At 41.9% G+C, this 72089-nt stretch overlaps 1 protein-coding gene across 1 annotated transcript; it reads right to left on the reverse strand.

The window, feature by feature from the left end:
• Positions 1-13065: 13065 nt before the first annotated feature.
• LOC126455793 (trypsin-7-like) lies at positions 13066-31025 on the reverse strand. Its single transcript, XM_050091554.1, has 4 exons — positions 31000-31025; positions 24534-24646; positions 17404-17600; positions 13066-13209 (listed from the first exon to the last, which is right to left on the reverse strand). The coding sequence occupies exons 1-4, from the start codon at positions 31023-31025 to the stop codon at positions 13066-13068; spliced, it is 480 nt and encodes a 159-aa protein (XP_049947511.1).
• Between the last annotated feature and the right edge of the window lie 41064 nt (positions 31026-72089).

A 72089-nucleotide genomic window follows, 5' to 3' on the forward strand; every position in this document is an offset into this window, starting at 1 on the left:
GTGAGACTGTTAAAGAAGACAGACAATAGTTCTGAATGAAAGAAGGGGAAGAACTAACAGCATGAAAAGAACATGAAGTATGCTGTCAGTTCACTCGGGCACCTGGTAATCGTCAATTACCTAGCAATACGGAGTACGTTATTGCCCCCTTCGATTAGTATTCGTAACATTTTTTTATGTCCATGATGTTGTAGACGCCTTTACTTGTTACTGTTTTAACAGCAAACTGCGGAATCGGCACGACAATTTGTAGATGAGACAAACTAACTTATCACATCGTTCAGTAAGGAATTTGGTTTCAACTCTGACCAATCCGGTTTTGAAGAGGAAATTCACTTGAATGGAACCCTGAAAATTAGAGGAACCAGGAGAGTTGTATCAAGGTCAACTAACCTCAACGCTTTGACGCATTCGTATACAATTATGCCGATTGTTAATCTGGATGGTAAATTGGTTGAAAAGTTTATTATTGTGCTGTGAGAAGTTGGAGGTGCTCTGCTCCCTACGATTGTATCTAATGTACGTGGTCTTGCAAGGGCACTAGGAAATGTTTAAGTCACAGCAAGCAAGAGTGGGAAAATAGGCGCACGAAAACTGCATCTTTGATACGAGCACTGCTTGTGGCCAATAGTTGGTGAAAATAACTTTCTTTTCCGTGATTCTTGGTCTGCATATAAAAATCATACTCCTTTCGAGGAAACTATCAGTCTTGAATTGTGTGTGACATTGCAATTCATTCCAACTGGAACAAATGGACAAATTCAGTCTCTGGATGTTTGTTTTTTCTGTGCCTATAAAACATATTATAGCACTATCTGTGGCTACGTCTTAAAGGATAGTCAGTTTCACCGTAAGCTCCATGACAGACTGTTTCGCATTGGGTTTTACGCCATCACATTCCATCAGTTCCCATCATCCCATTACACCACATTACTCTATATGCATTGTTTAAGAGTGCATATCTAGCGGAAACCACTTCATGTTTGTAATCCCCAAGGAGTTCGCCTACGATTTTGACAGTGCGAAACTTTGTGATCACTGAAAGCGCCATTTTTCATTCGGTCTTCATGGTACAAGTTAATGTTCTATTTCGAACGTTTCTTGAAGGTCGACGATGTTCATTTTGTAATGTGTAGTACATACATACCATAGAAGGTTCATCCCTGCACCTTCTGTACAGTCATTTTTTGTTGTCCTTGTGGTGGACGTGGTGAGTCATTACCACCTATAATTTTTCCTGTCATAATTGTTAACACAATATTATCAAATGATCCACACTGAAGACTGAACTAGCACTCAGGGGGTTTCTTGTTAGATTGTACGCCTTACTCCGGTTGCCACACGCGGAATACGTAGCGAAAAATGTCCGCGTTTAAACAATGTTTGTTTCAACTGCAACCTCAGGGGCCACATCGCTGCTGTCTGCGTTTTGCAGCGTAGTGTTCCCAGTGATAACCATTTGCCTATTCACGTGTTTTCCGAGTCAAGCTAACATATCTGGCAAACGGCTCATAAGCTTGTAGTATTGCAGTCGTCTATTTTGAGACGTTCAGGCGAATTTCAGATTGAAATTGGGGCAGCAGTCTCGTTGGTCATTGCGGTTACGTTCAATGAGTGGGTACACATTTGTTACGAGCATTTAACAAAACCATTTAACAAAACTGTAGTCTCGTAAGGTTGCCAACGATTTCCGTTGAGGAATCAACTGGTTCTAGCGGTAAAATATAAAAATGATGAGGAGCCCATCAGCATTGTTAGTGGTCTATTCTGCTTCGACGTCGAATATTTTTAGATTGGTCCCTTTTACAGCATTTGATTTCCAAGTTTTTGATCACGTTCATTCCTGTTCACGAACCTTGAGTCACTTTTCCAATCCCATAAACAATTTTTGAGCCAGTCTTGGGTAAAGCAAGGGACTTTCTGGCCCATCTTTAGCTTAAGCCATCTCTGAACCGCAAGTTTTGCCGTTCTCGTCCTTTGCCATTTGCTATGAGGGATGTACTTAAAGCTGAATTAGGCAGACTGCTAGGATTGATTGGTATTTCAACTGTAGCATCGAGTATAATGTTAGCGTGTTTGGCTAATAAAAAAAAGCTTCCCAGGTTCGAACTCCGCCACTGCTTAAAATTCATCATTGGTGACAGTTGCAGACTTGCAGCATAAGAAGTCACCACCCTTCTGCCAAGGGCCTTATCAAAGAGGGCGAAGGCGAGGGCGGAGGCAAGGACAGAGGTTGAGAGCATTCTCTTGTCCTAAGAGTGGGAAATTGAACCTAAAATACGGAAGAATCAACATCGAAAAAGGGCATGAGGATTCAGAAGGCAATGGAAACCATTGTGTTAAAGACAATTTATATCCACAGTACATGTGCCCTGCAAATGAAAGCATCATGATGATCTCCCCATTGGCAGGAGATTCCTTATTGGTTCTCCATTCGGATCTCCAGGAGAGGGCTGTTAATGGGTAGGTGATCGTGAGAAAAACAAAAGTATAACGACCTACAACTAGGGGTGTGGAGTTCCAGAAGTTTGAACGTGGCAGAGAATCTACAAAATTTGAAATGGGCAATGCTATGGCTTAACCTAGGTATTCCACGGTCAGTGAAGTGAAATGGTAAGAAGATAAAGGTTTCTGGTCAGACTAACTGCGGGCATTCTCTCGTCCTTGGAGTGGGAAACTGCACCAAAAAGGCGGAAGCGGTACTGTTTCTCGCTCAATTTAACCTTGCTCGCTGATAACATGGGGGGATCACTGTGTTGGTCGTCGGTGTTTTGTATAACAGAAGAAAAGCTACTGGACTTAATTTTCATATACCATGGACTTAGGATAAAGCAGTGTTTTACGTTCATGTGTCACGCTTCGTACATCCCCTCTCTACGCTTTCATTAAAGTTTGAGTGAATAAATAATGAATGCTTAGGTAATAGAGGATAGGATTACAGAGCGATTGGTAGAATGTGGTGGTTTTTCTAAAAGAAATCTGTGGGTGAGTTTAAGCAAAGTAGTTTACAGAGGTTCTCACAAAATATCGACAGTTTTGAGGGCGATGGTTCAGCGAATAGGAGACATTCTCCTGCCCCGTCTTCCGCCCCCCCCCCCCCACCCACCCTCTCTCCAATAGTTTTAACTGGGAAACGTTGGTTCTGGATGAGACAATTTCGGCACTGTTCGGCAGAAGAACCTGGAGTGAGGACGTGTCAGTGACAGGTGAGCAGATATGGTACGAAAAACAGGTATAAAATCAGTTATTCTCGTATTATCGTGAATCTTGCTCGAACTGTATTGTTTAAAGTCAGTATGGATAGGGAAATGTTAAAAGGAGTGGTAATTCTTGAAATTTTGAAAAATTATGTGATAGTATTTTATGTGATCATAAGCCAGTAGAGGTGTCTGTTGGCCATTAGCTTGCAACTTCTATTTATAAATATTAGTAGCTGCAATCTGTCCAGTTGAGAGAAAGGGTGATATGATGAATTTCCATGTGCGCTTTTTGTGAAATTTATGTAGTTTTAAAGGTACTTTCTTATTGTGTTTGTGCTGAGCCCATATTCGTGCCAAAGCTGTAAGTTAAGCTGCTGAAATTGAAAGTTTCGCAAATGTGTAACGATGAGTAGTGATTGCTGTAAGTAATAAAAGTTAGTTAACAAGTTTTATGCGATCATTTTCGGAATTTTGTGATTTGGTGATGAGCGTAAGTTCGCTCCAATTTTCTAAGAAAGATCCAACTTTTAGAAATTCATGTTGCTAGGCAGGTTTATCATTCTTGACTACTAGGTATTGGGACTGTAGATAGAGTAAAAGAATTTTTTAATGATATGTGATGTATTAAGTGTAGTTTCTTTGTACTTAATCTGTGACCGCACGTTTCGCACCGTTTTTCAGCACTAGCGCCTAGAGATTAGTAATCAGGGCTTGGTGTGTGTTTTCTTATTGCCAGGGTGAGCCTGCCTTTATTGATTTATAATGAATGTTGGAGCCACATGGCCTACCATGTGTGAGTGTGACTTCTGAGCACATCTCTTAGAGGCTTCAGAGTGTAATAAACTAACTCGATAAATTTTGGAACTGCTATAGTTTTTTATGACATCATTCTTGCGTGAGGAGTTTTCCTTCATTTTAACTGGTTTGAATCTCAGCGAAATCTTGATGATGTGGTGGAACTTATTTAATATTAATTGAAACACAATTTAATTTTGCAGAGCGCAACAGTATTTTCTTAACGGCCATCAGCCACTTTTGACGTAATAATGTTGGCAACTGCAATTAATAGTACTAAGACAATAAATGTATAACGTGAGACTGTTCGATAGCCTTTAATGCGATTCTGTCTGTTTTAATTATTCGGGAGTTGACCGTCTGGTTTTAAACTTTCTTTTTCACACCCTCCGCCAAAGATAGTATTTCACACTCTATGAAAAATCATTTATAATAGCAAAATTCATAATTATCTTTTTCCTCAGAAAATTAAGTGTCCTTTTGAAATCCAATTAACAGAAATACAGATAAATTATTTGTTGCAGTGAGCATTATACATCGAAATGTTCTTTTAACTTTCACTTTGGATGCGTGCCGCCACAGGAAGTTACAAGCCATTTTCCAATTTAAATGACTTGTTTCACGTATCTGACGGAGGCCAATTTCATACAGGTTCCTTTAATCTAATTGAGTAAAGTTTTCTGTTGACTAATGCCCCTCATCTTCTCTTCATGTAAATGATTATTACTACAGTGGCTGTTGAGTATGATAAAGGTTTCGGTAGATATCAGTCAGTGCACAGTTTATATAACCTCCTGCTTATCTCTACCACATGCGACAGTGCATTCAACAATGCAGCAGTTATTGAGACAGATGTGTAGTTTGGCATGCCAGTGTGAATGCGGTGTTGTTTAGTGATACGAAGTCGATACCTTATGGTGTGACGCAATTTTATTATATTCATAAGAGACGAAAAGTGATCCCAACTGGGAATCAGTACTGGTAATAATGCATATTTATGTGAATTAACAGATATTCTACTTGAACCTGATCCAGAATGGCTAATGGTGTAATAAACTTTTTGTATGGCTAAGAAAATCAAGTGTTGCTGTTGAAATGGTAGAATAATCTCCTTCCCTTACCAGCCAATGCATGGGTTTTCAGTAATCAATAACAATTGCAGGAAGTGAATTACTTAACAGGTTAGAGAAATGTAGTTGAGAGTAATAATGGTGGGTCTTCAGTTGTTAGTGGTTAACTTGTTGACATGAACAAATCACTAACCCCTCTGTACTGCTTTCACTCGTTAGTGATAATCTCAGCTGTGTATTTAATTAACTGGGATTTTGGAACTCATTTTGTGCCAATAATTAATTGGTTAAAATCTGGTCAATTTTAATAAAACACCCTGGTATCAAGACACCCAGAAAACAGTAACAACTTATCTTAAAGTAATAGAAGTTAACAATAATTAAAAATTTAATCAAAGTTACTGTTCATGCACCTCAATCTCAACCAAATAATCATGCAAGCTTTAGGGTTGCAATATCAAAAGCAGCAGAAAATGGTGTAATGGGAGTAGGATTTGTTATGAATATGAAGGTAGGGACAGTTACTGTGAACATTTCAGTGATAGGGATGTTCTCATCAGGATTGACAACAAGCCAACACCAACAATAATACTTCAGTTATACATGCCAATGTCACAAGCAGAAGATGAAAGGACTGGAGAAAATATGTGAGGACACTGAATGGGTCATTCAGTACATAAGAGAAGCTAAAATTCTAATGGTCATGGAGGACTGGAATGTGGTTGTAGGGAACGAGTAAAGAAAGGTTTACGGAAGAATATGGGATTAGTAATAGGAATCACAAAGACTAATCGAGTTTTTCAATAAATTTCAGGTAATGATAACGAATACTCTGTACAAGAACCACAAAAGAAGGAGGTATACTTGCAAAAGGCCGGGAGATACGGGAAGATTCCAGTCAGATTACGTCATGGTCAGGCAGAGATTCCGACATCAGATAGTGGATTGCAGGGCGTACCCAGGAGCAGATATAAACTCAGATCACAATATAGTAGTAATGAAGGGTTGGCTGAAATTTATCTCTTAAACTTCAGCCAACCCTTCATTACTACTATATTGTGATCTGAGTTTATATCTGGTCCTGGGTACGCCTTACAATCCACTATCTGATGTCGGAATCTCTGCCTGACCATGACGTAATCTGACTGGAATCTTCCCGTATCTCCCGGCCTTTTGCAAGTATACCTCCTTGTTTTGTGGTTCTTGTACAGAGTATTCGTTATCGTTACCTGAAATTTTTTGAAAAACTCAGTCTTTGTGATTCCTATTGCTAATCCCATATTCTCCCGTAAACCTTTCCTGATTTATCAGGAAGAATCAATGCACAAAGAAGTGGGATACGGAAGCACTAAGGAATGACGAGATACGCTTCAAGTTCTCTAAGGCTATAGATACAGCATTACGGAATAGCTTAGTAGGCAGTACCGTTGAAGAGGAATGGACATCTCTAAAAATGGAAATCACAGAAGTTGGAAAGAAAAACGTAGGTACAACGAAGGTAACAGCGAAGAAATCATGAATAGCAGAAGAAATATTTTATTTGATAGATGAAAGAAGTACAAAAATGTTGATATAAATTCAGGAATACAGAAATGCAAGTTGCTGGGGTATGAAATAAATAGGATGTGCAGGGAATGAAAATGAAACTGGCTGCATGGAAAATGTGAAGAAATCGAAAAAGAAATGATTGTCGGAAGGACTGACTCAGCATATAGGGAAGTCAAACCAAACCTCAGTGAAATTAAGAGCAAGGGTGGTAACATTAAGAGTGCAACTTACAGGAATTCCACTGTCAAATGCAGAGGACAGAGCGGATAGGTGGAAAGAGTACATTGAAGCCTCTGTAAGGGGGAAGATTTGTCTGACGTTATAGAAGAAAGAGGTCAGCTTAGAAGAGATGGGGGACTCAGTATTAGAATCAGAATTTAAGAAAGCTTTGGTGGACTTAAAATCAAATAGGGCAGAAAAGATGGAATGTTATCTATCACGGTTTCTAAAATCATTGGAGAAAGGGGCAATAAAACGTCTATTCATGCTGTATGAGACTAACGATATACCATCAGACTTTCGGAAGAACATCATGCACAAGACAGCCAGAGCCGACATGTGTGAGAATTATCGCACAATCAGCTCAACAGCTCATGCATCCAAGTTGCTGACAAGATCAATATACAGAAGAATGGAAAAGAACACAGGATGTTTTAGACGACGATCAGTTGGGTTTAGGAAAATTAAAGGAACCAGAGAGGTAACGCTGACTTTTCGGTTGGTAATGGAAGCTAGACTGAAGAAAAATCAAGATATGTTCACGGTATTTCTCGACCTTGAAGTAGCCTTCGGCAGTGTCAAATGGTGCAAGATGTTCGAAAATCTGAGAAAAGTATGTGTAAACTATAAGGAGAGAACCAAGAGGGAACAATAAGAGTGGAAGAGCAACAACGGGGTGCTCGGATTAGAAAGGGTGTACAACAGGGACGAAACCTGTCGCCCCTACTGTTCAATCTATACATCGAAGAAGCAATGGCGGAAATAAAAGAAAGGTTCAAACGCAAGGATGCAGTGGTAAGATGCACTGATGACATTGCCGTACACAGTAGAAGTACAGGAGACTGGAATGAACAGTCAAATGAGTACCAAATATGGACTGAGAGTGAAACGATGAAAGGTGAAAGTAATGACAAGTAGAAGAAATGACAACAGTGATGAATAATTGGAGATAACGAACTAAAGGAATTCTGCTACTTAGTCAGCAAAATAACCCATGATGGATGTAAAAGTGAGGACATGGCAAGATGTATCTGGCCACCAGAGCTCCTCTAGTATTAAATATGTGTCTTAATTTGAGAAAGAAATATCTAAGAATGTACACATCAGTGTATGGTAGTGAAGCATAAACTGCGGGAAGAGAGGAACAGAAGAGAATGTAAGCATTTGAGATGTGGTGCTATAGGCACTGTTGAAAATTAGGTAGACTGATGAGGTAAGGAATGAGGAGGATCTCTGTAGATCCGTTGAGGAAAGGAATACATGGAAGACTCTGACAAAAAGAAGGAAAAGGATGATAGAACATCCGTTAAGAGATCAGGTATTAACTTCCATGGTACTAGAGAGGGCTAAACAGGTTAAAAACTGTAGAGGAAGACAAAGATTGGAACACATCCAGCAAGTAATTGACGATATGGGTTGCAATTGCTACTCTCAGAAGAAAAGGCTGGCACAGGAGATGAATTCGTGATGGGCCCTTCAAACCTCTGAGAATACTGATGACAAACAGTGAGTCCTTTCCAGGCATGTAAAATTACTGCGTTCTTCATAATACTCACTAATGGCAATGAAATTAGTAAAAGAAAAGAGACAGTAGATGCCACTACATCCAAAAAAATTTTTGTAATAGGTCAATTGGTGCCGTTCAAACTGCATATGTTTATCATGTCATTGGTAACTTTCTCAGCTGTACCAGAGACAGACGCCTGATTACAAGAGAATTCTGAACCAGTGCTTGTAATGCTCACAATCTACGTGGAAATAGTAAGGGAGTGGATTAGTGCTGTTAATCAGTGAGGTAGTTTATGCTAATATTGGCAGATTCTTAACACTCATGATACTCATGATGGGTAGGGCAAAATAAAGAATAGTGGAAACAATTTGTCTTAGGAGATGGATCACGAACAGTAATGTCGTATTGTATAATTCTAAAATTACATTACGTGGTAACGCCACAGACAGCAAGAATTCACCATATGAACTTTTAAACAGGTATAAAATAATTTATTTACTCGTTAACGAAATTCGGAGAAATATTGCATTTAAGGTTGACAGAACAATCCAAGTGGAACAGGTGAAATACTGGATTGTCATACTTACAGGTGGAAGCTAGTGAGAGGGAGGTGTGGAGGGAGAGCGTCTGGATACCAAGATAGACGCAAAACAGACGGGCGGAAACGCAGCAGAGAGCGAACATAGCGTGAGCTCAAATCGCTAACGATGAACGAAGCCAGAGGCGACCTGAACAGCAACACACAATCACACAGAATTCTGCGTGGAAACCCAGAAATACGTATATAATGGAATACATATCTCTTAAGCCAAATTTCATCCAACGAATCGATGGAAGTCTCTTAACTGAACATTTATTTGCACAAAAGTGGTCGTATCATTACGTTCAGAACGAGATTTATATCTGCCACACACTGTGTCGTATACCACGGTACCTACTTTGTAAACACATAAACGATCACTAAATAGCAAGTAATTTATTTTAAAAAAATTATGGTTTAAATACTGTCTTTAATGTAAATGAAGCTATTTTTCCACGTGAGGCTGTTTTAACATTTTTTTACCTATTAGGCTATTTCGGCGAACTGGGTGTTAACAAGTGATATTAAACAGAAACACAGTTGTTAGCTAATTTTGGGTATTACAAAGTGATACTGACCAAACAACCATGTTATTGTTTAATGTCACTTGATTTGTGTAATGTCACTTGATAATGCCGAAGGGTCAAAACTAGTAAATTACTAACGACATGAACGAAAGTGTTTATTTCAAACAAGAGACAGCCTCAGGCAAGAAAATAGTTTATTTAAGCATAAATGTAGCGTCTGTGGGTCCAGGCATAAATGAGTCAAGATTAAATTAGACTACATGTACTATTCAGTGTGCTACTGAACGTGTTTCACTTCCTCGAGCTTGTGAATCAAATATTGTTCTCATGCAACAATAAACTACCGTGGAGATTATACCAGTGAGATACTGGATTTTCTGCACGATTGGGAGCTCTTTCTGCTAGTCTGACAAATGTAAAATAAGATAGCTAATTAAACTAATAAGAGGCTTATGCAGTAACGGCTGATTCACGGTGCTAAGATGACCCATAATATTTCTTACATTGTTAAACTATTGCATCTTTATTGGTTTGTACGACAGTGTACTAGAAAGGAGAATACAGAATACAAGTAGCTAACGACACAGTAGTGGAGTAAGTGAAATTATCCTACCCCGGAAGTACTATTAATCAGGGTGTCCGGAACGTCGGATGGTATCATAAGCAGATTAACAAAGACAAAGAAAGCTCTCTTCTATAGAAGGTATTTACTGGTTTCGAATATTGAGATGGAGCTGAAAATGAAATTCCTGAATGTTTATGTTTGGAGTGCAGCATTATATGGACGTGGAAGTGTTCGTTAAAAGACTTGATGTACACCATGAACTACATGTAAAATAGTCCCGTATTCGGGGAGTAGAACATAACACTCTGTATACATAACAGTACAAACGTAAAGGTACCCACATATCTTGTCCACATCAAAAGCCGTGCGTGACAGTTATAAAATTTCTTTGATATCAAAAGTGAAGTGCATCTAAGAAACAGAGAACTCTGTGGATATTTAGAACTCTGATTACAGCCATGTCCATGTTGTCACAATAGAAGCCTTCATTTATTCCACCTTTGCAGCACACTACTCATCGTGGACACGCTAAAAGGCCACACTTGCGGGTCACACTGTACACCACTGTCACAGAATGAAAAAATGTTCAGCGAAGAGGGTTTATATTACCGGTCTCTTGTTGTGTGTGATATACTTTCTAGATATATGTCTGACTTGCAGTCTCAGTATGTATTCAATGCCACCTTTGTACAATTTCTGTAGAGGGTGATTCAGTTGCCCTTGCCGATGTCGTTTATGCAGTTCGCAAAGTTGTATCGGGCCTTCAAAAATTTTCATTCCTCTCGGTCGCCACGCGCAAACTAGTACTCTTACAGAAAAACTGAGCACGATTTTTTGTAGGAAATTTAATGTACAGTAATTTAATTTTGTACTGGGACACTTTTTCGATGGGGGCCATGATCTTCAAGCTATTCAAGAAAAGCACACAAAAGTGTCCTTCAAAAGCATCCGCACTCCCGAACTCACTCACCACTGGTCAAGATTTCTACTATGTTGTTCACAGCACTCCATTCTACTTCTGCGACTGCACGAAGTGTTTCCCCTATTCGGCCATTTGTGGTCTTCATTGACTGGCGTTGTTACTTCACGCCTTTGTCGAGAACTTACAAATTGAAAACTGACGTTTCTGTAAATTTTACTAATAATTTTGTGAATTTGAGCAGCATATAATAAACAGTTACGTCGTTGTATTTGTCAGGTTTCCTGACTACGAAACTACTGTGCTTGTAAGGGGAAGTTTGAATCAAATTGTAAATGTAATTAGTTTTAGTGTAACGTTTACAAAATTCGTTTATATCCATTACCCTTACGGGGATGTGTTAACGAAATAGTCAACTATGCTGACAACGTATTAACCCAATTACTAGAGACCAAAAAACTTGAATATAGGGAATATTTCGCGTAGTCGGAACGTATGTGTATGAAACGTTATGGAACTTAACTGCTAAGGTCATCAGTCCCTAAGACACACTTTACTTAACCTAAAGTATTCTAAGGACAAACACACACACCCATGCCCGAGGGAGGACTCGAACCTCCGCCGGGACCTGCCACACAGTCCATGACTGCAGCGCCCTAGACAGGGTTCCTTACTACGAAACTACTGTGCTTGTAAGAGGAATTTTGAATCAAGTTCTAAATGTAATTAGTTTTAGTGTAACGTTTACAAAATTCGTTTATATCCATTACCCTTACGGGTATGTTTAAATGTTAACGAAATAGTCAATTATGCTGACAACGTATTAACCCAATTACTAGAGACCAAAAAAGTTGAATATAGGGAATATATCGCGTAGTCGGAACGTATGTGTATGAAACGTTATGGAACTTAACTGCTAAGGCCATCAGTCCCTAAGCTTACACATTACTTAACCTAAAGTATCCTAAGAACAAACACACACACACCCATGCCCGAGGGAGGACTCGAACCCCCGCCGGGACTAGCCGCACAGTCCATGACTGCAGCGCCCAGACCGCTCGGCTAATCCCGCGCGGCAACGTGTAGTCCGAAATATTTGTACAGTGGTAGGAGGGACTGCTGTGAACAAGAAACTAGAAATCACGACCAGCGAAGGACGAATATTGGGATGGAGGTGCGTTCGAAGCTCACTTTCGTACGTTTTCTTGAATAACTTGAATATTACGGCCTCTAGCGAAAAAGAGTGCCCTTACAAAATTTAACTACTGTACATTAAATATCCTACAAGAAAATATGTTCTTTTCTTGCAGAGGTGTTAGTTTGTGCATAACAGGCGAGAGAACATGAAAACCTCATGCGTAAACTTTGAAGGCCAGCTTTTTAACATTGCAGCTTGCATGAAACGACGTCCGTAGTTGCAGCGAATTATCCCATGTAAGCTAGAATGCATAAAAATATATAAAGGAAGAAAATACATAACGCGATGAAGCTGATATTAACTGTCACAAACAACGCACATACCAAGATGAACATAACGAGACAAAACTTAGTCTACAATTTAACGAGGCAGTCATCTCGAATTTGAACCTAAGTTTGATCCAACATATCTTGTAAACTTTTTTCAATTTTACATGGAGGAAAAAGCAGAAAAGTGTGATCCGAACATATTACGTTAAAAGATTGTTAGTCTTCTGTATTTACATCTTACATATGCCTCTGGGTATCAGCTCTACGTTCGAATAGCGACCTGCCAATGAAATATATTACATGCAGCTCATGCCGTATATCAAGATGTATTTCAACACATACTTGCTACTTGCGAAGTACCAGACACGCAAGGAATGGATGCGGGCCATCGGAAATCCGGAGAAGATATTGAAAACATTTGTAACGTGCTACTACGGAATAATAATAAAAAGTTATGAGAACAGTAAAAACGAGAAATGAAGATACGTTAAAAAAGACTAGGCAGGGTAACACGTCTGTGAAAGAACCTCACGGGAAGAAGGAACAAGTCCGTGGGAGATTTGATAGTTTCAAGGCATGGTTAAGAGATTATCAAAGGATAGTAAAAGGCGGGGGTCAGTATAAAACTAGCCTAAAGCCTAGAGACTTCAAAAAATAACGCAGTTTTAAATATTTTCATTAACAAAGTCGAGGAAAGCAGACACCCTGGTGTGCATGGTGGGGCCTCCCTCCCTGCCACACGGGGTGATAACCCACGACGCCACGCCAATCAGCGTGCCGTTTTGAGCAAGTGGGCCGCCAGAGTCACCCTGGAAAAAAAAGTAAAAGTATGCAGGAAACATAGAAGCAAGCAGTAATAATGTACGGGGTAAGCCAGACGTCCGTAACCATTTGAAAATGCACTAATTCTCGGAGTAATGAAGGTAGAGAGATAAACACTGACACACACACACTTGACATGACATTGTGTTTTATTGAGTCCAAAAACTGGCCAACTGGAGGTCAACACGTCTGTGACGCCGAGGGTCCGTCAGCGGCCACAGCTGAAGAATTCAGACTACCGAAAATCCTAGAAATGTCGTGGAAACCCCACTTCATGACGAGAAGGTCATGGTGTGGTGTGGATTTGTCACATGAATCGTGTTGGGACTCTGTTTCTTCGAGGAAATGTATGGTGCTGCTTTTTAAACTGCGAGCGTGAAGGTTTCGATGTATGCCGATATGTTACAGATTCGCATTATCCATAGCCTGGCTGACAAACACACGCTGAGAGGTACAACTTTTATACAGGATGACACTCCACCCGATATTGCAATACGTGCCAAAGATCTCTTGCCCTCATACTGGAGCGCCAATTCCGTCAAGCTTTCCCTCCCAGGACCTCAGACCTCAGTCGGTGTGATTACTGACTGCGATATTTCTGAAGCTGGAAGTTTACCGCTATCGTCCGACATCTTTTCGATGCTAAAAGACAACATCCGACAGCAGTTTATCACCATACCTACTGATATGGTGTCAAGTGCTCTTTACAATTTTGTCCCTCGACTACAAGTGTTGTTGATGAATGGCGACCGACATGTTGAGCAATTGTTATAAAGAACACGGTGTTAGTTAAAAATCAATTGTTATGCTAATTTTTGCTTTTGCATTATATGAAGCGCCATCTGTTGGTCATTTTGTGCACTTTCTTTTTGTTTCAGTAATATACCATGTGATTTCAAGCACGTGTGTCACTTTTTACCTCTCTACCTACATAATTCCGTGTAGGACAGAATTTTCAAAGGTTAACGGAGTTTTGGGTCACACCATAGTACAAAGCAAACTCAACAGGAAACATTAAGATACTACTTCTAAAAACGTGAAGTGTGCAAGACGTAACAATAAACAACTACAGTTGTTTTATTTTGTAATGTATTACAGCCATTCTTATGCCACCTTGTCAGATACGAAACACTGAAATATAACCACTCTGAGTAAAGTTTATATCTAGAAAACTCCAATTTTAAGTATTCTGAAAGCAGATCAAATGCATTTGGTTATAGGAAGAAGCAAAGCAGTTATCTTTATTTTGCCAGCTTCTTACTTGTCCATGGAACATTTGTTAGTAGCTACTTTGCCAGAACGTACAAAGAAAAGTATGTACATGCAAAATGTTAAATGTAGGTAAAAGTAAAGTCTCTGGTGCAAATATACTGAAATAATAAGCAACCAGCTGCATAAAGAAATTTTATTTCTTTACCGGTTTCGGGCACTCAGTGCCCTTCTCCGGAAGGTTATGCCTGGCGCATTATTTGCAAGTGTCAGTAATAAACTGCATACAGCAAAATGACATCGTCCTAAAACATATACGCAGGAGCAATAAGTAGTACAATATTGAATCCATTAATACAATAAGAGCTCTTAGACGCCCACATGTAGGTCACAGTGCCTGCATAAAACTGGTGTAAGCCCGCTACCGGTAGGCTGACCAGGCCACATGCGAAATGCAGCCCTTCTACAAGGCAACAACACTAGATGGGCGAGAGTGGCCAGTCCCTCGTTCTTGTTGCCTTTTACCCCTGCGAAAAGTTCCTGGCATTCAATTGAGCAGCTGGCTGTGTGGACCTGGGGCCGTCAATGGAGGCACTAGAATAAAAAAAATCCCCGCACCCAGCCGGGATTGACCCGGGACCTTCAGTGCCATTGTCTGCCTGCTACATCAAGTCGTTTACAACATGAAATACGCAAGGAGACGTTATATCCGTGGTAGAATAATTGCGCCAATATTTCGTAATTTAGTGGAAAAATTTGTGCCTCCCCATTAAATCTTCAGCTACATAAGTCCGCACCTTATGCTTTATTCTGCCATCTTGTCTAGTATTGTTTCACAGACGACAAATTCTTATCACATCTCCTACTTCTTTTTGTTTTAAGTGCTCTTTTCTTAAACGAGATGTAACCGCTGTTTTGGATACTCTTTTTGACTGTTCGTCGTCAGCTGTGGCGCAGATACTGTGATATGATAACATTCTATTCTACCAGAGGCAGTCAAATGAAAACTTTGAAAGTGTGATTAAAAACTGACATACGTCACTGTTCTGTGAGTTCCTACAGGCGGCAGAGTACTACAAACAAGCGAAACGCGGCAACAGTACCAGTTCAAAATGTCTGCCCCATTTGCGAAGTACATCAAGGAAGAACAGCGTTTCGTCATACGTTTTCTCAGCACTGAAGGTACGAATCCCGAATCCTACTGAAATACACCGGACAAGGAAAATCAGTGTGGTAACACATGTCTATCACTGCAGCAAGTGTACGAGTGGAGTATAAAGTTTAGGAATGGCGTGACAACTGTGACAGACGTGCAGCACACAGGTCAGTTACACCACGTTGAGCCACCAAAATCTACGGCAGCAGTTGAAGCCAGTGTGGTGAAAATCGTCGCTTGACGGTGGATGGAATTGCCGCAGATTTGAACGTTAGTCACGGCTCAGTACATCACATCATCCAGGAAGTGTTTAAGATTCGCAAAGTGTCTGCAAGATGGGTGCGACGGAAGCTCACTCTGGAACTGAAAGAGCGACTACCGTAGGCTATCATAGACTATCACTAGTAACCCGCGTTCAGCGTGTTGCATACATATCGGGCGATATTCCGATTGTTTTGTTGGCATATGTGACCAGTGTCTTAATAGCTTCCCCTAGAAATCGGAAGCGGTAAACCGTCTAGAAACTGCGTGAGGATATATAAAGGGCTGCGTAACCGCCGAAATATTTTTGTTCTTCATAGATATTCTCCTGTCCAGTACTTAAAAATAAACATTATTATTAGTAAAATTGAAATTTTCAACATTTAATTTAGATTTTAATCAAAAAATTGTTGATTTGTAATGTGAAACAGTGGAATGCTGCACTAAAAACAAAGAAAAACAATATAGATTCATCATATAACGCTGTAGCACTATAGCGCTAGAAAACGCAATTTACTGAAAAAAGAAAGAAACAAACAAACATCGCTTCAATACTTCGTCAAACTCGTATAAAACATGTTTCTGGCATTCAAAATAACTTTCGCAAATATCAATAATAACAGCGAATTCTTGCCTTTGATCATGATGAAGAACGTTCAAGTGAAAAAAAAAAGCATTTATACTCATATTATACTGTCTTATATTTGTGCACGTAAAATGTACTTTCATCAGAAGTGATTGCTTTGCTTAAGATAAGCGCAGAAGTTCCACGATAAATTAATTTTTACAACTTATAAACACATTTCGTATTTAATTAGGATACAGAATAAACAATGGTCCAACACTGAATGATGTGCGGTTTTAATATCGCGGAAAACAAGCAAAAGACAACGAGAAGTCATCGGCTCCCAGTTTCTGTCTTCATTTATGTTTTTTACCCCACCAATGTTACGATTATTACCGGCAACCCTACTATTTCCTACGTCATTTATGTATCGTACCAAAACGAGTAAACAATAATTTTGGTACAGTGCAACTCTAAGTGACGTGTTGACGTCTATGAAAAGCCTTAGCGCATTGCAGCGGAAGGTGATTGTACCGAATTGTTTCCAGATGTATGGGTCAGCCAGAAAGGTGATGTGAGGAAAGATATTTCATTCCGTTGAAAAGTTCCAGCAGGCGGTGCACGAGTGGCTTTGTCACGAGCAGGAGAATTGCTTTTCATGGGAATCCACGCACTACGTACGCGCTGGAGGAAGCGTGTTGTACGACAATAATACTCTTGTGTTTCACTTTTGGTCCGTAAGATAATTAAAAAAATAATTTTAAGGGTTTCATTAGAGTCACCCCAGTATTTAGCCGTTTTTTTTAATATATAGAGCAACAATGACGAAAAACATATCATTACCTAATGTTCTTGATTGATTCAACGAGGTGCAAGTCACAAGCCATGAAACAAAACAGACAGTAACAAGTCTGTCCTAACCCTCACACCCTCGTTTTCAGTTTTCCGTCTTTCCATCATGACTCATCGGTAGTCGAACAAGGTACTTACGTTGCAGAGACTAATTCCTCCTGTGACTGGTCCTGTGCAGATCATGGTGTCAGTCAGCGGGTTTTCGGAAACGAAGTTGTCCACCAGCTGCCGACAAGTCGCTTCATCGATAACGACGACATCAACAGTCTGCAGGATATCTGGTTGGCTGCTATCCTCTGTAACTCCCCAGCCTGACGCAACAGCCGATGATCCAGCTGCGGAAGACAATTCTCTTAGTCCTCATGTTATTCAGGTGCAGAGGGCCAGCACATTTCTACGTGAAATAGAGCCTATTTTTAGATGGGAGGTCTTTTTGAGTGCAGACATGTTTGTGCTGCTTCTGAATTTTGAAAAGGCTCTGTCATGTTTAGAGACCAATAACTGACACGTAAAACACATTTTTATGGAACTTCTAAAGGCATTGTTTAACAGAAATAGACCACCACCTGTAACACTTGTAATAAAAATAAGATGGTGGAGCTAATATGTTCGATGTTGGATTAAGTTGGTGTTTACATACATTCCTCCACAAAAACTAGAAGATCTTCTTTTTCTTACTGACATGTTTATATGCAAATAATATTTTTAAAGCTCAGTGTTACAAGATGTCTTATCTCTGATGCTGCAGCGATTATGTTAAGTGCCAATGAGCTAGGGAAAGGAATGGTTAGGGATTTAGAATGGAAAGATGGAGAGAGGTCATTACAAGGAAGCAAAGTATCTACGAACACGTAAACCATAAAACCATGAAACTAGTGGAAATAGCTAATGTAATTTTCTGTTTTAAAGAGGATGGCAGCTTGGTTTGAAAACTAAACAGGACGAGACTATGGGACATAAAGAATAGACAGAGCATCCACATTGACACATCCGAGTTCTCTAAAGAATGTATAGGACTGCATTCATTGTAAGGGTATGGATAATAAATCAAAATGGCTTAAGGACTATGCCGTGGATAGGGCAAACTCTTCACTCCTTTCAATTCACGCATTTAAAAGAGTGAAAGGAAGGGATTAAAGCTGGAATAAAGATACGTGAGCTGTACTGGTAAACGTTCTTTTATATACTGTATGTACCATTGGCGTGTAAGCTACTGCTGCGATATACAGTTCCATCAATGTAGAATTCTTCTACTATTCACTTGCGGTGTTAACCAGACTCTTATTCGTAAAACAACACTGCACAACACAATTAAAGGATCAGTTTTTCTAAAAGCCGTAATTGTCTCCCATTGTGACGTAGAAGGTTGAAATTTGGCTCAAAGCTGCCTACGGCATTCATTTGTAACGTCGCAAAAGCGTGGCATACTGCGACGTCACTTTCGAGCTCGGAGACGCTTCGAACAGCAAAGTTTCGACATCAGAGGAAAAAAGGACAGAGCTCGAAAGTTAATTTGAGATGTAAGATAGGTTAACGATGGAACATTGGTACCAAATTTCCCCAAAATCCTTCCCAAAGCCACCGCGAACGTGTCACACATTACAGCCCCTCATACCCACATTTCACAGCTTCTTTTCTAGCCTCTATGATGGAATTCAAAACTGAAACTCCCAGCGTTGGAATCAGCCGGTTTTCTAATGGGTGGTCGAGGAAAACATGTCAGACATGAAGAAGAAATAATGATGTCTTCAGTGGGCCAACAGGTAAATGGTAATGCCCAGAAAGATTCTCTGTATAAGGCGTGAGATATTAAATTTGATTGGAACAAACAAATATAAAAGTGCGTCATCTGGTACAGGCAAAAGGTAACAAAGACGACTGAATATGAAATTGTCAGCTTCTGGAAAATGGTAAAGCAGGGGTGGATAGAGAAGAATTAGTGTAAGGTTTTAGATGTCACATATAGAAAATTAAAGGAACCTGTTGAGGGAAGAGAAGCAGTTGTATGAAAACTAAACATTCGGATAGGATGATAATATTATTGGAAGAACCTAATATGGGAATGAATATACAGGGAAGCTATATTAAAGAAAGAAATTTGATGACAGTATTGTGGAAGAAAGAAAGAGGAAAGATGAAAATGGGATGTGGTATAATATACTGCGAGCAGAATTAGATAACGCCCTTCGAGATCCATGGTTGCTGGAGTGGGCCAGATTTCTACAGAATTTTTAATATAATAGGGAGAGCCAGCAAGAACAAAACTGTTCCACTTGGTATGTGGGATATATGTGGCACAGAAAATACCCTCAGACATTAAGGAGTATAGTAATCCAATACTAAAGAAGCCAGGTTTTGAGAGGTGTATTATCGAATTATCACTACAATAAGCTGTTGTAAAATATTGCGTAGGAATAGCTATGGTTGAATGGAATGACTGTTAGATGCCGTCCTGAGATGTTCTTGAAGCAATGCGGATCATACACCGATTCTTAGAGGATACATTGAAGAAAAGCATTCCCACGACTATACAATTTGTAGAGTTTGAAAAAAGCTTTAGAAAATGTTGACAGTAAAATATCTTCGTAATTCTGAAGTTAACACTGATAAAATACAAGAAATGAAAATTTAACTACAAATTGGGAGAATCTAGACTGTAGCTCCAAGAGCCAACTCGGCGGTTCTGGCTAAATTGGAAAAAAGGAAAGATCTGACGTTCTAGCCACAGAACACAGAAGGGCCAATAGAACACGAACACCAGCCGTGTCATCCGTCAGCGAATAGCATCATTTGGACTCGTTGTCGGGGGCAGGTGGGGGGGGGGGGCGTTTTGTCAGCAAACCGTTCTCCCGGCTGCTATCGGGTTGGCAGACCTGGCGGGAGCTCCTTCTACTAGGGATCATCTGAAGGAGTGTAGCCGTGGTCTATTTATATGCATTGGGCAAGTAACAAAAAATCAAAAAGAAAGTTCAGTGAGCATAAATGAAACATTAAGATTCGTCAATGTCATTGAAATTTTGTCTGAGATGAGAAAGGACTTGGAATATCAGTTGAAGAGAATGGGCAATGGAAATATGAATGACAGTTTTGTTATTATAATTGAGTACAACTGGAACAAGTTTTCATAAAGTTGCAATACATAGCTGGTTCATGCTATGAATATTATATGAGACAGTAAAATACGCATTATGCTGTGATAAAATGACATTTTTGTTGATATAATGAACACGAATAAATTGAAATGTATCCTCGGAGTCTTTCGCGACAGCATGCATGAATAAAACGTTCTCGGTTTTCCAGCCGCGTAAGTTCCAAGAAAATCCTCGAGCTTTCGATGACCATCTCCGCCATCGCAGTCCGGAGTTCACTGACCGCCGGGACTGCTACGGTTTCTCGCTTATATAGACATAATGACATCATCAGCAGCCAATCAGATTGACGCAATGTGGCGCGCGCGCGCGCGTAAGTTGACCCGGGCAGCTAGCAGAGTTATAGCCCGTGGCAGCTGCGGTAACGTCAGGTAGCGCCAGGTACAGGCGCCACGTTTTAAACTGCCGCTCCCCCGTCGCGCAATCTGTCTTTGCTTTCTTTCGATTCCAACGCCTGCCCCCATGCCCTGCTGAGTGTGTATCCCTTGTCTCTGTTGAAACTGTTGTTGTTTAAGCGACACTCGGCCGCTTCCTTTATAACGGAGTTCCAATATGTAGACGCATGGGCCAACACTTCTGTATTTTCGAACTGTATTTTGCGTCCGTTTTCTAGGCAATTCTCTGCTATGATAGACTTGTCAAGCTACCTTTGTTTTCTATGGCTCTTGTGCTCAGTACAACGCTCCGCAACAGTGTGAATTGTTTGTCCGATATGCTGCCACATTCACATAGTGCACCATACACACCGGACACTCGAAGAGCAATGTCGTCTTTAACAGGGCGCAACGTATCTCGTATCTTGGAGGCGGGCCGGAACACTGGTCTTAGCCCATGCTTCTGGAGCAGACGTCCTAACTTACTTCAGGTTGCTCCACAGGATGGCAGGAATACAGTCCGTTTCGCCCTCTACTGATTCACCAAGTGTCTTTCCTCGGCGGCCCTTGAAAGAATATGCGATGTCTCTTTTGCTGTATCCATTTTCCCCGAAAACACGTTTTAAGTTCTGCAATTCAGACTGTAGGTGGTCGTCGTCAGAGATAAAATGTGAATACTGGAATTCTCCAGACAGACAGAAGACTATATGATTATTTGAATATATTTTCAGATAGGTAACTTTGTTTTATTGGCAATACTCATTCCTTTATTATGAGAAATGTAATAACGAGTTACACTTGTAATTTCGAATCAGAGCTGTTGATACGTTTGGTGTTTTGCACAGGTATTGTATATCACTTTATTCAAACCGAGTCCACGGTTCAATGTTACTATGTATTGGCACTTATGGCGCTGTCAGGTGGGCCTGACTAGATCCTCTTCCTATAAAACAGATAACCAAAGGTAAAATCAGTATCTATGCCACACAGAAAGATTCTCGTGCAATATACATCGTGTGCGGCCAGTCCTAGTCTAGATGAAATATAATGCCCAGTTGTTGTCAATCCAAGACGGAAACTCTGGCCCGATAACTTATTTTGGATATAAATAATACCTTGTGAGTCATCAAGAAGTATTTGTGGATTACTCATGCTCTGAAAATGGGCAGCAGTCAAGCCCACAAACGCGTATTCTATTTTGGAGCCTTATAATGATAGAACAGACACTGTCACCACATTCAAAACACAGAGTAGGATGGATTGGAGAAACTACAGGGGAGTCAAATTGATACCATACTATGAGCACGTATATGAAAAGATCCTGGAGGTCAGGATTCGAACAAAGGTCGAGAACAAATCGAGAGAGAGACTGCATAGTGTCAGATCTCGGATCTCAACTATTGACCTCATATTTGCTGTGAGGCAGGTGCAGGAGCACCACTACGAATTTGGTGAAGATCTTGTGATGGCATTTCTAGATATAGAAAAAACATTTGACAGCGCCTGTAAAAAGAGGTCAGGAAGCACTAGAAAATAAAGGAATGGAAATAGAGACAACAAGCAGAATGGAGCAGATGTACCGTGGAAGACTCAGTTGTGTGAAAGCGGAAAATGTGAACATAGATTGGCTCCAGCAAAGAAGTGGTTTCACACAGCGCAGTGCATTCTCGTCTCTTCTCTTCAATGTGATTTTGGATGTTTACAGATAACTGGATGATTTGGTGAAACAGGGAGGAGGAGATTCAGGAACTGCTGGATAATAGGGAAGAAACTGTGAAACATTATAGAATGAAATTTAATGTAAACTAATGTGAGATCCTGGTTACAACTAGAAAGAAAGATAGACTAAGCAACGGATTAAGGACTGGAGATGAATAATAGCAGAAGGCGGAAAGCATCAAGCACTGGGGAACCGTGTCAGAGGAAAATGGAAGAAATGAGAAAGAGATCAATGAGCGTGACTGAGAGGCAAAAGCATTCCTGCGAAGTGGTAGAGCCTAGTTTGTAACAAAGACGCCCCACAAAGAAGGGCAGAAGTAGTGTATGGAAGTTACTACATTCCAATACTGACCTATAGATCTGAAACATAAGTAATGAAGAAAAGAGATACGAGTTCATGAGAAGTAGGACAGCAGTAGCTAGGACAGATATGATGGGGAATGAAAGCGGAAATAGTGAAAGAGGAACCCTGAGAGCAGAATAGAAGCGTCAAGGCTAAGATCGTGTGGGCACTTAAAGAGGACAGAAAACAAGAGGATTCCCAAGTAGATACACAAAATAGAGATTTGATGGAAACTACCAAGAAGATACAACGTCCCGTTGTATCGCTGCGATCTGAAGAAACTAGAACGCTTCAACCAACAGAAGCTAAGATATATTATGAACCTAAAATGGGATGACTTCATATCCAACACGGCTGTTCTAGAGAGAGCAAAAATGCATAGCATGGAAGCTCTTATCATTGGGCATCAACTCAGATGGGTCGGACATGTCCAGCGGATGAAAAATGACAGACTTCCACGCCAAATGCTGTACAGCGAAGTGAGCACAGGTAAAAGGCCACGAGGTGCCCCTCTCAAACGTTATAAGGATCAGTACAAGAAAAATCTGAAAAACTTGAACATCGATCCGAGTAACTGGTCCACAATAGCAGAAGACCGAAGTCGCTGGCGTTCAGTTACCTCAAATGCTCTTCAAAACTTTGAGCTGGAACGTCGAAGAATGGAGAATGACAAACGCCAGAGACGTAAACTCCTCCAGGCTCAGCCACGTCCTCCACCTTCCATCAGCTGTAATGTCTGTGGCCGCCTGTTCCACGCTAGGATTGGATTGCTAAGCCATCAACGACACTTCCACGCCTGAACCGTGACAAAGGAAATCTCAGGAGAGAAATGAAAACTCGGATACGAGTATCAGCCGACGACGACGACCAAGAGGAAGACCAAGGGAGAGATGGCTGAAATGTGTCGAGGTGTGTGTTGAAAAACGAGGTGAGGACTGGACGAGAGTGAATACATAAAGATGGTGGGGAAAACGGGACTAGATGGTGACCCAGCCTGCGGCTGGAAACTTTTCAAAATGATGATAATGCTACAGATCGAACAGTTGTCACTTTTACAGTTATATCATAATCCTAACTTTATACACAGTTTTAACTGAAGCTACAGCCATCAAATATTTCTTAGCACGGGCAACTGAATTATTAATGCTGACTAGTCATCAGCTGGAAGCATCGTGTCAGGGGTTATTCGGTGATTAATTATTTTAATATCAAGACATTCCAACTTGTAACCTGAGCAAAACTGAGGGAGTTTGTACTAAAAACTTTTTACACATATGCATCTAAAATCTTGTGGGAGCAAAGCTTCGTCACATTCCTCTTGAACTACTTCTCCAACTCGGTGTTTCGTCACCTTTGCACCAGTAATCTTCAGATATCTTCTGGTGTCCTTGTGTGGCTCAACACTTGCAAGAGCCTAATCACCCAGAAGATTTTATCTTCAATGGCAACGGTCATGAAAGCCAGCAAACGCATTATGACATATTTTGCACTGATACTATAAAGTTATTAGAAATTCTACATCCGTGTAAATAGCAGCTTCCTCTGATAGTCCTCAAGTACCTAAAAATTTATTTCTGTTAGTGTATTTTCAGTTTATTTTTCTTTAATAATTGTGTGCTTCACTCACAAACAGTTCAGTTGCGAGGTGTAACAGTGCCGTATATTTACCGGTTGAGAACATACCTGTGGGGATAACTCCGCCGTTGGGCAGGCTAATGGGCTGCACGTAAGAGTTGAACGTGAAGGCAGTCCTCAGTCTGAAGACGGCGATGTCGTTGGGGTTCACGTTATTACCACTGTAGAAGAAAGCTTGTTACAGAGGTACATATTGGCACAACAAAACAGAAAATGAATAATAAAGGAGAGGATAATGAATTAATAAACATATTAATTTGTGTAAAATTTATGATGTCAACTAACTGACACAGAAAGGTAGGGCTAGATAACTGTCCCGTGATCCTCATAGCCATAAAATGACTATAGTGATCAAAATTCATGCACATGTTTTATTTAATTCCTCCTTTCCTCTTCATTTTTTATCCTGACATAGGAAATATAAGCAATATTAAGGTACACACATTTTATTTGCTTCTCGTGTAAATTAAGAAACACTTTTTTTCAATAGAAACATTCATTTTGCCCTTATGGAAATTTGATACGAGATGACGTGGACATTTGTCTACCGCTATCCCAGAGGAAACTTCAAAATTAATTTATATGCCATGCAAAAACGTTCCTTGTCGCAGTTGAGGCAGGTAAGACGGCTCAGTGCGTAAGGAACTTGCACATGAGCATATCAGTTGTCTGTTAAACGCGGCTCAAAGATGTACGGAAATAAACTAGTCGTTTTCTCCCTCACCTAATATGGAGGGGTCGACAGAATATCGGTGTAGCCATCATGCGGAGCATGAAGATTCAATTCTCACACTCTTCGAGTTATTCTGTTATCATTCATACATCTCATCTGGCCATACCATTCGACATGTTTTCCTTTGTGCCCACTATTCCAGCACTGAATCTATTTTTATAGCTCGATTGATGTCTTAATACTTTACTCTATTCATTATTCTGGTTTTACAACACCTTTTCCGACACATAATTTCGTTTGCTGGAGTCCTTCCCTCAATTTCTTTGTTAAGTGGTGCCCACACATATGTCCCAAACGACACAGTGTTTTCTACAAAACGCCTACGCAGCCCTTATCGTAGCTTTGAAAATACTGCTTTTCCATGACACTGGACGTAGCTGCGTAGTTGTCTAGTCACGACCTTTCCTATAATCTTTAGTTCTGTACATCTTGAATATTCCTCCCCTCCGCTGTCAGTCTAAGTACTTACATTAGGTGGTATGCTCAATAACTATGTAATTGGTTTTTAAGCCAAGCCATTTCACCTATATAATCATAGACTGCGTCTTTCCATCTTTATACCCCAATTCGCGCTTTCTTCCGCTAATTTTCCAAATATACAACTTACGTGTTGTACGTCATTTTTGGAATACAACCTACGACCAGCTTAGAGACAGAAATGATGACACTTTCTGCAAGACCAGACCATTATTTTGCAGGACAATACTCAAGTACGTACAGAGCAAACTGTTACTGATTTGTTTGACTAATTGGTATGCTAACTGCTATACCACCTACTGCACTATTCTGACATAAGCCCTCGCAAGTTCAACTCCATTTCTAAACTGAAGAAAACACATCAGGGCATTCGCTTTAGAACTGCTACAAATTTGTCGGGCAATAGACCGCGCTGCTCGATCTGTCAACACAACGCTGGTGACTACTATGAACGTCAGTAAAACTTTGAAACACATATCTAATGTGTACGAGCTGTAAATAAATAGTTGCTAATATTAAAGTTCCAACCCTGGTATCATGGGTATAATAAATAAAGCAGATGAGCTATTAGTGTGTTAAGTGTCATATGTATGGGTGCAATTTAGTACTTTGCACGTGCAGATCTGGCATGGTGAGAGGAGGAGCTGCCATTTACACAGAAAAGGGTATAAATACAAAACTGTAGAAGTAAGCAAGTTTTGTATCGATCCGCACTTTGAAGTTTGTTCTTGTGAACTACAGTTAGTTAATGTAGTGCTGATATAGTGTACGGATAGGTCCCTATTAGGAGATTGGGGGCTATTCATAAAAAGTTTGATTCCCTATTATGCTGTCTGTCAGACAAATAGAAGTTATTAACGGTGACTTTAATGTTAAATTTCTAATGAATTCTGCTAGAAAAGTGAACTAGAAGTGTTATTAATGACATACAACTCAGAATCAGTGATCAACTTCCCTACATGTATATCTCAAGGCAGTAGCACTCTAATACATAATGTATTTGTGTAGCATGAGGATGTAAAACTAGCACAAGCTTTCCCTGTGACAAATATATTATCAATCCATGATGCACAATTGAGTACTTCACAAAACATATCAGGGTGTACAGGTCAGAAACCATTAATTAAATTGTAAGTCTGGTCAAACTGGTATCTATAGAGCACTCCAGAGAAAGTTTAAGAAATGTTAATTGGGGAGATGTATATAATAGGCCAAATCATAATGATAAATGCAATATTTTTCTCGATGATTTTATATCCTGTTTTGAACACTCTTTCCCCAAAATAATTACTTAATTTAACACCAAACGGTTTTCAAAGAAACCTTGTATTACTACAGGTATTAAAGTGAATTCAGAAGGAAAAAAAGAAAATTGTATGAGACAGTAAGAATTAGTAAATACCCAGAAGTAATTTTACACTATAAAAATTTTTCTAACATTCTGAGTAAAGTTGTCAGAAAATCTAAAAATATGTATACTAGAGATGAAATTTACAACTTGGGCAATACAATCAGATCAATATGGAATGTTGTTAGAAGACAGACAGAAAGAGTAACCACTACGGTAGCTAGCATTACTGTCAAAGAGAATGAGACCAATTTAACCAAAAGTACACAAGCAGGTAATGCATTTAACAACCATTTCTGAAGTGTAGGTGAAAAAATTGGTGAGAATAGTTCAATAGAAAAAACCAAGCAGAATGTGGAAGAGCCAGTTTTGAGAAATCTTTGTCAGATTAATTTTCATTTAACAACCTCTTGTGAAATTATAAAAATCATTAAATCTTTGAAAAATAAATGGTCTGTTGGAGTAGACGACACCTGTGACAAGATATTAATAGAATGTGGAGCAGTTACAGCTGACGTTCTAAGTCACATCTGTGATGCATCACTAACTCAAGATACTTTTCCAGACAGGTTAAAATATACCATTGTCAAGCCGCTCTACGGCATGTTCAAAAATCGTCATGTAAGTAATGTACTCATGAGTGGTTAGACATCTCATCAGTGATGGTATACTTAGTAAATCGCAGTTTGGATTTCAAAAATGCTATTCTACTGAAACAGCATTATTCAGTTTCACTGCCCACATAATACACTCTTTAAATAGTAAAATGTCACCAATATTAATTTTCTGTGAGTTATCGAAAGCATTTGATTCTGTGAACCCTGACATTATGTCATAGGAATTACAATTCTGTGGTATAAATGGAACAGAATATGAGTGGTTTAAATCATATCTACAGAACAGGAAGCAAAAAGTTTCTTTATATGGGTTAAGTGATTTATGGAAGTTACCCACTTCATCTATCTGGAGTGAAATTAGATTAGGTGTTCCACATGGTTCAACCATGGGTCCCCTTTTGTTCACGATATATATGAATGACCTCCCATCATATCTGAAAAAAGAAGCTTAACTGGCACTGCTTGCTGATGATACAAGCGAAATTATTAATCCAGTAAGAGGAACTGCAATATAAAATGATACAAATAATGTCATTGGAAAAGTAATTGATTAGTTTTCTGTGAATGGGCTTGTTCTGAACTTTGAAAAAACACAGTACATCCAATTTTTTGCTGCAAGGTCTACAGTTACTTCAATAAATATAACACATCAACAGAAGTCAGTAGGCAGGGTATTGCTTACGAAGCTTTTTTGTGTACACATAGATGAGAATCTTAATTGGAAAATTCGTATTTTGGATTTCCTAAAGCGACTAGGTTCAGCTACTTTTTCAAGCAGAATAATTGCTAATTTGAGGATATAGAAATTAGCAACCTAACATATGTTGCATACTTTCACACTCTGATGTCATACAGCTGTTTAAAAGATTAGGAGTTCTTGCAACAGCCTCACATTACCTTACTCAGTAATGAAATTTTTTCAACAACATGGACCAGTTTGAAAACAACAGTGACATTCATGATTTTAATACCAGAAGAAAGAAAGACTCGCACTATCCTCTACTTAACCTGTCTGTGGGACAGAAAGGGGTAAAATAAATTACTGTAAGACTTTTCGATAAATAACCAGATGAAATAAAATGTCTGACGGACAGCAGTGATAGTTTCAAAAGTAAACTGAAATCATATCTCCTTGACAGCTCCTTTTATACCATAGATGAATTCTTGAAAAGGAATAAATAAATCTGTAGGTATAATGTGTACGTTTTGTGCCATTTGAAGTAATGTAGTAGAAAATAAAAATGTTATTAAAATATTTGATTCATTGGTGCATTTCTTATTCACTTGACATGTTCCACATCATAACGGTTACCATCAGATTGATCAGTGGAACACATAGCTAACCAACTAGCTATCGACTCCAGTTTCTTCCTTCATGTTTTTCGGTAGGTCTTCTCTCACAGTGCCCCTCAATGTGCTGTTTGCACCTATCCACCCTCTCCTATGCATTCAACAGTGGAATTCCTTGCACTTAATTTTGCCGAAGGTTGTTTTGACTTTTCTGTATTCTGGGACAGTCCTTCTGACAATTATTTCATTTCCATTTTTTCACATTTTTTCTTGTAGCCATTTCGCCTGAGCTTTCATGCTCTTCATGTTGTTTCATTTCTAAGTGACATGTGTTTCTGCATTCCTAAATTTCCCTGGACATTTTCTTACTTCCTTCTTCTGCCGATCAAATTAAGTATTTCTTCTGTTATCCATTGTTTCTTCACAGTTATCTTCCTTTTACCTACATTTTTCTCTGTAACTTGTGCTGTTTTCGTATTTAGATATGACCATTCCTCTTCAACTGAACTCCCTACTGAGATGTTCACTATGGCAGTATCTATAGTCTCAGAAAAATGGAAACGTATCTCCTCATTCCTTAGTGCTTCTGGATCCCACTTATTGGTCATTCATTCTTTCTGAATAGTTTCCTTCAGCTTACTCTCCATCGTTAACAAATTGCAATCTGCGTCTATATCTGCTTATGGTTGCGATTTACAATCCAGTATCTGATTTCGAAAATTGTGCCTTACAATGATGTAATGTAACTTAAGTCTTCTTGTATCTCCCTCTTCTCTTATGATTCCTGAACAGAGTATTCGCAATTATAATCAAAAATTTATCGAGTACTCAGTCATTATCCTCTCACTCGTACTACCAAACCCACATTCTTCCGTTAACCTTTTCTCCTATTCTTTCCGTCTAACGTCATTACAATCCTCCATGACTATTATGTATTAATCTCGCTTTACGTATTGAATTCTCGTTATCTTCTGCTAGCTACATCGTCATGAATACCTGAACTATTGTTGTCGGTGTTGGCTTACTGTTGATTCCGGTGATAACAAACGTGTCTCTGAACGGTTCAAAGTAACTCCTGCCCTACTTTCCAATTCATAACACATGCGACTTCCGTTACACCATTTGCTGCTGCTGCTGATATTACCCTACAGTCGTCTGACCAGAAGACTGTCTTTGTTTCTCTTTCGCTTAACTGGCGCCCACTGTATCTAAATTGAGCCTCAGCAGTCCCCTTTTCAGATTTCCTATCTTCCCTACAATGTTCAAACTTCTGATACCCTAAGCTCCGACTCGTAGAATGTTATCATTTCGCTGGTTGTCAATTGTTTTCTCATGGTCACCATGCCCTTGGCAGTCCCCTCCCGGGGATCCGAATCTTTTGCCAATGGAGAGATCATCATGACACTTTTTCATTTACAAGCCACATGTCCTGGGGGTACAAGGTATCATCTTTAATTCAGTGGTTTCCATTGTCTTCTGCATCTCGTATCGTAGAACACCGCTGAGTCTTTGTGTTTTCATGAGGAGTTTCCCACCCCCAGGGGAAAAGTGTGTCTTGAACCTCTGTCCACTCCTCTGCCCTCTCTGAGAAGGCCGTTGGCATGATGAGGGTAACTTCTTAGGCCGGAAATCTTTGCCCGCCATTGCTGACGATTTTTATTGACAATTTAAGCAGTGATGAGGTTCTAACCCAGGGCCGAAACGTTTTCGTTACTAATCAAAGACGCTATCCCTAGACCACAGGTACATCCTTTTTAATCTGGACGCTTCGTTATTGGTCTTCTACTCTTATAGGTCCTTCTACTAAGCAAATACAAACAAATGGGACGAAGAAACATAGGGATAACCAAAAACATTTGAAGGATACGGACTAATCACCATAACAAGGTGCGGCATGCTAAGCCTAAATACTTCCACTGGGTGACGTGATGATGATGATATTTTAAACATCTGCAAACTGTAACAAATGCAGAACTTAAACGCACAAGAGTTGTTTAGTTAGTGAAATTTGCAAGCACGCTGTGGAACTACCTCACTACATGTACTCACCTTGGGTAGTCGGGGTGCGGGATCATTTGCGAAACCCTTGCCTCCTGCTCCGTGCCTTCGTCAGTGCTCAAGTCGAGTTCTCCAGCCACTGCCTGAAAGAATAACTTGGACTTATCATGCTCTTATCCACAGTCCAAGGGAGAAACTTTAACAGCTATGTGATATTAGAGAGCCTGTCTTATCTTTAATCACGATAAAAAGTTCCTTTGGACATCCATGCATGTCCAAAGTAACTTTGCATCGCAATTAAGAATAACACAGGTACTACAACATCGCATTTGCTTTCCGATACCGGGCTCACGACTTTCAATCAGAATGTCTCATCTGCGCAAGTATATACGTAAGGTATGTAAGAGTACAGGTTGTACACACGACGACATACGAAAGTTTGGTTCTCAACGTGAGCCGTGCACAGATAGCGAAATGGTAAGGCCGCCACTTTCGATAAGCGGGAAACCCGGGTTCGAGTGCCGGTCCGGCACAACACAAATTTTCAGTATTGTCATTTCGTTACAGAGCTGATGGTTGTCCATATTCGCATCTGCGAATACATTTAATGTATTTGCTAACTGCTGTTGGCGCCGCACTGCCCGTTCCTTTGGACATGCACGCATGTCCGGAGGAACTTTCCGTAGTAATTCGGAATGAAACAGAAACTGCAATATCGTATTAGAAGAGCTTGGGTATGGTGTTGCCACTGAGAACGTAGCACAACTACATCACCAAATTGAAAATGTCAGTGCAGCTGTGCAGAATGAGATGAACAGAGTCTGTAACACTCCAAGAGAGGTGAGAAGTCCTGCACTTCACTGCTTTTGTCTTCATAGACATCAGTTTGAACATGTCCTGTGGTAAACGTACACTTGTAAGTAGGCTGTTTACGTTTTTATGTTAGTAACGCCACGTATCACTCTCTATTAAAACCGCTGACTGGGCTGTGTACAGTCTGTGTCTGGTTGGACTCGTTGTTAGAAGTTATTCGCCAGTGTAGCGTTGGGCAGTTGGATGTGAACAGCTCGTAGCGTTGGGCAGTTGGAGGTGAGCAGGCCAGCAGTGGTGGATGTGGGGAGAGAGATGCCAGAGTTCTGAGATGTTAATATGAGCGGACGATCTGGACGTGTGTCGGTCACAAAAAGGAAATTTATTAAATGGCATGTAACGAATTTATTTGAAGATTATTAAGGTAAGTACATTGTTTGTTCTCTACCAAAATCTTTCGTTTGCTAACTACATACCATCAATAGTTAGTGCCTTCAGTAGTTAGAATCTTTTATTTAGCTGGCAGTACTGGCGCTCGCTGTATTGCGGTACTTCGAATAACGAAGATGTTTGTGAGGTAAGTGATTAATGAAGGGTGTAGGTTATTGTTAGTCAGGGCTATTCTTTTTTAGGGATTATTAAACGTCATATTACGTTGCGTTAAAATATTGTGTGTCAGTTTAGAACTGATCAGAATTAGTAAAGAGAAAACAGTATCAGTACGTTCAGTTTCACTCTGGAGTTCGAAAATCAAGTAACAAAGAAGTTTTACCAGCACAGACATTCTTTACATTCAAAGGGGAAGTTTCACAGTGCGTAGTTGTGTTTAATTTCGGGTCCCTATATATAGTTGCTTTCTGAGAAGAGCTTATTTTCTGTTCCACCTGTAATCCCTACTTAATTATGAAATTAAGCAATTTCAGACAAAACTTTATTTAACGTATTACTTTCATTGTGATGCATTAATCACAACCACAAAGTCTGTATAGTTACTTTGGAATCACCCTGTATATACACGATGTCACGGAGATGTTGCGATATTCTTCGATGTGTTTTAGAGGGTGTTTTGAGGAACAAATCGAAGATAGATACCCGTGTTCGGAAACGTCGTCCTACGAATCTACAGAGCGTTGTTACAGGCACTGGCGCCTGTTGCTACGCCACTCTTCGACAGCAAACATGACTGGTACGCTGACAGATTGTAAGTGGAACATCGCGCTAAGATGTTTGTTATTCAGTGATTGTGTCTGATTGCCCCGATCGCTAGTGGAGAAGATCGAGGTAGCTGCTGCTCCGTCGCCTTGGTACGTGACACTGGTTTCCATCCAAAGTGTATTTTCCTGTACTGAAAAACAATGGAGATTTTGGAGGGTTACAGGAGAAAAATAAACTGTGGATTGAAATCTTTGTCTGAAATTGTCATCCAGAGAGGAAACCGAACATCGTATTCGTAGGAAGCAAGGTCTTTCTACATAGCAGCTAGCTCCATCTTCTCCTCTGGCGATCGTGGCAGTCAGTCACGATCGCTGAATAACTAACACGCTCCACCTACAAGCCGTCAGCGTACAAGGTCACGTTTCCTGCCAAGGGGGTGGGCTGGTGGCAGTTGCCGAGCCTATAAATATGACGCTCTGTAGCGTCAGTGGATGACATTCCTGGTCACGGGTCTGAATGACCTATGCAGCAGACTGACAAGGTGGACATAAAAACTCGGTGAGTCTGAGTATGAAGCAATACACAAATCAGGAAAAAAAAAACATTGAAATGCTGACGAATTAAGCAGAATGATAGCGGTAATTCAAGCACTGGATCTGGACGTTGAGGAATGGCTGGCGGCACAAGGAATCTAACGACACAGCAGCAAGCATCAGTTCAGCGTGCACGACGGTTTGTTGTGTTGGAAGACTAATTTAGGACAACGGTTGGTCATGCCAACAGTGTTGAAGGAAGAAGCACTACATGAAATCTATGATCATGTAGTGTCGGGCCATGGAGGATGCCGGCCGACGAATCAGGGTGGCGGAAAAATACTAGTGAAGGGGAAGGAAGAGTGATGTTGATCAGCCGGCCGCGGTGGTCTAGCGGTTCTAGGCGCCCAGTCCGACTGCTACGGTCGCAGGTTCGAACCCTGCCTCGGGCATGGATGTGCGTGATGTCCTTAGGTTAGTTAGGTTTAGGTAGTTCTCAGTTCTAGGGGACTGATGACCACAGACGTTAAGTCCCATAGTGCTCAGAGCCATTTGAACCATTTTTTTGATGTTGATCAACACATTAGAATTTGTGTAGTATCAAAAGCACATACTGTTGCAGAGGGGATAGAATAATTTAGTTTCATTGAGGTGGATGAGTTAGGACTATTCAGCCGAACACCAGCGAGTAACCATTTTGCGATGACAATAACAGAATTTTTTTTCTCTTTACACAGAGATGGTGGCAATACCGGACCAACAGGTTGTCACAGTCACACTAGCATTTGTGAACAGGTAGATACTGAAGTCTGCGGTGCTTGGTTCAATAATTGTGGACCTGAGCACAAACTTCATGTCGGACGTGATTGAAGAGTTGTGACTGTTGTCAAGAGTAAAAAGATTAACAACAGTAGGAGAATAGGGGCCTTATACCTTATGCTGAATATGCACTGGGGGAAAGGAAATAATCTATATGTATTGTTTTCTTGTTAATATAGATAAATTTTGTCTTGTGTATAGTATAGGTCGTTTGTGATATTGTAGAGGAGGCTATGTGTTGCTGTTAGGGTGGAATGCATCGGTAGTATATTGAGATGTGCTGTCAGTTACAATGGGGTTCTGAAGGGAGGGGTGGTATTAATGGTCCCTGTTCTCAGCTTGTCATTTGGAGAAAGGGCCAGAGGAGATGATTTCTAGTTGTGGCAGTGCCGTATCACTTCACTGGGGCCAGAGTGGAGGTACTTCAGGATCATCAGCTCGATGGAGGAGTTGCATTTTCAATTGCAAGGAGGCTAGAGGAAATGCTTTCAAGGATACAGGTGTTATCAGATAGTAACGATATTTTTAGTGAGGACACCAAGGAACACAGAAAGCTATTCGGGACATTTACACCATTTAAAGAGCAGATGTGGGAGGTAATCAGTTTAGAGGTAGCATTTCGTATTCTGCATGAACGCAGGAGGGTAAAAAGGGGATACACGAGGCAGAATTCAGAAGACTGTATTTGGGACAGTAGACGCAAGTGATGTGAGAAAACAGAAATCGCATAAAGATATCCATCAGGTGCTTCACAGGCAGTTAAGTACATTCTTGTTACCACCTGAGCAATATTTAACGTGAGAGTTATTTGCTATGAATAAGGAAAACTTATGGAAGCAAGGTGTTTAGAGTTGCAAGTTACTAGGATGTTGATCAACAGACTAAACGTGATGTCATGTAACCTGTGTATCATTTACCAGTCAATGTGATCGGAATTACTTCGTTGCATACGACACAGCCACCGCTGTACTGTCAAGATAAACGATTTGGGATATCCAAACAGAACCTTACCTTTTTTTAATGACATCTGGGAACCCAGGCTGGACCAGTCATTGAGGCAAATGAAAGATGCAAAAGAGGGGATGTTGTATCTTGTAAGAGGATATTGGATGGTAGATGTTAAGTAACCGTGACCTTGAATGTTGCAATTCCTTGCACCAGGGTGACTGACTTTGCTTTGTTTAGCCTTGACATATCTGAGGGGATCAGCTGTTCAGAGACCTGATCCAGGAACGATTCATGTTGCCATGGACTGGATTCCCTGAGTGAGGGATGGAAGATTGATTGTTAGGTTAAAGATTAAAGTGGTAATCATTTAGTAGTAGGAATAATTGGTCTAGTTGTGATTGTCTTTATTTATGGATTATGGAGGGAACTAAACAGGGAACCTGGTTCAAATAAGACCCAAGGGGTCAGGACTTCTCTTTGGAGGGGGCAAAAGTAATAAGTCTTTTTGTAAAAGTAATAAGAAGTTTTGAGAAAGCGGTCATGGGGCATTGCATTGTCAGCACAAGAGTGTTGCACACAGGTCAGAATAACATATACATAAGGGGATTGCAAGGAGAGGTTCACCGTACTTAGAGGAAATCTGCGGCAATATCACAGCAGGCAGATCAGTGTCAGCACACCAAGGCAAGTCTCTTGTTATGGGCGATATGACTAGAGGCCAGGTTTTAGAGAAACAAATGCACTTCAGAGCGATTCAAATATGTCTGGATTTTGAGGCAGAAGGTATTCTTGTATTTCTCTCATCGCCAGAGTCCTGCAGCACCAGCACAATAGTCATGCTAGGCAGTGGGATGACTCGGCATTGCCAGCAACAGCCATGGTTTTGCGACTGGGCTGTATCTACTGCCACCACTGAGCTCCTCTTGGGATTTAGTGCTTTAGCCTGACCAACTTGCCATCTATGCCTGATGTCACCAGCACCGAATTACTAGTGGGATTCCACTGACATCACAGCCATGTCCCCCAGAGACTGCCATCCTGCCACAAGTTTATGTCATCATCGAATGAAGCCTATGCAGTGTCCTGGGTGGAAGCTGCTACCCTTATGTCAGGGGCAGGGAGGTGTGCTTACCTCACTGAGCTCTGATGTATCATGAATTGGAATTAAATAAAGGCATTATTTAATGTCAACAGTGATTGCACTGGGCCTTCTCGCCTGTCACCAACACTCACTTCTCCCCTTCTGCCTGACTGCCACTGCACTCTTCAGAAAGGTGTCAAAGTGGTCACCTCCTCCAGGCACTCTTCAGCACACGACTGAGGACAGTATCAGTTCAATAGGTCGAGTATGTCATCATATCTGCACAGTATTTGGTGCTGACATTGATGATAGCAGGAACTTACAATCCCGAATACTGAGTTCATTATGTCCTAATGTGATTTATCGCTACTACACTGCTGCTGCTGTGGTGAAGATTTAAAGTTGGACAAAAATAAATCCGGCTGTTGAGTTCTGAAGTCTCATAAGTCAGGCACCTGCTGTTGGAGCTCGACTGGCTCACATGAACCTTGTAGGATAGCTACATGATCATCAGGGGCCACTGCATTGTGGGAAAAGATACTAAATAAAAAATATGTAATATAATAATAATAATAATAATAATAATAATAATAATAATAATAATAATAACAGATAGATACGGGAGGATTAATACTTACATTAGAATTTGGCAACCTTCATAATCTCCCTGGGCTCAATGGTTGATTTCTACTGCCGACACTTCATAGTGCCAATCGGCCAATGTACAGAGCACAAATTCTAAGCCTGTCATGTGAGGCTGGATAACCTGAAGAGTGGTGGCGGTGGGTGCGAGGTGAGGGTCAATGCACTACATGAGTGGGAGAGGGGAGTCCACTTTTGGATCTTAAATTATGGTAACTAAGATTAGATTTACGTAAACTTAACTTGGGATGGAGGCAGTCAATTCTTAGTAGTAAATTGTTCTAATAAAATGACAGATATGAGATTTAGCCAAAAAGCAGTTGCCAATTACGTAAAACATCTATAAATGAAAGTAAGAGCAGTTTGTTTACATTAGGTTCGTAAATTACGTGGTTTGGTTACATAAGGGGAACCAGGCCATGTGGCAAGTTTGTGTACAAAAGGGGAACAATGCCCACATTTGGCCTGAACTTGCACAGCTCCACTACTTGTGTGATCACATAAAACACATGATTAATTTTTTCTGAAGACAGATTCCCCGAGTTCCGAGTGTTACTTGCTTGTGACGTGAGTGTTCACGACTTCTTACCTCTGCAGGTATCAATGAAGAATATATTATTGACAATGCAAACAGCATGATTACAAGTGTCAGAACAATGAAATTCTCCGTGTTTTGCCTGCATCTGTAAAGAAAACTTAGTTCTGAAAGCATGGCATTCCAAAAACTTTACGTTTCGTCATGCTCATATTTTTATATAATCGTCCTGATGATAAAGTGTTTTACGTTTAATGCTCACATAGAATGTCAGAGGAAGTCTCCATCAATCTAATCAATGATGCTTATGCTGTTTGGAGACATTTACCTTTTGAGCTCCATTTGACTTCCGAGTGCTTAATGAAATTTTCTTATTTATGAGTTCCACAGTGGCGTGGCAGTGTTTGAACACTTCTCCTGTTAAATGCTGTCGAGAACTTTATTGTTGAAATAGGAACTAATATTTAACGAACTTTAAGCAGTTTTTGGAATGGCTTCTACTGTTCCCATGTAGTTGATACAAATATAATTTTCTCTATCATTTGGAACATCAAGACATAAGCCATATCAGTTCCTACTGATGAGCTACTTACTTTCTTTTTAGCACTCATTTTCATCCTCAACCATTTCATCCGTTCAGCCCTCTTGCGTAAGTTACCAGTTTAATGTAGGTTTTGCTATTATTTCTGTGCAGTGCCACCCTTTAAATTTGATACAACATTGGCATAATTAACGGAGATCTCACGCAGTCTGCTAGCTTGCTCGTATAGTAAGTCTTTTCCCTATCTCACAGTCTGATATGCCAGCAGATCTACAGTTGTTATTTGAACGGGAAGTTTAGCGTGTACTCACAACGTAACTGCCGAGATTGCTGACACAGTGGGCTGCTGTGAGCACGGATGTGCTGGTTATGATGGAGCCTCCACAGTTGTGCCTCTTGATGAACAGTCCCCCTATCTTCAGCGATACCAGATACGGAAATTCACCTGCAAAATTGGTGAATAATTAATGTAAAAAGACGACTGCAGTAGGGCCGATGTTGACAGATGTCCTAAGCTACTGTTGTAGTACAGACAGAGGGAATTTACTGAATCGTGTAAATTAACTAAATTAGGAGAGTAAAAGTCTAATGAAAAATTTAAGAAATGTATAACTGATGTATTTCTTTTATACTTTTTCCTGATTTAATTAACATCATCCCTTAGTTCGTTCCTTATAAGTCATCATCTAAAATTTTCGTCGCCAGTTTGTTTACTTGTGACACTCTGGGTAATTATGTCCATAATTTCCTTGAAGAAATATAGCAACCTGCCACTTTATGTATTGCCAAGACGCGTTTCGGGATTTCAGTCATCTCCAACTGGCGTAATACTCCAAGGTGATAAAAATCATGGGATAACGATAAGCACATATACAGATGGAGGTAGCAACGCGTCCACAAGGTAAAAAAGGTCAGTGCATTTGTGGACTCGTCATTTGTACTCGGATGACTCACGTAAAAAGGTTTACGACTCTCTTTATTAACAGACTTTGAACGTGGAGTGGTGGTTGGAACAAGACGCATGGAGCATTCCATCTCGGAAATCGTTAGGGAATTCGGTATCTCGAGATCCACGGTATCAAAAGTATGCAATTTTCAGCCATTATCTCTCAGCTCGGACAATGCAGTGGCTGACAGCCTTCACTTAATGACAGGGTTGTCAGTGCTAACAGACAAGCAACACTGGATGAAGTAACTTTAGAAATCAATGTGGGACGTACGGCGAAATCTGGCGTCAGTGGGCTATGGCAGCAGACGACCGACGCGAGTACCTTTGCCAGCACCATGATATCGCTTGCTGCCCCTCTGCAGGGGTCGAACCATAGCGGTTGGACCCTAGACAACTGGAAAAACTTGGCCTGGTCAGATGAGCCCCGACTTCCTTTGGTAATAGAGCTCAATAGTAGGAGTGTGACGCAGATCCCACGAAGCCATGGGCCCAAATAGTCAACAAGGCACTGTGCAAGCTGATCGTGGCTCCACAATGGAGTGGACAGTGTTTACAGGCAATGGGCTTCGTCCTCTGGTCTAACTGAAACGATCACTGACTGGAAATGGCTATGTTGGGCAACTTGAGTACCATTTTCCGCCATTCAAGGACTTCCCAAACAACGACAAATTTTATGGATGAAAATACGCCATGTTTCTGGGCCACAATTGTTCGTGACTGGTTTGAAAACTTTCTGGACATATCGAACAAATGATTTGGCCACCCGTATTGCCCGGTATGAATCCCCTCGAACGTTTATGGGACGTCATGTAGAGGCCACCTCGTGCACAAAATCCTACACAGTCAGCACTTCCGCAAATTTGGACGGCTATAGAGGCAGCATGGTTCAGTATTTCTGCTGGTGACCTCCAGACACTTCCTGAATCAATGCCGCATAGAGTTCCTGCAATAAGCGGGGCAAAAGGAGGTCCGGCATGATATTAGTAGGTACCTCATGTCTTTTGTCATTTAGGTGTAGATTTATAGCTTCATCGTCACTATAATTTCCTGTACTGAATTTTGAAACTTGCAACTGCCTTGCGCAAACTAACAATTTATGGTTTTCATGTTTATCAAGTTGTTTGTTGATATTTAAATAATAGTTGGGTTCCCTTACTTTCATTCTGTAACTTTTAGTTTCCATTGTCGCTTTTGTATGCACGGCAATGAGACTTTTAGCTTCCATGATTCACTGATGCAGGACAGCATTCACATTGCGGGTTACTTATGCGTGTGTTTATTGCACTTATACAGAAAGTCAGGTTCCAATTTATTATGCATTCTGAAATTGGTCCTGAAGTAATTTTTGTTTATTGACTTAATAATGCAAACCTTAAAAAATGATACATGCCTCTGTGGTACTAAAAATGAGTAGTTTAACTTATGGGTTGAAAGTTGTCCGATCATTTGGCATTGCTTCCAATTATAATTTGTTTTTAGCAGTTCGTGATACCTGTATTTGCTCTATTTTATGGAAGTCTGCTGTAATCAGTTTATATTGATCGTAACAATGCCAAGGTATTTTCTATAATACACTTTACCAAGGGTACTTTATGCCCAACCGAAATAATAAAAAGTAAATAATAATGCTTAAATTGTTGTTGAATTATATTAATAAAATACTTTTTAATGAGTTACTGATGTGTAAATAGGGTCCAGAACCTGAAAATATCACTTAGCACACTCTTAACGATATCAATGCACTTTCAATAACTAGATTTCGTGAGTGCCGCAAAAATATATAAAAAAAATGTAAATTTAGTTCATTGTTATTGACTTTTACACTCATCCTACTTTATAAAGAGATACTGATGTGTAAATTAGGCTCTGAACCTTGAAATACTGTACGACATTTTGGGGAAAGTGACATGTGCTGCTCAGTTTAAAAACAACTCGCCACTCTCTGCTCTTACTGTAGTCCGTCCAGAGAAACCGATGATACTAGTCTGTTCTGACACCAAGAGGAAGACTTTTTTGTCTGGTCCACGCCGTTGAGCGTATACTACAGTGTACAAGGAGCTGGGTGCCACTATTTCATTTGTGAGAGGCGAGGATAGACTAGCTTAGCTAACGTGTTATTTGCAATTAATCCGTGAGCAGGGACTGGGCCGTGTTCTTTAGCATAGCAAAATGGATGCTGATCTGTTGCACAAATTAAGCATATGGGAGCTGATTATAGCCCAGTATTTTTTTTTTTTCCTCTTCGTCGTGTTGGTAACTGAAGGTTTCTACTATCACCCGAAGTAAAAAACAATTTTGTGTTCGTTAAAGCATTACGAGATGCAAACGCTATGTTCCGTTTGTCTGGCGAGAGTAAAAATGTTTAGTTGTTGGACTGAATGTATATGCTAGTTTGTAAATTTGTTTGTCCATATGCTAAGGTAGTATTTCAAAATAGCTACCCATTCTTTATCAGTCGATTCGTGGAATCTATGCCATGTCGCAAAGCAACTATCTCCACTCTGTTTCACTGGCAATCACCAGTTGAGCTGCCATTAAGAAATATTAGTAATAAATAGCTTTACTCTCCGTGCTATTACGTTTCAGATGCTAATAAAGGTAGACAAATGTGTGCAGCATTGCTGACTGTTGTTCTTAGGACATGAAGCTGTGTAATCCTGTTCACTATAAGGGTGTTAATTAAGACTGATACTCAGGATTCAGGTACTTATCCAGATGATGTAACCGTTCCTTTCATACCATATCTACACTACTGGCCATTAAAATTGCTACACCAGTACGATGACGTGCTACAGACGGGAAATTTAACCGACAGGAAGAAGATGCTGTGATATGCAAATGATTAGCTTTTCAGAGCATTCACACAAGGTTGGCGCCGGTGGCGACACCTACAACGCGCTGACATCAGGAAAGATTCCAACTGGTTTCTCATACACAAACTGCAGTTGACCGAAGTTGCCTGGTGAAACGTTGTTGTGATGCCTCGTGTAAGGAGGAGAAATGCGCACCATCACGTTTCCGACTTTGATAAAGGATGAATCGTAGCCTATCGCGATTGCGGTTTATCGTATCGCGACATTGCTGCTCGCGTTGGTCGAGATCCAATGACTGTAAGCGGAATATGGAATCGGTGGGTTCAGGAGGGTAATACGGAACGCCGTGCTGGACCCATCGGCCTCGTATCACTAGCAGTCGAGATGACAGGCATCTTATCCGCATGGCAGTAACGGATCGTGCAGCCACGTCTCGATCCCTGAGTCAACAGACAACAACCGGGACGTTTGCAAGACAACAACCATCTGAACGAACAGTTAGACGACGTTTGCAGCAGCATGGACTATCTTCTTGGACACCATGGCTGCGGTTACCCTTGACGCTACATCACAGACAGGGGCGCCTGCGATGGTGTACTCAACCACGAACCTGGGTGCACGAATGGCAAAACGTCATTTTTCCGATGAATTCAGTTCTGTTAACGTCATCATTATGGTTGCATCCGTGTTTGTCGACATCGCGGTGAACGCACATTGTAAGTGTGTATTCGTCATCGCCATACTGGCGTATCACCCGGCGTGATGGTATGGGGAGCCATTGGTTACACGTCTCGGTCACCTCTTGTTCGCATTGACGGCACTTTGAACAGTGGACGTTACATTTCAGATGTGTTACGACCCGTGGCTCTACCCTTCCTTCGATCACTGTGAAACCCTACATTTAAGCAGGATAATGCACGACCCTATGTTGCAGGTCCGGTACGGGCCTTTCTGGATACAGAAAATGTTCGACTGCTGCCCTGGCCAGCGCATTCTCCAGATCTCCCACCAACTGAAAACGTCTGGTCAATGAAGGCCGAGCAACTGGCTCTTCACAATACGCCAGTCACTACTCTTGATGAACTGTGGTATCGTGTTGAAGCTGCATGGGCAGCTGTACCTGTACACGCCATCCAAGCTCTGTTTGACTCAATACCCAGGCGTATCAAGGTCGTTATTACGGCCTGAGGTGGTTGTTATGGGTACTGATTTCTCAGGATGTATGCACCCAAATTGGGTGAAAATGTAATCACATGTCAGTTCTAGTATAATATATTTGTCAAATGAATACACGTTTATCATCTGCATTTCTTCTTGGTGTAGCAATTTTAATGGACAGTGGTGTATGTTTACAAAATGAGACTTCAGGTTTAGGGCACAGCTAAAGACTATGAACACAAAGTTAACACTGTTTAGTTTGGTTCACCACTTTCGCAAACCACTATTAACTGTTGAATATTTTGATTAGACGTTTATTAGTTATGCGTTATTACGAGGGGAAGTATGTGATTTTATAGGGGATGAAACTCATACATTTTGCATAGCTTAAATGTGTCAGCGTTTAATTATCACTGTTTGTGGGATTTGTTATTGTTTTTCTACTTATTGCTTTTCTTCTCACACACACGGCTTTAAGCGTGCTCGGGAAGTCTCCGTATCCCTCTTGAGTTGGTACAATTGGAGAGTTAAGTATCTGATTGGCACCTACTTTGATTGGCACCTATTTGCAAAAGAGCAGCTGAACTTCACTTAGTGGGGTCAACAGCGCATGACCTCATTAAGAAAAGTTAGAAAATTGAAGTAATGAGAAAGAAGTTCGTGAATGTATTATCTGACAGCGGCATGGGCTAGCGAGACGCAGCCTGGTCTGCTTTGCTACCACGATTTGCAAACGGCATCTCTCGTTCAAGAGTGTATTTTCTGATGAATATGCGACAAAAGTGAAGATATTTTATGGTATAAGGAAAATTTTCACCGTGAGCAAGGGAGAAGAATGTGCCTCATGTTATGATATAGGCCAGGATGTCGTCACGTCCAGCGATATTTTTCGAAAAGTGCAATAATGTGTATTCTACTTTCGACACGTTGAAAACGTGGTTAATATCTCAGTTAAAAGGCAAGGGAATCATGGATCATTTGTAATTGCAGCAGGACGGAGATCCAACGTAGTCTGGTGTTCAGGTACGCGAGTTTCTTGAGGAACAGTTTGGAGGCCGTTGGACTGCGGGTGCTTCGGTTACAACTCCAGATCCATTGAAATGGGCACCACGAACTCCGGACTTAACACGCAAGACAACTCATAAAGGCAAGTAAGCAAGTCTCTTACAGCTCACCGTCGGTACATGACCACTGCTGAATTGTACAAAAATGTTGAGGAAAGCATTGGAAGCATGGCACCTACGATATTCTACAAGATCTCAATCAGGACATGAAAACGGATAGATCTCTATGTAGGGCGAGTTGGTGCACATAGTGTTCTAACGAATACATAAATTTGTGTGTATATACAGTATACAATATACTGTGTTGATTTATAGGTACATTTTCTTCTTCTTGCATTAACTATATAAAATGCTATGTTAGCAATTAACTTTACTGGTCATCTACCGAGTGAGGTAGTAAATGGCAAGCATAGACAAAATAATAACTAAGTTAAGCTGAATGTTACAAAAGTGATAAGGGATTTCTTAAATATATGAAGTGATATTATACCGTTTATATATATTTACTAGGCTAACGTACTGGAATAAGATTTACGAATGAATAAAGCAAGTAATAAATGACTTACATTATAAGAAGTCACTAAATTCTCACTGGGGAGAACATAAGTTATTGTCTTTTTTTTCTTATTATACTTTTTTTCTAGGACAGCACTTGAGGTCTGGAAATTTCTTAAAACCAGTTTGATCGGCGACTTTGTGGGAACACGCTGCTCTGTATCGGAGTATAAGTGCGTCAATGAATGTATGCATGTAGATGTATGCGAAAAACGGACTACAAGTTACCGAAAAAAAGCAAATGCACCTCACTATTAACTAAACATAAACATACAACTTGGCTCGGTAAACGAATTGCTATTTTGCACAGAGTAGCTTCCTTTCCGCCGGCTGTGTCCTTAAACCTCCCCCCTTACCCCCCCCCCCCCCCCCCCCGCTCCTGGGGCGGCCACCCCTCCCTCCTCATAACTAAGTTCCATTAGTACCCCTTTCGCTCTTGCTGAAAGGAAGCTAAGCTGCGTAACTTCTAGGAATAGCACTTCTGGAATAAAGGCTATTGTTGAGAAATGGAATAGGCAAAACATAATTCATTTATTTACTCATTTAACCTCTTGTGATAAGGGCCAAAACGTCCTCTCTTACATCGACCCAGGGTTTTAAACGTACAGTGGAGGAGGCGGAGCTAAGTGTTTGACGTCCCGTCGAGGGCAAGGTCATTAGAAACGGAGCACAAGGTCAGATTGGGGAAGGATGGGGAAGGAAATCGGTCGTGTAATTTCAAAGGATCCATCCCGGCATTTACCTGAAGCGATTTGGAGATATAACGGAAAAACTACATCAGAATGGCTGAACACGAGTTTGAACCGTCGTACTCTGGAAAGCGCGGCCAGTGTATTAACCATTGCGCCACCCCACTCGATCACACATACGGTAGGTTGTCTATTACATCATAGTTACCTAAGAAATAACAGTTTTGATATAACAACCAGTGTTACAGTGATTTTATTGGTAGTGTGAGTAAATTATACTGTCTATCAACTAACAAAGTTAATACTGCAATTGCTAGAACTACCGGAGCTGCAGCCACTAATAGTGATATCTATAATAATAATAATAATAATAATAATAATAATAGCAATAACTGTGACTCTAACAACATTAATGATAGTGCCATATATAAGTAATGTTTATGTATCTACCAAATAGGTGTTTTCCGATATAGCGAGTTCTGTGAAAAGAAAATTTAAGGCACTACATCGGCCAAAAATACTAGGAATGAGGGTGATCAGGTTGGATAGAGGGATGTACAAGGGTAACGAGTGCTTGCAGGGACAATGGTGATCTTATTGTTGATTTAGAAGAAATGCCACTACCTGTGTTCTGAAGTTGGAGATTCTGTTTAGTTCTCTAATGTAATGCGAAATGTTGTCCCAGAGTCGTGTTTCTGCTACTGAGAAGGACTTCGAGAATGTGCCTGAACGGTGGAGTGGGACAGAAAGGATTTTTTCTCGGTGGGAACGGATGTTTCTGCAGTGTTGTGTTCAGAAAAGAGCGTTAAGGTCGAGGAGAGATATGAGGGATAGTGATCACTGATAAGACGGTAGAGAAGACACAGGGTTTGGAAATCTCTGCACTTGTCTGCACGCAGCTGAGAATGTGATGGTGAAATGTGACCAATGAAAGGTGGCTACACTGAGCCACAGCGCCAGAGATTGCGCCAAAGAGTATTATTCAGCCGCCTCCACTGGCAGTGCTTGTTGAGAACTCGTAGTAGTCAGTGCTTGTCGAGAACTCGTAGTGGGCAGTGCTTGCTGAGATGTGGTAGTGAAAAGTTCCTGTCGAAATGTCGTAGTAGTGAGTGCTTGTTCTATGTTTTATGCAGTTATTTGATGGGCTAGATAGCAGATGTTGTTCTAATGGAGATGTTGTAATGATTAGAGTGCTTTTCGTCAATATATATGAAGGTAACAAAACTCGGTTTTTTTTTCTCATTATTTCAATGTCTTGAATAATGCGTCATTACAGGTTCAGTCAACAAAGCATCTGGCTTGTGTTCTTGTATTAGAGTGTAATTCTGGTTTTCTTGCGCAATTATAGTATTTCTATTTTTTAATTACTTCAGTATAAATGATATTTGAAATTTTTTGTCTTATTGAAGAAGAACCGTGCCAGATGCGTACGTTGAATCACACTTCCACACACAGAACAGTTATACTTGTGCTTTGTTGGGTTCGTAGGTTTTATGGTTGCTGGGGACTTAATTAATTGATTGTATTAACGGAAATTTTCATTTCATTCTTTGTTGTTGTTCTATGCAGTCAGATTGCGTACTAAAACTAGTCAGGGCCAACCGTTTACGAGACTACGTAATCGGACATAAGGCGACTAAAAAAATTAAAAAATTATTTGCATTTCATAGTTAAATAATTAAGCCCCCATGCACCAAAGAGTCGAAGAATGCAGATATAACGAACACAGGCGCTCATAACCAGTTCTAGGAGCCGTGAGCTTTCTTCAGAAAGGCCTTCCAGGTTGATATCGCTGTAATGAATAACTGGAAGTGTAAGTGTCTGTACAAGTTTGTTTTTGAGCTCAAGAGAGGAGAGCTTTTTATATTTTTGTCGGACACTAAGAGATGCCAATGCCTTCTTATTAATTATAATTACGTGCTCATTCCAACTTAGATTTTCGTCTGCTGTAACTCTTATACTCCTTGCTGAAGGATAGAAATTGATGTGTGCCCCATTTATGGTTAAAGGCGACAGGGATACCCGATACATTGGGCTAATGAGCCTAGAATGGTGAACTGAACTGTAACATGTTACCCTGTGCCTATTTTGATAGTAGATACAAGTCGATGTTGAGATTCTCTGTAGCTGCCTTTAGGTTTATAGGATTTGCACTAAGACACAACGGGAGTCATCAGGGTAAATGTGGTATTTGCAATAGGAAAAGATTCGTGACAAGTCATTGACGTACAATGAAAAGGGTATACGGCATAATACCGAACACTGGGGTACGCCTGATGCTATCTATCTCTATTGCGGCCTTATGATGCCGGACATGAAGCACTGGTGGCGAGACGTCACTTATGAGCGAAAACATTGCAGAGCACTCTGCGAGAAATTTGGGCTGCGTCAGTTATTATTTCCAATATTAATCTTAAGTCTGCAGCGGGATCTGTGTTGTTTCATAGCTTCCTGGCATTGTGCCGTACCAGGATTCTGACCCAGAAGCTTGCCTTACTTATTGAGTCATCCAGGCACAGCCACGACGCGTCCTCACTTGCGCCGGTAACTGTCCCCTAATTTTCAAACTATGAAGAGAAGAGCTTTCCCACGATAGGTAAGGTTCCATGTTCGAGTCTTATGCGGTACACAGTTTAACTCTACCAGGAAGGGCGCAACCCTTTGCACAGGGACAGACTGCTTCTGGGAACAACTGGGCAGTGTCAGTTACCTGAAGAGCTAGTTTCACCAGATAATGTACAGTTTGGATTATAAAGAAACTTTTGAGTGCATGAGAAGGGTGTACTCACCCCTCGCTGCGTCGTGGCCGCCGTAGATTCGCCCTGTAGTGACGCCCAGCCTCCTGGCGGGACCAGTGTGTGCAACACGGCGAACCTGCAGCGAGGCTCCTGGGGTGTAACAACACATTGAGTCAGAGCCGATGTAGCCTCAGTACTTGTATTGCGATAAGAAATTACCTGCTGCCACCCACCTAGCACACAGGCTACGGAGGCGAGAAGCACGAAAACACACAATCGCATCATATTGCAAGTGCTGAAAGTTTCTGCCTCTCTCACTGCTAAAACGAAACAATCAGACTCGGAGAACCGTGGCCGTCTCAGCAATTAATGCCAGCCGACGGTAAAAATTATCGGTGTCCTAGCGTATCAGTGATAACGAGTCGATGAGAAATTCAGATTGTGATTTGATACAATCTTATAAGCAGTTAAGTCACCGCCAGAAAATTCATATGTTGCTCTGGAAGTGAGGTTTTATTCTGAATCCTTCTATGCCTGGTCTATGTCGAAGTTCATCTATAATGTTCGCTGAATGTCGTGGTGTATCACAGCACTGTCGCCACGACGGGACGTCCGTCTGAGGCATCGTCACGGAAAACAGCAGAGAACCGGGCTCCCGTGCCCCCACAGCGATTGCAGCGCCGTGTGACACACATACTTCCATACTGATGACTAGGAAAACACGGGAAGTAGCATTACCCAGTATCCCAGAAACTTCGCTCAGTGAAAGAGGGGTCAAAATTAGTGAACACAAACCTCAGCTTATTCCTAGTTACTTGACCGTTTCTGACAAAACGGCGGCGAAAATTTTGGAAGTACTGTGCTTTCTAGTGGCTAATGAGTGCGACTGAAGCGGTGGCACAGCGACCAGTGTTGCGGTTTTATAATTTCGCACCGCATGTTTAAAACCCCATTCTTGTTTTTGTTTCTATTCACTTACTAACATCCGTAGAAGATTACTACACGAATGTCATCCATTGTCTGCTGAAACAACGTGGTCCTTATTCGTCTTCTAATTGTCTGTCTGGTGAAAGACGAAAAAAAAAAAGAATGAGAAAATTATTTGAAATTGTTTTCGGTAAAATTCCTCTAGCGTGTCTTGTTTCATAATCAGTTGTAAGCGCCTATTTTCGGATAAAATGACCAGTAACGCGTGGTGAAATTCCTGTAGTGTATCTTGATTCACACTCAAATGCAAGCGCCAGTTTTCGAAAAAAATATTCCGCTATGCATGGTTTGCCACGAAATTATTGCCAATGCGTGTAACATTCAGCAATGATAATCTCGTTTGTTTCCCAAGTGAGATCCATACCAAGAAATCTTGCTGTGATATACTTGCCTTCGTGCGATGCTCATGTGTTCAGAATTTCTACATTTCGAAAATTTCTACAATCGGCATATTTCAAGTGAATGCAGTAAATGTCCCTGAAATATAAACATAACATCAAAATGTAAGAATTAATATAAGAACTGACATGAGAATGAATATAAGAACTTAAAAAGATTGTAACGTCTGAAAATACCACATGTGCACATGTTATATATAATAAACGTATGACAATGTTAGAGAAGGAAAGTTACTACTCACCATAGAGTGGAGATGCTGAGTCGCGATAGGCACAACAAAAAGATTCACACAATTATAGCTTTCAGCCATTAGGGTACATACACACATGCACACACACACACACACACACACTCACGCAAACGCAACTTGCATAGACATCTGCAGACAACTGAAACCACACTGTGATCAGCAGCACCAGTGCATGATGCGAGTGGCGACTGGGAGGGGGTAAGGAGGAGTCTGAGCCGGTAAGGAGGAGGGATGGTATGGTGGGGATGGCAGACAGTGAGGTGCTGCAGTGTAGATGGAGGGCAGGAGAGAATGTGGGGAGGGGGGGGGGGGGGAGAGACTAAGTAGCGAAAAAGGTGAAAAATAAAAAGAAATTAAAAGACCAGGTGTGGCGGTCAAATGATGGCTGTGTAGTGCTCGAATGGGTAGGAGGCTGGATGGGTGAAGACAGTGACTAATGAAATTAGAAGCCAGGAGGGTTACAGGAATGTAGGATGCACTGCAGGGAAAGTTCCCACTTGTGCAATTCAGAAAAGTTGGTGTTGGTGGGAAGGATCCATATGGCACAGCATGTTCAGCAGCCGGGTGGTCCACTTGTTTTTTGGCCGCAGTTTGTAAGTGGCCATTCATGTGGACAGACAGCTTGTTGGCTGTCATGCCTACATAGAATGTAGCACAGTGGTTGCAGCTTTCCTTATAAATCACATGACTGGCTTCACAGGTAGCCCTGCATTTGATGGGATAGGTGTGTTAGTGACCAGACTGGAGTAGGTGGTGGTAGGAGGATGTATGGGACAGATCGGGCACCTAGGACTATTACAGGGGTATGAGGCATGAGGTAAGGGATTGGGAGCAGGGGTTGTGTAAGGATAGATGAGTATAATGCATAGGTTCGGTGGATGGTGGAATACCACTGGAGGAGGGGTGGCGAGGATAGTAAGCAGGACATGTCTCATTTCAGGGCATGACGAGAGGTAAACAAAACCCTGTCAGAGAATGTAATTCAGTTGCTCCAGTCGCAGATAGTACTGAGTTACAAGGGGAATACTCCTCTGTGGCCAGACTGTGGAATTTTGGGAAGTGGTGGGAGACTGGAAAGATAAAGCAAGGGAGATTTGTTTTTGTACAAGGTTCGGAGGATAATTATGGTCAGTGAAGGCTTCAGTAAGACCCTCGGTATATTTTGAGAGGGACTGCTCATCAATGCAGGTGCGACGACCACGGGTGACTAGGCTGTATGGAAGGGACTTTTTGGTATGGAATGGATGGCAGCTGTCGAAGTGGGTGTATTGCTGGTGGTTAGTAGGTTTGATATGGATGGAGGTACTGATGCTGCCATCTCTAAGGTGGAGGTCAACATCTAGGAAGGAAGTTTGTTGGGTTGAGTAGAACCAGGTGAAGCAAATGGCGGAGAAGTTGTTGAGGTTCTGGAGGAATGTGAATAGGGTGTCCTCACCTTCAATCCAGATAGCAAAGATGTAATCAATGAATGTGAACCAGGTGAGGGGTTTAGGATTCTGTGTTTTTAGGAAGGATGTCTATAGATGACTCATGATTAGGTTGGCATAGGATGGTTGCATGCAGGTGCCCATAGCTGTACTCTGGATCTGTTTGTAGGTAATGCCTTCAAAGGGGAAGTAATTGTGTGTGAGGACATAGTTGGTCATGGCGACTAGGAAGGAAATTGTTGGTTTGGAATCCATAGGGCGTCTGGAAAGGTAGCGTCCGATAGCAGTAAGGCCATTGGCATTAGGAATGTTAGTGAACAGGGAGGTGGCATCAATAGCTGGTTGTGCTTATCGCGACCTAACATCTCCGCTATATGGTGAGTGACCACATTCCTTCTCTAACATTGTTACATTCCGTCCTGATGTTACATTCCATTCTGATAAATGTATGACACTTACTGCGAAAACTAGTTGTAATTTTACAGTTAATACAACGCTCTTGTATCACCTAATTTGATAGGGAACATGTTCGCACTAACCTCTCCAGGCGCTTCAGTTCACCTTGTACGGTCACTGGTTCGTATCTACTTTTAGTCATATCAGCATCGTGACTGGCTGGCCATCTTATTATGTCAACTGTACTATTTTCTAGGCTACAGTTAGCAGTTGCTTTACAAATATATAAACTGTACAAATGACTGTTACATTTGACGCAGGTCTGTCGACTCTCGCAATTATACCGACGTGTTAGCCGCGCCTACAGGTCAAAACCCAGTGCAAAAAAACGGGATTCTTTCGGGGTTCATACCTCTGGTTCTGTTGGTGATAGAAAGATAGTGTCAAGTGTCTTGGATACCACTTGGGGGGGAGGGGGGGGGGGAACTTTGTATCATTTGTATATCCAAGAGAAGGATCACCGTACTGCAACTCTCTTACACCACAGAATCAACGCTTGAATATTGTACGTACATTTCCTGCAGCTTAGGCAAATGGAGAAAATCTGTTTTTCTTTTTAAATGAGATGTGGAGTATGGTGAGCCTTAAGGCGCTTATGGACATATCATTTATTTCACTGGCAGTTCCTGAGAATAAAGCGAGAAACACGATTTTTCTGTAACAAAACCTAGCCCAGAAATCGCAGACCGTTATGCACAGAAAGTGGCTGAAATCCTTACGATAGAACCTGTTTCCGAAATGCAGAGCTTCAAAATTACCTTAATGGTGCATGTAAAATACGCACATAAAACCCGGTGTGAGGCGAAAACTTCGTTTATAAAGTGATGCATCAAGGAGGAATAAGCTGTAAAGGGTCCCTGTTGTCGTCATAAGGGTTCTAGTAACACCATGTAGTACTGAAGAAAATGAAAAATTTTGTGAACGTAAAATCCGGTCTGAGGTGTAAATTTAGTTCTGCGCTATTTCAATTTCACGAAAGTAAATTATAAAAATTTTACTAACCCATTACGTTCCTTTTACATGTGTGAGATGCCCTACTGCTGCAGTGAAAAGAAAGGAAACAGCTGAAAACAGCTCCTGTCGGAGCAAAAAAAGGCTAATATGCTCCTTTTTTAAAAGACTCTGAAAAGAATGGAAGCAGCTACCTAGTTCTACATTCCTCACCACCTTTAAAAATAATCGCAAAAATTTTGGCATGCGAACATATTCGTGCTTTTTTGTTGAGGATGAAGTAGACAGTAGCAGTTGGAAACCGAGGAAAAGTAGTACATAGTGCAAGATAGTTAACAATGGTCGTGGTATTGAAAGATTCTATACTAAATCTGTGGAGGAGATAGCATTACTTCGAACTACATTGAAGAGTCAAAGAAACCGGTACGCCTGCCTAATATCGTGTAGGGTCCCCGCGAGCACACTGAAGTGCCGCAACACGACGTGACATGGACTCGACTAATGTCGGAAGTAGTGCTGGAGGGAGTAGGCACCATAAATGCTGCATGGCTGTCCATAAATCCGTAAGAGTACGAGAGGGTGGAGATCTCTTCTGAACAGCACGTTGCAAGGCGTCCCATACATGCTCAATAATGTTCATGTCTAGGGAGTCTCGCGGTCGGCGGAAGTGTTTAAACTCAGAATAATGTTTCTGGAGCCACTCAGTAGCAACTCTGGACGTGTGGGGTGTCTTATTGTCCTGCTAGAATTGCCCAAGTCTGTCGGCATGCAAAATAGTCATGAATGGATGTAGATCAACAGACAGGGTGCTTACGTGCGTGTCACCTGTCATAGTCGTCTCTAGACGTATCAGGGGTTCCATGTATCTCCAACTGCACACGCCCCACACCATTACAGAGCCTCCGTCGGCTTGAACGGGCCTCCGCCGACATGCAGGGTCAATGGATTCGATACAATTTGGAACGAGACTCGTCCGAGCAGGAAGCAAGTTTCCAGTCATCAACAGTCGAATGCCGTTTTGTGTCGTGGAGTCATCAAGGCTCCGAAAGCCCCTACTGATGATGTTTCGTTGAATGTTTCGCGTGCTGACACTTGTTGATGGCCCAGCAATGAAATCTGTAGCCATTTGCGGAAGGATTGCACTTCTGTCACGTTGAACGATTCTCTTCTGTCGTCGTTGGTCCCGTTCTTGCGGGATCTTTTTCCGGCAGCAGCGATGTCGGAGATATGATGTTTTACCGGATTCCTGATATTCACGATGTAATCGTGATATGGTCGAACGGGAAAATCCCCACTTCATCGCTACGTCGGAGATGCTGTGTCCCATCACTCGTGTGGCGACTGTAACACCACGATACTGCAACATTACATAGTTTCTTTATTTACAATATATAGGTTACATTTTCAATTTCCATCTTTTCTACGTCTGCTACATGTAGGCTACAGTTTCAGTAACATCTTTCCAGTATTACGTCATCTAGGTCTCAGTTTCTATACATTACAATATCGTCACTTGTAGGTTACAATTTCAGTACATTACATTTACAATCAGTAGATTGCAGGTAAACTGTTTTCAATTTACTGCGATTTTCGCTCGCAGGTGGTGACCAGCCCTGCAATCTCGAAATGACTCCAAACCAGAATGATCGTTTAACCACTGGCTACCAAGCAGTGGACTAGGAGTAGCGCCTTTAACAAACGGACAAAACCTTCAGGGTCCTGCGACCGAACATACTCTCTGGTTGCGGAGTGCCACACTCAGTGTGACGTGCCGCATCAAGTCAGAGACAGAATGACTTCAATTAGAAGCTGTGAGGAAGGAAAGAATTGGTTGATTCATGAAAAGCTGCATTCACTTTCATTGACACCTTAGCAATGCAGCATGGGCCTATGTCAATGTTATAGACAGTGTTGTTGGAGTTAGAATACGCCAATGTCAGTGGACAAGAAAACTGCATTTGCACCATATCTTAAGAAAGATTCATTTAGATGAAGCAGGAAACATAATGTACAAAGTGATTTTGCTTACCCTTTTAACCATATTTTTTGTAACTTTTTGTCTTACAGAATTTTCATTTGTACTGATTTACTAATTATAGTCATGCATAAATAAAAATAAATAAATAAATAAAATTATAGACCCACGGAGCCTAAAAGTGGCGTTGCCAGGTAGGTATATGTAAGGTGATAGGTGAAGAAAAAAAGAATGAGCACCTGAGGAAGGAGAGAGTAATGCTCAAAATGTAGACGCTGCTTAAATTTTGAATAACATGTGTCAACAATTGCAGCCGAAGACTTCCGACGTAAAAATACATCCTCGTTCTGTCAATGGCCTTGTCAATGAGGTCGGAGAAGCGCGTAAAGTTTTAGGCCACTCTCCTGTCCTTGAGATAGGATACTGCTCCAAAAAGGTGGAAGAATCAGCAATTATCAAATGGCTCAAATGGCTTTGAGCACTATGGGACTTAACATCTGAGTTCATCAGTACCGTAGACCTTAGAATTACCTAAACCTAACTAACCTACTGACATCACACACATCCATGCCCGATGCGGTATTCGAACCTGCGACCGTAGCAGTCGCGCGTTTCCGGACTGAAGCGCCTTGAACCGCTTGGTCACAGCGGCCGGTTAGCAATTATCAGCAGCATGACTACGCAGAATAAATGGATACTACTGCGTTAAAGACACAAGTCGTATCCACAGAAAATGTGGGCTGCAATGGAAAAAAAAACCATGATGAAATCCTCATTGGCAAAAGAATCCAGATGACTCTGCCATTCGGATCTCCACCGAGGCTGAGGTGACCATTAGGAAAACGTGGAATAAATATCGAAAAAGTAACGTTCTACATGCAGCGCGTGGAACATCAGAAGTTTGAACGTGGTAGGGAAGCAAGAAAACCTGAAAAGGGAAATGCATCTAGACAGAGAGGGGTCAGTGAAATGAAATGGAAAGAAGATAACGATTTCTGGTCAGACAAATATAAGGTACAATCAACAGCACTGTAGGATTCGTTATGAGTAGGAAAGTTAGACAAGCAGCGAGCTGCGGTGAAGAGTCGAAGGCCGAAAAAGATAGTCATCGTATACATGCCGACGTCGCAAGCGGAAGATGAAAAGAAATAAACAGGAAGGAAGTACAGGAACAGTGTGAAATAAAAAAAAAGATCTTCGGAAAGATTAATTTAGGATATCGAGAAATCAAATAAGTCGTGGGTGTCAACATAAACAATGCAATGGATTGCCAATACTAAATACAGAGGAGAGAGCGGATAGGTGGAGAGAGTACACTGAAGAGTATTATGATGGGGAGGGATAGTCTAATGACGTGCTAGAAAACAAATTTGGAATCGATATTATAGAGACAGAATCTCCATTATTAGAGTCAGTATTTAAAAGAATTTGAAAGACGTTTTGAGTTCGAATGAGGCATAAGGGATAGGTGACATTACACACAGTTTCAGAAGTCATTGGTGGACACAGCTTTGTAAAATTTATGAGACTGGAACATACATAGGGACTTTTGGAAAAATATCAAACACATAGTTTCTAAGACAACAGTGGCAGAGAGAATCATCGGACACACAACCTAACAGCTCTTGCATTTAAGTTGCTGAGAACACAGGCACCGAAGAATGAAAAACATTATGCATGTCTTAGAAGACGATCAGTTTGTATTTATAAAAGGTAAAGGCGACAGAGAGGCAGTGCTGACATTGTGCTTGATAACGGTAGCAAGACTAAAGAAAAAAAAAATGGCCCTGAGCACTATGGGACTTAACATCTGGCTGATGACGGCTGGCCACAAACAAGAGAGACGGAAGTCAATAGAATTATACCGAGTACTGCAGATCCAGAACTACGGAACCATCATTCATCTCTTTGTGAAGAGACTATAGTTAAGTACCGTCAGTTGGAGTTACTTTACACTCATCTTTTGTGTTTCCTTGATTTTGTGAAGCGTCGCTAGTTAGATAATTGATATAAACAGGTTTGTATACACTACCAGGGTTCTTAAGGACAATTATAACCTCAAAATGAATAAAAACATGGTTATTACATGTCTTAAACAAAAAAAGTGTAAAGGTACCCTGTCCTACGGATCTGGAAATTTTAAATGGAAGTAAAACAGATATCTGAAGTGGCGTGACATTTTTCTTAGCTTTATTGACCCGCCGGAACACATTAAAAGAATAAATGGAATCTGATGGGTCACTTCAAATTTAGATTTTATGACGTAAAGTGACAATAACGGTTCTGCTGTGTCCAGAAAACGATTTCTCACTATTTCTATAGCCATGCTATAGCAGTGTGATGCTCCACTAACCCTATTTTCACTTCAATAAGGACATATTTACATAAGTTAGTGCAAGAACTTTCGAACTTGGGAAACCCACTTCGTAATGCCATAAGTTCATCAAGTAGGCCCTTCACGTCCTGGTAATTGGTTACAGATATACGTTCAACGTCACGCCATACAAATTTGTATGTTGTGTCACCAGCCTCCTCATGAACTCAAACTGTCTCTCATCTCAAGACATCACTTTGTCTATTTGCCCAATGAAGTTCTTCGTTTTTTCCTTTTCTTCGTTTCTGCTTTCGTTTGCATCTTACAGTTTCTGTAACGTTACTACCGCCCAATCGTTAGACGTAGACCTTCATTTCTTTTCAGCTTGCTAGTAACATGCCTCCACAAAAGAAGATTTTCTTCTACAGTTCCCAGCTCTTGAGGCCTTATTGCAGTACAAGAATAACAAACAGAGCATAACATGACACAGCCATGAAAGTTTCTTGGCAACAAAATATGTAAAGATACTCACGTTCAGTAAACTGCATTTATCATCCATCAAGATGATACACAAACAACACCTTCGCAATTTTACTACTTTACTAAGAACTTACACCCACGTGTGGCGCTTGATGGAACTTAATGGGAAGCGTGTAAACTAATCCGGATTGTGTAAAATAATGCCGGCTGACGGTAGAGGTTAAAGTGGAATAATGTCATGTTGTTTGGGAGTGCAGAACAAAATTTATTATTTTTTTATCAAATTTTCTTTCTGCTGTTCTTCGACAGTATAGACATGACATGAATTTAAGAGGACTGATTTTGATTGCTATATCTTATCATATTTACCTAAATAGCTTGCTTAACTTTTGTCCACAGATAACTCATACTAAACGTGGCCGAAACTAAAAATAAGTGTGGACGTAGAGTGTTGATTTTTTGAAGTCTGGCTTCATTCGTCATTGTCCACCACATATGTGCCTTTTAAGCACCAAAATGTGAAGCAATAACGCTATGAAAACAACGAAGGTGGAGGATAATCAGGGAAGGTGCCACCTTGCTAATATAGGTAAAGGTTTGAAATACTTTCAAGTACTTAAGGAAAAAGCTTCAAAATGGCGCTGTGGTGGAGTACATTCGCTTCGACGTCACAAAGACATTGGGAACGTTTGCAGAAGTCTTACTGTGTCCAGTAACTTATAGCAAAATAAGAAAAACCGCATACTATCGGGGAAAGTTAATTTTTCCAGCCGCTGAAGTTCTAAAAACCGTTCTACACAAACCTGCTAATGATGTACTCAAAAGGCCTACTGATGAACTGAGTTATGATGTTGTGTAATTAACTGCGAACGAATACATACCACTGGACGAGTCAACGTTACCCGGTAATGAAGCACGATTATTGGCTTATGTTCGTTTTGTTATGGACCAAGAAATCCATGAGGAACAGCTGACAAAAAGCGACCCCTTTATCAAATATAATATCAGAGGTAGAAGACTGAACACCTACCCTAATCGCGCGGTATCCTGGATTTATAAGTCATTTAAATCAGAATGTACGTGGAGTGTATACAATACACAGTGTCATCCACCGACAACAGTTTCTAAAGATCTGACAGGTAATTTGCATCACACTCTTTAATTTGTCATAAGTAGACAAAATTCGAAGCAGCACGTTGATTTCTATGTTGAGTGTGCCGTTATGACAGGAAACTAAGGAGAACTTTGATCAATAACTCCTCCACACCGAAGTAAGCTGGCTGTAAAAATACGTGATCCTCAATCATATTTTACACTTCAAAAATTTGCACTAGTAAAAGCATATTACTGAGCGATACGTGCTGCCTCAGTATTTTTTAGCTGGAGAATTGTTGTATCTTATACTCTCCAGCCCGAATATGCCTCTAAAGGCCTAACAGCACCGACCGAACGCCGTATCATTCTCAGCCGATAGGCATCACTAGATGCGGACATGGAGGGGGTGCGGGGTCAGTACACTCCTCTCCCGGCCGTATGTCAGTTTTCTTGAATGGAGCCGCTTTTTCTCATAAAAGTAGTTGCTCAGTTGGTCTCACAACGTCGCCCCCCCCCTTCCCCCCCCCCCCCCCCCCCTCCGATTTTGTAAATCGATTTATACTAAACAACCGTTTTTATTAAGATACAAACCCAAGATGACAGTATTATATTAATTATATGTAAACTGAAGCTGTAGAATGTCACGATAATACTGTAATTCTACAAGGGTAAAGAAATTAAGACACAGTTTAGAGGGTATCATCTACTCACAATAGCACATGAAAACTTCTGTTGAAAATTTACGAGTCAATGAGCTAAGGATTTTATACAACACTAATAAGGTACATATTTACCTACAGAAAAATTCAGATCTTTGTTACTCTTCAGCTAACAATGATATAAATAATTTTGAAGCCATAAAGGATGCTGACTGGGCGCTGCTGCCCATCCTGGAAGTAGTTTTCGAGCGAGTGCTTCGTTCGCCGTCTGCAACGAGCACATACCCAGAAGTGCCAAAGAAAGTGGTATAGGCATGCGTGTTCAACTACAGATATATGTAAACACGCAGAATGCGGCGCTGCGGTCGACAACGCGTATATAAGACAACAAGTGTCTAGCACAGTTGTTAGATCTGTTACTGCAGCTACAATGGCAAATTATCAAGATTTAAGTGAGTTTGAACGTGCGGTTATAGTCGGCGCACGAGCGATGGGACGCAGCATCTCCGAGGTAGCAACGAAATGGGGACTTTCTGGTACGACCATTTCACGACTGTAACGTGAATGTCAGAAATCCCGTAAAACAACAGATTTCCGACATCGCTGCGGCCGGAAAAAGATCCTGCAAGAACGGGACCAACGAAGACTGAAGAGAATCGTTCAACGTGACAAAAGTGCAACCCTTCCGCAAATTGCTGCAGATTTCAATGCTGGGCCATCAACAACCTTCAGGAAGCGAATCATTCAACGAAACATCATCGATGTGGGTTTTAGGAGCCGAAGTTCCACTCGTTTGCCCTTGATGACTGCACTACACAAAGCTTTATGCCTCGTCTGGGCTCACCTACACCGACACTGGTCTAATGATGATTGGAAACATGTTGGCTGGTCGGACGAGTCTCGTTTCAAACTGTATCGAGCGGATGGACGTGCGCGGGTGTGGAGACAACCCATGAATCCATGGACACTGCTTGTCAGCAAGGGACTGTTCAAGCTGGTGGAGGCTGTGTAATGCTGTGGAGCGTGTGCAGTTGGAGTGATATGAGACCCCTGATACGGTTAGATACGACACTGACAGGTGACGCATGCGTAAGCATCCTGTCTGACTACCTACATCCACTGTGCATTCCGACAGACTCGGGTAATTCCTGAAGGCGGTGTCACACTCCATACATCCAGAATTGCTACAGAGTGGCTTCAGGAACACTCTTATGAGTTTAAATGCTTCCGCTGGCCACCAAACTCCCAGACATGAACATCATTCAGCGTATCTGGGATGCCTTGCAATGTGCTGTTCAGAAGAGATCTCCACCCCCTCGTACTCTTACGGATTTATGGGCAGCTCTGCGGGATTCATGATGTCAGTTCGCTCCAGCTCTACTTTAGACATTAGTCGAGTCCATGCCATGTCGTGTTGCGGCACTTCTGTGTGCTCGCGGGGGCTCTACACAATATCAGGCAAGTGGACCAGTTTCTTTGGTACTTCCGTGTATTAAAACGATGTGTGTGCACCGAGGAGGTTATTCGATCGTCGTCAGTCATACTGAAAGGTGCTACCCTCCTCTACAGATTGTGGGGTGCTTTTATCCGCAACAGCGGCTGGTTAAGTGCTGTTTGGCGTTAAAAATGGCTGACGCTATTGTGTTTTAGTAGAAATATATATCGCTTAAGTCTTGTAAAACTGCGTAAAAGTGAACTGAATTTTGTCAATGGTTTATCTGCAAAGCCTGTGTTTCGTTCCCAGTGTTCTGTTTTGTGTGCTATCCCATATATTAAAAGAAAACCACGTGGTAAATGTCCGAGATTATTCTCCACTTTTAAAGAGAGCAGTTAGCTTCAACTAAATGGGAACAAAGAGGAGAAATCGTCACTGACATGTGATTGCGATAAGATAAACTTCACTGCTTTTCAAAAATGATATCTGTGCGTATGAATATTAGACAGAATATACTGATCAGTTAAGTTACTGTAGACGTTTATTTATCGTCGTGGTTACTGACTCCTCTGCATTATTCTTAGAGAGTCGGAACATTTTAACTCAGTTTCCGCGAGCAGAATTGTCGACCTGTGGAGTGACGATCATCAACAGTACGTTCTTCGTCGTTTTCTGGCTGTTCGGACAAATAGTTTCCAGGGCCTTTTAAAAGTCTGTGGTATCTAAAAGTTGCTCAAGATTACTAAACATCACATCTTTCAAAATTAAAAAACCAACCATAATACAATTTTTACCCGTCGCGCCATATCGTGACAAACGGGAAAATCCAGTCAATGGATATACCCGTTGAGGCTCAAACAAGTACAATAAAAAGTAATGCTCATATGAAACAACCACCAACAAAGTAGGATAAACGGACGCCCCATGTAAAAGAAAGAAGTGTTCACAATCAAACGGAACACAGTCTTTCATAACCCTAATATACTTAATTTGAACGCATTTGTCTTTCGCGGGCAAGTGCTCTACTGCAGAAGTAAAGCTGCGAGGACGGTGCGTGAGTCGTGCTCGGGTAGCTCAGATGGTAGAGTACTAGTCTGCGTTCGGCAGGGCAGCAGTGCGCACCGCGCTCGGCCGTCCACGCCGCTGCGCGCGCGGAGTGTTTTGTTTACTTCCTCGTCACAGCGCTTCTCAGTCGAACAAGCTGTAATGGCCAACTCTTACAGGAAGAGCACTCTTAAGTTCACCTTCTCAAACGAATACGCACGACCCAAAGCACTGGCCGTCGAACGCTTCCTACGCGAAGACGTGAAGATCCCGCGTGACGAACTCATCGGCATACACCTGTCGATCATTAGCAGCGTCGTTTATGTTAAGATGACTTCCGACGCTGCCTGCAACGAGATCATTCAAAGGACGCGACATGGACTAAAATTTCGCCACTCCGACGGAAACGTCGGGCCTGTGGATGTCGACCATGCAGGACTTGGCCTTCGGACGATCCGTGTATTCGAACTGCCTTTCGAGGTGACTGAAGATGAAGTCATCGCGGCGCTAAGCCCGTTCGGAAAAGTCCAGAGCCACGTAGCCGAGACATGGGCACAGTTTACGACGTATCCGGTGCTTAATGGTGTGAGACAGGTCCGAATCGATCTCAAACGGCACGTTCCATCGTACATTTCTATCGGCGGCTGCCGTGCGGTGGTCATTTACGACGGACAACCTCGAACATGTTCCGGTTGTGGCAAAGAAGGCCACGTCCGTAATGAATGCCTGCAACGCCGCATCACACAACTAAGGCCCGACGATACGAACACCGACAGAACCACGACCACCCTTCCAGTCACCTATGCGGCGACACTGCACGTCCAGCCCTCACAAGGCGCCGTTCACGAGCGGCTCTCTGGTCCGTTACACCCGGAGGCGTCCCAGCACCTTGACACCGGCGATGCCGCCCGTGAACATGTCCAACAGCCGGACACACCCACGATAGAAGATCACAAGCCGGCCGAAGTGGCCGCGCGGTTCTGACGCTGCAGTCTGGAACCGCGAGACCGCTACGGTCGCAGGTTCGAATCCTGCCTCGGGCATGGATGTGTGTGATGTCCTTAGGTTAGTTAGGTTTAACTAGTTCTAAGTTCTAGGGCACTAATGACCTCAGCAGTTGAGTCCCATAGTGCTCAGAGCCATTTGAACCATTTTTTTTGAAGATCACAAGGATACCAGTGAGAGTGTTCTGGAGAATGAAGAGCGCATCATAGCACCCGCGGCTTTTGTACCGGAACGACGTGAATCTCTTCCTTCCTCAGACACCGAAACTCATTGCCGAAAGCAGAAGTCGCCAAAACGACGAAAAAAACGCCGCAAGACATCAGACTCGACCATTGAGCCCCCTCCGCAGGACGAAGAGATGCCACATCACTCCGACGGAGAACACGATAACACTTTCTCCTCTGCCACGGAGACGCGTCATCCACAAGACGGTGAACCGTCCGACAGAGATCGTGCGCAAGCCCCGCGCCCAGAATCCATGGAACATAGCACGCCTGTTGTCACCGACGCCATTGAGCCGACTCGGCCAGCGCTGCCACCTCTCGCCGATGTCAAACCTGTCGGACACCTTTCATGGGCGGATGACACGGATTTCCCGCCTCCATCTGATGCGGAAATGAGATCTGTTTCTCCGTTAGACCAAAACTAAAATGGGGGAAGTTTCTACGGCGAATCCTGCGACTTCTATGGACTTCCAGCATCCACCACAACAATCTTCACCAGCTACGAACCTATCAACAGCACGGATCTCCCGTCAGGCGTACCGAATAGCTACTATCAATACTAACAATATCGGCTCCCACGCTAAACTTCAACTGCTCCGTGACACGCTCAGAGCAGCGGACATCGACATCGCCCTGTTGCAAGAACTGAGGACAGCGACTTGGACTGGGTGTTATGGATATGAGACGTACGCCGCCCCTGCAGCTATGGAACACACAGGCGCAGCCATCCTCCTCCGAGAAGGAATTGCAGTTTCCGATGTCGCATACCTCCCATCAGCGCGAGGGGTGGCCATAACAGTTGAAGGACTCAAAATCATAAATCTCTACGCCCCATCGGGCACTGACAAACGGAGGGATCGCTCCCAGTTTTACGCAGAAGATATCACGCCTTTATTCCTCGGTCGATACGATCATCTCATCGTAGGTGGAGATTTCAACTGTGTTCTCGAGCGCACAGACCAATACCCCCATTTCAACACATGTCCCGAACTTCGCTTCCTCGTCCGCCGCCTTCGTCTCCTCGACACTTTGCGAGTGGTACACGGCGACCGCCCGGGGTATACACACATCACGAGCCACTCCGCCAGCCGACTTGATAGAATATACATCTCTAACGCTCTAAGATCAGTTCTCCTCTACGCGGAACGTTGGCCATCTGCCTTTTCGGATCATGACATCTATATCTGTACCATGAACCTACGTCGACAATCTATATGGCGCAGTGCAGGACCTTGGAAACTCAATGTCGCGCTACTGCGGGACCCTGAATGTCGACAACAGGTCACCGACACGTGGCACACCTGTGTTCAGCGCATTATGCGTTACGAGACCACACTGCAGTGGTGGTTGCTGTGCGCCAAACCGGCCATCCGACGCACATTGACACACTATGGCAGAGCCAAAGCCAGGTGGAATCACCATACAACTGATTTCTACTATAGCGCTCTACGTGAACTCATGGATCATCCTCCATCCCCGGATCGCCTCAAAGAAGCTCAACGCATCAAGGCAAAGATTTTATCCTTGACCAGATGCCGTCTAGAGGGAGCCATTGTACGAGCCCGCAGCCAAGACAGGATTAATGGTGAAGAACCTTCTATGCATCATATTGTTCAAAATGTTCGTCGACGCCGACAGGCTTTAATGACAACTTTAGACTTACCTGATGGACGACGGCTGACTTCGCAAGCTACCATTGCGGATGCATTCACAACGCACTATAGACTTTTCTATCAAGAAGTACCTGCCGGTGCAGAAGCCATTGCTGAGGTTGCCCATGAGACACTTGGTACTCTCAACACAGCAGCTGCAACCCTCCTGACTGCTGAAGTGACCACCGACGACGTCCAAGGCGCTGTGGCCAAGGGGTCTCTGAATCGATCTCCCGGCCCGGATGGTTTACCTCTCGAATTTTACAGAACCTTCCAAGATTTGATGATGCCACGATGGAGGGACATGTACTGGGAACTTTTGTCCGGCGCGGCGAGCCCGCCACCAATTTTCATGGAAGGCTTACTTGCACCAGTCCCGAAACCCGCAGGAGGAACACGACTCGACAGTTATCGGCCGATCACGTTACTCAATTCGGACTTCAAGATTTTCACACGCCTTCTGGCAGTGCGACTCAAACATGTATTACGGGACATTGTCTCCCACGAACAAACATCCTTAGGCGGCGATCGTAATATACAGACGGCCCTCAGTGAATATCGAGATGTGATCGCTGTGGCAACACACTCGCGACTGCCAGGCGCTTTAATCTCCATCGACTTCAAACAAGCGTTTGACCGCGTCAATCATGCATTCCTCGACGCAGTGATGGACCGAATGGCAATTCCCCCGACGTTCACGCAAGTGATTATGCGGCTCCTTCGTGGAGCAACGTCCAGACTTCTCGTCAACGGCAGACTTACAGAACCTATACGGATTGAACGCTCAGTACGGCAGGGTTGCCCTTTGTCGACGGTACTTTATGCCATTGCGATGGAACCACTCATTTGCGGATTACGGCGACGTTTGACAGGTATTCCACTCCGGGATCATATGTTCCGCTGCCGAGCTTACGCGGACGACTTGGCCCTCGTCGTACGTTCAGCGGCCGACGTACAAGCTGCGATGCAGTGGATTACCCGTTACAGTGCAGGGGCAGGGAGCGCTATGAACGTGGCAAAATCATGCGCCATGAAGATCGGCCGCGGCCTTCCCGCAGACAGCGTAGTTCAACTGGTGGACACCATTCGTTGTCTCGGATTGGTGTACACGCGAGACATTCGCCGCACCTCGGCGATCAATTTTCGGGCGCTGCTGCAACGCATCCGGGCCAACATACAAAATCACATACTACGCCCGCTGAATATGTGCCAGAGAGTCACCTTCGTCAATACCCATCTGGCAGCTCGGATACCCCATATAGCGCAGATTCTGCCCATCACTGCGACAATGGCGGCCAGGTTACAGGCGGCATTCGGATATTTCATTTGTTCTGGACACATCTTCAAAGTCCAGTATGAAGCTCTCACCTTACCGAAGCGGGATGGTGGCCTCGATCTGGTTAATGTGAGAGCCAGGACAACGGCACTTTACACCAATACTATGCTCCGGTTATGGAAAAACCAAAATGCTAGTTTTACTGGAATGTTGACCACCGAGCTCGCGCCTGTTTCGAGACGCCCACCGACGTCTTTGGCACACATCCCACCTCCGATGTCACATATCGGCAGTTTCTTTTTGGAGTACAGCTACATATGCACCGAGCTCCCCAGGACCAGGAAGACGACCACCTGCGACATCTACCGCCTTCTCCGAAAGTCTCCACCCCGCAACCCCGTCGAAACACGTCACCCCCAGTTTTCATGGCCTACAGTTTGGAAAACGATCCACCAACCATATCACACCACTGACACCACCTCTCTGTGGTACCTTCTCGTCAACGGCAAGTATACTACAAGACAGAAACTGCATCGCATCGCACTGGTGGACTCACCCCTGTGCCTCAAGTGCAATGTCGAAGATACAGATTTACATCGTTTTAAGTGTGGGCCAGCAGCAGCTGTCTGGACCCTCGTACAGAAGATTGTGGCTTTCTACCTCCGAGTACCACCACATCACGTTTCTCCCACTATGATGATATATCCCGACACGACCTACTTTCCATCGGCTAAGTGGCACGCCATCACATGGATCAGTGGCATGGCTGTCGACTACCTCTTCCGAGACGACATCGTCGATCCGGCGGACTTTTGGACACGCCTCCAAGTACATCACCACACCCTTCGCCGGCATCGACACTATCGGGCCACTTTCGCGAACTATTTACAGAGCATTTTCACCAACCCGCCTCAAAGCTGGAATCTCAACGAACCGTGCCGGCCAAGGCTGGACAATCCCACGTTCCCCTTCAATGGTCAATGATAGAATGCATTTTGTTCTGCTGGCGCGCCAAAGTGGAGCATGGCGCGGAAAGTATTCCTATTTTATTTCAGTTCTCTTTTTTCCTCCTCTTCTAAGTTTTTTTCTCCTTACACATGTATATCCTTTTCACACATAGCTCTCTATCTGCACCTTATTTGTTTTCTTTCTCTTGTGCTCCCAAAAAAAAAAAAAAAAAAAAAAATGCAGCTGATGGTGAGAAGACTGTATACTCATTTATGTTAACAAAAAACATACAAATACAAAAGAAGGCCGTTGCGGAAATATAGCTACCTTTTATGTTTTACATTTTCACAGGATATTGTGTTATTTATGAAGAACGTCGTCTTTTATTTTCATACCCAACAAGAGGTTTTTATTTGTTTTCTTAAAACAAAAACACTTAGTAGAGCACTTACATAAAAAAAGGGCCGGTGTGCCGGAAAGCCTAAAAAAAAATAAAAATAAAAAAATAAAAAAAAGTCTGGAAAAAAAAAGTTGGTAGAGCACTTGCCCGCGAAAGGCAAAGGTCCCGAGTTCGAGTCTCGGTCGGGCACACAGTTTTAATCTGCCAGGAAGTTTCATATCAGCGCAAAAAAAAAAAAAAAAAAAAAAAAAAAAAAAAAAAAAAAAAAAAAAAGATGGTAGGGTACTTGCCCGCGAAAGTCAAAGGTCCCGAGTTCAAGTCTCGTTCCGGCACACAGTTTTAAACTGCCACGAGGTTTCATATCAGCGCACACTCCGCTGCAGAGTGAAAATCTCATTCTGGAAACATCCCCCCAGGCTGTGGCTAAACCATGTCCCGCAATATCCTTTCTTTCAGGAGTGCTATTTCTGCAAGGTTCACAGGAGAGCTTCCGTAAAGTTTGGAAGGTGCGAGACGAGGTACTGGCAGAAGTAAAGCTGTGAGAGCGGGTCGTGAGTCATGCTTGGGTAGCTCAGATGGTAGAGCACTTGTCCGCGAAAGTCAAAGGTCCTGAGTTCGAGTCTCGGTCCTGCACACAGATTTCATTTTCCAGGAAGTTTTATATCTGCGCACACTCCACTGCAGAGTGAAAATTTCATTCTAAAAACAACAGCGTTTCATTCTGGGTAATGACGCCGTCAAAACACTGTTTCCACTCTTCAGCAAAGGTTTTCATGAGACCCTTGTACGCGTTCTTCTTCATCGTTTTCATTTCTCTTGTCAGTAATCTAGGCACCCAACGTGCACAGATTTTTCTGTACCCCAGTGACTGTAACAGTGATACCACAGTAGCCAATGACAAATGAGTCATTTCAGCAAGCAGTCGTGTCGTCACACATCTGTCATTTTGGATGATTTGATCAATGGTCTCCTTATTCACATCACTCATTGCCATCGATGATCTACCGCATCGTGGATTGTCCAGCAGAGAGAAATTACCTTCTCTAAACCTCTGCAACCACTGCTGAATACTGCTGCGATCCACTGTGTCCTCCTCATAAACGGTAGGAACTTCCTGTGAATCGATGTGGCAGAGTCATCGTCGGGCCTGAAGAGGAATTCCGCCACCTAACGTTGTCGCAACCTGACATCTACTTCACGGTCCATCATGGCTCACCTGTATTTAAAAGAAAATACTTTTATACACCAACTTATAGCTAAATGATCCAAGTTTGTTAAAAAAAAAATAAGAAAATTAGAAACGACTGTGCAAAACTTTTTGAATGCCCTTTGTACAGGACTATCAAGAACGGAAACAAAACCGCAAGTTAGTTCTATCAAGCACCCACCAAGGAGTTACAAAAGGTTACTGAAGCACGGAATGAAAAAATAACGATGACTAAAGATGTTGAATAAGATCCCCGTAAGCAGTGATCTGATGATTAAACAACGTAATTCAATAAACGGCGTGCTAGAAACGTACCGCATGGCCACTATAAATGTTAATAGAATTGCATTCTCAACACAGATATGAGAACGGAAGTCAGAGGTCTATATACGAGGGCTATCCACAAAGTACATTACGTTTTGGAATTAAAAATAAATAAAGTATCGGAATTTTTTTTATTATATACAGGTGAAAGTCACACTTAAATACTACTTTTCTACATAGTTGCCATTTAAATTAAGGCACTTATCGTAGCGATGGACGAGCTTGGAAATTCCTTCGTCGTAAAATTCGGCCGCCTGCGCCTTCAGCCACGTGGTTACCTCTTCTTGAAGCTGTGCGTCGTCATCAAAACGCTGCATAGCCAACCACTTCTTCATTGCCGGGAATAAGTATAAGTCGCTCGGTGCCAGGTCGGGACTGTACGGCGGATGAGGAAACAACTCCCACTTGAAAGATTCGAGAACTTCACGAATGGCATTTGCCGTGTGGGCCCGGGCGTTGTCGTGAATCAGCAAGATTTTTGAGCCCAACTCTCCCCTGCGCTTGTTTTGTATTGCTCTTCTGAGGTTGTGCAGAGTTTGGCAATACCTTTCAGAGTTTATTGTAGTGCCTCTTTCCAGGAAATCCACAAAAATCACACATTTTCTGTCCCAAAAGAAGAGGTAACCATGTGGTTGAAGGCGCAGGCGTCCGAATTTTACGACGAAGGAATTTCCAAGCTCGTCCATCGCTACGATAAGTGCCTTAATTTAAATGGCAACTACGTAGAAAAGTAGTATTTAAGTGTGGCTTTCATTTGTATATAATAAAAAAATTTCCAATACTGTATTTATTTTTAATTCCAAAACGTAATGTACATTGTGGATAGACCTCGTAGCTATACTGCAAGTGACTTCTGCCGTATTTGCAGACAGTATTTGTTACGAACATATCATCAACATACGGACACCACGGTAACTGATATTTTCTACAGACAAGAATGCAGTGTAATCCTGTCTCTCTGCTTGTTTCGGTAAGAGAAATAACATGACAATCATACGACACACAGTTAATGAACATCTCTGCTACATCCGGCATTGGCGCGAACTTAGAGCTACGCGAATATTTTACAACGCAACTGTTCCGCAGCTTGCGTACACCCACAACTCTTGTCGGACAGTTCATCAGTGTTGTGGACCGAAAGATCAAGCACCAAGAGTCCTGAACTAAACAACGTGATTGAAGACTCGAAATCCACCGTCGTCTGGAGTAAGTACCACCCCACGTAATCGGTATTCACCTATACCGCGAACTATATGGAAAGCAAAACTGATCGTATATATTAGCAGACTGAACTGCCACATCACATATCGCATACTGAAAATCTGCTATTTAGTGTTTCTAAGCACATCAGCTTCCGTATTTTATGGGGCCAAACAAGACAAAAAACATATAGAGCGTGAGGTCTTTAGCAGGCAAATATCACCACTTAAAGAGCGACCCATTGCAAGAAATAAGACGAAATGGTTTGGGAATTTTGAGTCGCATCTTACTCCACGTTTAATAAAGGCATTGACTGGTGGTTATTGTATGTGAAACTAAAAGCTATACACATCTTAAAACAGTTTTCAAGAGAAATACTGGAGGTTCCCTTATTATTTATAACCGCTGAGACAGCTTTATGACAAAGCAGAAGATATACAAAAAACACAGCTCCAATTAAACGACAAAAAGCTAAAATTGTTAAACTAACGCATATCACTGTACAGAAATATGTCATCAGATTGGGGATCACACAGCAGAGTTACAGAAAAAGTCTGTAATATATCATATTGCAAAACAATTACATTGCACACAACATCACATCATAAAATCGCTAGTAGACATAAGACCATATTTGTATCACCCATCAGAAGATAAAAGAAATCTCTTCTTACGACATTTACTGTACTTGTATTCTAATACAGCAGCGCCAGTTATTAATATGCTGATTTGGCGTTCATATTAGGATGCGATTGCAGACTTCGATGATTAGTCACTAGTACAACCCATAGACCAAGACAAAATAGGTGTGGTAATGAGACATATTTCTGATAAGAAGTCTCCATTCATTCATGGAAGCACTGCAGAACCCTGTAAACGCTATTGGTATTTGACATGACCGAAATTGACACAAATTTATAACCATTTAGTACGAGGTGATGCGTTGCCATCTAATTTCACTGAAGGCGTCACCGTCATAAGCGAGAAATAATCTTCTCCGAAAAAAAAAAAAAACATCATTTCGCCCAAACTGTACATGCATGTTCTCGATTCAAAGTTTCCATCACCGATCGATTTGTTGTGATAATTACACCCTATGTGGCACTACCTCTAAAATTAAAGTTAACCCATGCCCCCGCACCAGTATATTTAAGACGCGAACTCCCCCAAGAACGTGCGCTGCCGGCTACACTACTTGCTTTAGGGGATAGGGCCGCTGTTTCGACGTATACAACTCTCACGGGCATGGCTCTAGAATATCAATAGAGGCAAATTAGAGTGCGCTTACTGAGGTGTGCCACACGAGAACACTGACAATGGCACATGGACCGATTACATATGTTCTATCCAAGCTACAACAGATAGCGCCCGCATATTCTACAGTTCCCCAAACAGCAAAGCAGATCCCATCGGCAATATGGTCAGCGAATATCATTAATCACATTCCACATTACGGCAACGCCATCCTCAGTGGGAGAAATCAGTCTGCGAAATTCGTAGATTCATTTTCAAATCATATTCTTGAAGCCCACGTATCTCATCCGTCAAGCTGGAACAAATTCCGTCACAAAAATTTTTATGCTCCACTATAGACCTGCAGACATGTCCCCCCAATATACGTCTATCTCACAGTCCCCCTTTCCATATCTCTGTCAGTACTACGTCGATGCGCAGTGGTTAGCACACTGGACTCGCATTCGGGAGGACAACGGTTCAATCACTCGTCCGGACATCCTGATTTAGGTTTTACGTGATTTCCCTAAATCGCTCCAGGCAAATGCCGGGATGGTTCCTTTAAAAGGGCACGGCCAACTTCCTTCCCCGTCCTTCCCTAATCCGATGAGACCGATGACCTCGCTGTCTAGTCTCCTCCCCCACAACAATCCAACCAAACCCAACTACGTCTATGATACTTAAATTGGAGCGGACAACTGTCCATGGCAATATCATACGTAGGATTGCGTCTTATACATCCAAGGCAAAGCGTTCATCTTAGAACAAAATGGACGAGTTTGTAACCTAACATTCATAAAACTTTTCTTCCCACCAACGTCAGGTCGCAATGGTTAGACGTTGTCAGTAACAAAGTGATGACACGAGAGAAACTATTTCGATTTGGAATGGAATCGGGTGGTCATGGAGTCGTGAAAGACTTATTTGTGTCACCAGCAGGGCACCTTCAGCAGTACGACAAATATATTGGCACTTATATTCGGCTGCAAAGCAGATCGATTAGGTGTGATATGTGGCTCACTTTGGCCCTTGCGGACGCACGACTTCAACCGAAACAATGGCCATTGAAAAATTGCAATAATAACTTCGATGCCGTATGGAATGTTATGATCACTGTAGAGAAACAGTAGATTGTTAAGGTTGACCTTGTTTTGGCACATTCTGGTTTCT

The sequence above is a fragment of the Schistocerca serialis genome, chromosome 2 (assembly GCF_023864345.2).
Source record: "Schistocerca serialis cubense isolate TAMUIC-IGC-003099 chromosome 2, iqSchSeri2.2, whole genome shotgun sequence".
In the NCBI taxonomy this organism is placed as follows: Eukaryota; Metazoa; Arthropoda; class Insecta; order Orthoptera; family Acrididae; genus Schistocerca; species Schistocerca serialis.

Excerpts from the sequence above, each read along its gene's own strand:
- LOC126455793 (XM_050091554.1), bottom strand. The coding sequence starts at position 31,025 with ATGATCCCGCACCCCGACTACCCAAG. Across the intron at positions 24,647-30,999 it reads CCGCACCCCGACTACCCAAG|TGGTAATAACGTGAACCCCA; the intron begins GTGAGTACATGT and ends TTTCTTCTACAG. Across the intron at positions 13,210-17,403 it reads GAGGAATTAGTCTCTGCAAC|GGTGACTCTGGCGGCCCACT; the intron begins GTAAGTACCTTG and ends TTTTTTTTCCAG.